We start from the raw sequence: 72,089 nt of genomic DNA, 5'->3' as shown, positions 1-72,089 counted from the left end.
TTTTGGAGGAAGGAGAAGAGTAGGATTGTGCTCTAGGAATAAGGTATAACAGACTAAGGTTTACGGTTTACGACTACAATTACGGATTTCAAGGTGGTTATGATACGGATTGGTGTGGACATACGGACTTTGAAATCTGGATTCTTTAAGGATACTGGAAACGGATTACGGATTGGAATTGAGAAATGTACGGACAAAGAATGGAGAAGATCAGTGTGGTGTGAATAACATCCCTTTTACACCTGATTTTCCACCGGCGACACCACATTATATGGTTCAGTCACAGAAACAGGAGAGCATGCCTTCTTCTTATTATTATTTTGTTTTTGTTTCTGAGAGATCATGGTACATAGTATATATAAAACAATTTTACGTTGTACTTCAAAGTTCTGGATCATAAAAATTTTACTTTTCCTTGCTGAAAGTCTAACGCACAAGAGAGAATGGTGATATACATAAAAATGTGGTACCAGATGATAATTTCTAGTGGCTTCCTGAATATTTGTCCCACAAAAGACACTTTTTGGGGAAAAAAAAACTTTGATTTGATGTGCTATCATGTGAACTCTTGCTCTTAAGATGGAAAGAGATTGCATTTGGTATTGCATGTAATTAGATGGTAATTCTTTTATTTGCTCTGTCCTCTTGTTAAGATGTGTTATATCAGGCAAATAAAGTATTTTTTTCATCAATTTCCTTATGGGATTAATAAAGTATTACCTATCTATATGCTCAGTAGAAGGGTTGTCATATTTTGTCTGTTAATCAAACATAAACAACAATTATGGACAACTATTTTTTTTTGCCAAGGTTGTGAATATTATAATGCCTCTGAAGTCACATTAAAACTTCCTGTAGAATTAAAAAACACAGAAATACAAGCGGGCATGATTTGTGTCCAGGATACTCTAATGTAATAAGTCCTGCCCAGGAAAGTGCCCCCTTCTCTCCTTTTGAGCCACTGCCCTCCAAAAGGTCTCTGTGCATCTCTGTTTGGGAGATGTCAAGATGCTGAGCCCATGCTGTGCTTTACTGGCGGGTGTAGAGGACACGCTGTTGTACACGGAAAGCACATCGAGTTCCCTGGACATGAAAACTGCCAGATGGTTAAAACTTCTCTCAATAAACAGGAGATCCTGTGTCCAAAATCCTGAGGTGCCTTTCTTCCTGTCTTGACATATAGAATGTATCATTAAGGACAATCACATAGGGCTTGATTTAGTTTAATGCAAGTATTTATTTCCTATCTTGGAACAACTTGTTTTTCAACAACATTCATACAATTTGCGAAATACGAAATACAAATCTTGCTTATGGGTGCAGAAGAAATACTGCCAGCTGGAGAGAAAATGACGTTTTTTTTTTTCTTTAAACAAAAACCTGCATAGGGAGATGTAAAACAAAAATCCACTTGAGACGTTTTCGTTGGGGAGGAGGGTTGTGGAAGGGCAAAAAAATAAATCTGTTGCGTTTCACAAAATTCACACTTGCGAGCGGCGCAAGTCGCAGGTGATTCACTTCTCTTGACTAGGTGGCGCTAGGAGGTGCAGTGACGTTTATATCTGGCTGAAGAAACTCCTCTTTCTCAGCTCCGCTACTCGATTGTCTTGAAGTCGCCGCCACGCTAACGAATGACGTCATCATACGGCGCGACACTGCATATATTTCACCCACGTGTAGGTTAGTGAATCATTTTCTTTAGATAAAGAAGGAAGTTGTTTTTTTTAATAACTTCAGTTTCTGAAAACGTACCGTCTTGTCGGTTGTGTTTATGCTTGAACAGAGCACAGGCCTGACAACAGAATCTGTGAAGAATAAAAATAAAGAAGTTGTTCTGTTTAAACATCGGAAGTCAGCCTTTGTTTCTGACCTACTCTGAAGAAGGATGGCGGAGTGCTTGTTAAATCTGCAAACTCAGCTTGACTCTTTCATGCAGGTTTTGCTCAAATCGATCGTGTATGAAGTGTCAGAAGTTTTTGGAAACAGGATGTCTGACTCCGAGGTCAAGTTTCAAGACAAACTCCTCAGCGTCTCCCAGATCCTAGTGAGACGGTCCGTGTTTAAAATCACGCAGTGTGTGGAGGACAGTGTCGGGAGTGAAATGGCGCAGCTGAAGAAGGAAAACGAGAGCCTGAAGTGGAGATTGCAGCTGTGGGAGAAGGAGTCGGGAGCAGGAGGAGATCGGGGACAGACAGATCGTGTTGGACACACGCTTCCCTGTGAAGTCACTGCAGGAATAAAAGAAGAAATGGACACGAAACCGGAGCTGTCAGGTCAGTGGGGTGACTTGTATGAAGTCAGAGTGTGTGTGTGGGTTAAAAACCAGTGTCTATAACTAACTCAATGGTGAGATTTTTTTAAATAAACTTTATTTTAAAGAAAACATCTCACAAGAATTAACATTCTCGTTATCTAACAAACTATCAAACTGTCATAAAAAAAAACTTTCCTCACTGGTGAGAACATAGTGGAGAGATGCAGAGTGAAGTGGGAAAGACTTGTGTGATGTAGCAACGGGATTCTTTACTGGAAACTGAACTGTTTTGTCCGGTTACGGTGGTGAAAACACCTCGTTCACATTCAACAATTGTTCCACTGAATCAATTTGTAATCCAACGTCATTATGAAACAACATTTATTAATGAACAAGTAATAGGTTTATTCCATGCTGAAAAAAAGAAAAGAGAAAAAACACAACGTTTCGGCCGTGGAGCCGTGTTTTTTCTCTCTTCTTTTTTTCAGCATGGAATAAACCTATTACTTGTTCCTTTGCAGCTTACACATGCTGTGGCAGCTACCCACCTGAACATTTATAAATATTGTATTTAAGTTGTATTGGTCTAAAATTTTATTAGTATACTGATTGTGTATATAAACATTATTTAATTGGTTTAAGTATTACTGTCGTCCAGGGTCTGTCTGTATTGAGTCCTCTTGAATATTAATCCAGTGTGTCTATATTAACCCCTCTCTTTCTCAATGCAGTGTTAATGTACTGTAGTGTCCAGAAAGTGTCTGTATTAACCTCTCACTCAGTGCAGTGTTAATGACCTGTTGTGTGCAGTCAGTGTGTCTGTATTAACCCATTTCTATGATTGCAGTTATAATGTCCTATAGTGTCCAGTCAGTCTCTGTTAACCCCTCTCTCAGTGCAGTGTTAATGAACTGTAGTGTCCAGTCAGTATGTATCTATTAACCCCTCTCTCTCTCAGTGCAGTGTTAATGTGCTGTAGTGTCCAGTCACTGTGTCTGTATTCACCCCTCTCTCTCAGTGCAGTCTTTATGTCCTGTAGTGTCCACTCAGTGTCTGTATTAACGCCTCTCTGTCTCAGTGTAGTGTTAATGTACTGTAGTGTCGTCAGTGTGTATTCACCCCTCTCTCTCATTGCAGTGTTAATGTGCTGTAGTGTCCAGTCAGTATGTATCTGTTAACCCCCCTCTCTCAGTGCAGTGTTAATGTGCTGTAGTATCCAGCCAATGTGTCTGTATTCACCCCTCTCTCCCAGTGCAGTCTTTATGTCCCGTAGTGTCCAGTCAGTGTCTGTATTAACCAGCCTCTGTGCAGTTTTAAAGTACTGCAGTGTGCAGTCAGTGTGTCTGTATTATTCCCTCTCTTCTCAGTGCAGTGTTAATATCCTGTTGTGTGCAGTCAGTGTGTCTGTATTAACCCTGTTCTCTGATTGCAGTGTTAATGTCCTATAGCATCCAGTCCGTCTGTTAACCCCTCTCTCAGTGCAGTGTTAATGAACTGTAGTGTCCAGTCCGTATGTATCTATTAACCGCTCTCTCTCAGTGCAGTGTAAATGTACTTTTATGTCCAGTCAGTGTGTCTGTATTAACCCCTCTTTCAGTGCAGTGTTAATGTGATGTAGTGTCCAGTCACTGTGTCTGTATTCACCCCTCTCTCTCAGTGCAGTCTTTATGTCCTGCAGTGTCCAGTAAGTGTCTGTATTAACCTGCCTCTCTCTGTGCAGTTTTAAAGTAATGTAATGTGCAGTCAGTGTGTCTGTATTAACCCTTTTCTCTCAATGCAGTGTTAATGTACTGTATTGTGCAGTTAATGTGTCTGTATTAACCCCTCTCTCTTTCAGTGCAGTGTTAATGTACTGGAGTGTCCAGTCAGTGTGTCTGTATTAATCCCTTTCTCAGTGCAGTGTTAATGTACTGGAGTGTCCAGTCAGTGTGTCTGTATTAACCCCTCTCTCTCAGTACAGTGTTAATGCACTGTAGTGTCCAGTCAGTCAGTGTGTCTGTATTAACCCCTCTTTCAGTGCAGTGTTAATGCACTGGAGTGTCCAGTCAGTGTGTGTGTATTAACCCCTTTCTCTGATTGCAGTGTTAATGTACTGGAGTGTCCAGTCAGTGTGTGTGTATTAACCCCTCTCTCTCAGTGCAGTGTTAATGTCCTGTAGTGTGAAGTCAGTGTGTCTGTATTAACCCCTTTCAGTGCATTGTTAATGTGCTGTAGTGTCCAGTCAGTGTGTCTGTATTAACCCCCTCTCTCTCAGTGCAGTGTTAATGTGCTGTAGTATCCAGCCAATGTGTCTGTATTCACCCCTCTCTCCCAGTGCAGTCTTTATGTCCCGTAGTGTCCAGTCAGTGTCTGTATTAACCAGCCTCTGTGCAGTTTTAAAGTACTGCAGTGTGCAGTCAGTGTGTCTGTATTATTCCCTCTCTTCTCAGTGCAGTGTTAATATCCTGTTGTGTGCAGTCAGTGTGTCTGTATTAACCCTGTTCTCTGATTGCAGTGTTAATGTCCTATAGCGTCCAGTCCGTCTGTTAACCCCTCTCTCAGTGCAGTGTTAATGAACTGTAGTGTCCAGTCCGTATGTATCTATTAACCGCTCTCTCTCAGTGCAGTGTAAATGTACTTTTATGTCCAGTCAGTGTGTCTGTATTAACCCCTCTTTCAGTGCAGTGTTAATGTGATGTAGTGTCCAGTCACTGTGTCTGTATTCACCCCTCTCTCTCAGTGCAGTCTTTATGTCCTGCAGTGTCCAGTAAGTGTCTGTATTAACCTGCCTCTCTCTGTGCAGTTTTAAAGTAATGTAATGTGCAGTCAGTGTGTCTGTATTAACCCTTTTCTCTCAATGCAGTGTTAATGTACTGTATTGTGCAGTTAATGTGTCTGTATTAACCCCTCTCTCTTTCAGTGCAGTGTTAATGTACTGGAGTGTCCAGTCAGTGTGTCTGTATTAATCCCTTTCTCAGTGCAGTGTTAATGTACTGGAGTGTCCAGTCAGTGTGTCTGTATTAACCCCTCTCTCTCAGTACAGTGTTAATGCACTGTAGTGTCCAGTCAGTCAGTGTGTCTGTATTAACCCCTCTTTCAGTGCAGTGTTAATGCACTGGAGTGTCCAGTCAGTGTGTGTGTATTAACCCCTTTCTCTGATTGCAGTGTTAATGTACTGGAGTGTCCAGTCAGTGTGTGTGTATTAACCCCTCTCTCTCAGTGCAGTGTTAATGTCCTGTAGTGTGAAGTCAGTGTGTCTGTATTAACCCCTTTCAGTGCATTGTTAATGTGCTGTAGTGTCCAGTCAGTGTGTCTGTATTAACCCCCTCTCTCTCAGTGCAGTGTTAATGTGCTGTAGTGTCCAGTCAATGTGTCTGTATTAACCCCTCTCTCTCTCAGTGGAGTGTTAATGTAAATGTAATGTAATAGTGATATTATTACAGAAGTCTTACTTTTTACATGGTAGTTAGGTTTCTGATGAAGCTAAATCAGAACATGCCCTTATACCCACATATTCCGCTATGTTTAAACAACCCAAATTGATTGTGAGTGTACTTGTATGCGTGTGTGTAGTTTAAAGCTTTTAAGATCACATGGCCTCAGCTATCACTACTATGCTGATGATACTCAAATATACATCCATACCAAACCTGATGCTGATGAGGCTGTCTCTATTCTATTTATTTGTATCCCCGATATAAAAACTTGAGTGACTCAAAATTTCCTTCATTTAACTGTGACAAGACTGAAATCATGCTTATTGGCACCACCCATCAACTTTGTACAATCAATGTATAACTCTATCTGTAGATGGTCTTGTACTTGAGCTTCAGTCTAAATTGAAAAACTTGGGGATGATATTTGACGTTTGACCCACATGTGCAGCATGTTGTCAGAACATCTTTCATTCACATCATAAATATTGCTCGACTACGCCCTATGTTATCACTAACTGTGGCTGAAAAGTGTTGTCTAATCTTGAATCGACTACTGTAATGCTCTACTCTCTGGGGATTCTAAATCCACATTGAACAAACTCCAGTATGTCCAAAATTCAGCAGCCAGAATCCTGACCAGGTCTAGTGCAAGTGTTCACATTACTCCTATCCTGGAGTCCATGCACTGGCTTCCTGTCAAGTTTCATAGCGACTTAAAAATACTCCTGCTCACCTATAAGACACTGCAAATCTTGGCTTGGCACCTCCATACTGGTCTGGTATTATCACCCTACTCCCTACCTTGCAATCTTCGCTCTTCTAATTGTGTTCAACTATTTTTCCCCCCAGTCTGTCTACACTCTATGGGTGACATGGCCTTCTCCTGTTTTGCCCCAAGCTCTGGAATTCTCTCCCCAAGGATATCAGAGAGTCACCTTCTCTAAACTCCAAATCCAGACTCAAAATTTTTTTCTTCAGAAGAGCCTTTATTTAACTGTTCTGTACCCCTCTGTTCCTACTGTACTTAGTACCACTGTCTACTGTCTCCTCTAACTGTGTATTCTCATCGTGCTAATTTTGTGTATTTTTTGTTGTTGGCATTCTGTAAAATGCTTTGGGAAGCCACCTCTAAAGGTATAAAACTATAAAATAAAGTTTATTCTTACGAAGGTCTTGTCTTGTCTTGTGTTGACAGGCTCAGAGGCCAGTGTTCTCTCCGACGCTGGGGAAAGGGCTCCTCTTGAACAGCAGCACAGTGAGGAGGAGTGGGGCTCCAGTCTGATGCAGGAGACAGAGCTCACTGCCGCAGAAGGGAAAGAGGCACTTAGTGAGCAGCACACAGACAGCAGACAGAGTGTCAAGGATCTGGACTCTGTGCCCATGATGAAGACAGAGCCTGAGAGTGAGACACCTGGGCTCTTAGTATGTGATGATTTTACAGAGAAGATGAATAATCTGGACGTAATCAATATTACACAAGGTTGTAATGAACTGGGCTGTGTCTCTGTACAAGAGCACAGTGAAGAACTGGATGTTTTAAATCTTACAGAGCAGGATATGGATCCCAAGTTGATTGACCCTGCAGAGCAGCAGACTGATGTACCTGTTAAAGAGAACAGTACTGAGATACAGCACACAGAGGAGAGTCAGTACAGGGAGGAGCAACAGCAGCTCCTACAGGGCTTGATAATAATTAGGCCTTGTTCTGTTCAAGTCGAAAGACTGTCATTGCAGAGTCTAAAACAATCATATGATCTCTTAGTATCTGATGACTTTACACACAGGTTTAATAATCTGGTTACTGAGAAAATTGTTGAAAGTTTTAATGAACTGGAGAGTATGTCTGTTCTTGGGCAAAGAGAGGAACAACTGAATGAACTGGATGGTTTTAGTCTCAGAGAGCTGGAGAAGGAGCCCCAGATGATTCACACGGCTGAGCAGCACACTGAGGGACACTATGGAGAAAACAAATCTCAGTTTCAGCACACAGAGCAAGACCATTCCATGGAGCATTTGCAGAATAAGAGACCCCAGCATGATCAGAGGATGAGGAAGAATCACTCAAGGCCTTGCTCAGATGGAGTGCACAAACTGCCATTATGGCACAGGGAGGAGCAGCCTTTCTGTCACTCTAGCATTTCACAACCCTACCAGCACCTTCACACAGGAGAGAGACCATTCAGCTGCAGTCAGTGTGGGAAGAGTTTTAGTCAGTCAAGTAACTTAATAGCCCACCAGCGCATTCACACAGGAGAGAAACCATTCAGCTGTAGTCAGTGTGGGAAGAGTTTTAGTCAATCAAGTAACTTAAAAACCCACCAGCGCATTCACACAGAAGAGAGACCATTCAGCTGCAGTCAGTGTGGGAAGAGTTTTATTCGGTCAGGTGACTTAAAAACCCACCAACGCATTCACACAGGAGAGAGACCGTTCAGCTGCAGTCAGTGTGGGAAGAGTTTTAGTCGGTCGAGTAACTTGATAGTCCACCAGCACATTCACACAGGAGAGAGACCATTCAGCTGCAGTCAGTGTGGGAAGGGTTTTATTCAGATAAGCAACTTACAATCACACCAGCGCATTCACACAGGAGAGAGACCTTTCAGCTGTAGTCAGTGTGGGAGGAGTTTTAGTTGCTCAAGTGGCTTAAAAGGGCACCAACGCATTCACACAGGAGAGAGACCATTCAGCTGCAGTCAGTCATATAGCTGACTCTGAGCCCACAAACACAGCCTCAGCTACAGAACGGCCCAGCAAGAGTGTAGCCCTTGGCAACACTGAAACACACCACACAGACACACACAGCCCACACCAACCCCCCTGTGACCACAGCACAGCGCGCCTCCTGAGAGAGAAACCCACCAGCGCATTCACACAGGAGAGAGACCGTTCAGCTGCAGTCAGTGTGGGAAGAGTTTTAGTCTAAAAAGCTACTTAGAATCACACCAGCGTAGTCACACAGGAGAGAGACCATTCAGCTGCAGTCAGTGTGGGAAGAGTTTTAGTCGGTCAAGTGACTTAAAAACCCACCAGCGCATTCACACAGGAGAAAACCTTTCAGCTTCAGTCAGTGTGGGAAGAGTTTTAGTCGGTCAAGTGACTTAAAAACCCACCAGCGCATTCACTCAGGAGAGAGACCGTTGTAGCGGCAAGGTTTATTAAAATACAGGAATTAAGTTTGCTGCTCCCTTGCCAGTCTCTCTCTCCCTCATCTCAAGTGGTGCTTGATACAGAGAGGCCATTCCATTTGGTTCACATTTAAGGTGTTTTTCTAGCTGATAGAGTGTTCTGATAAGGAACAACTCCCAAAGCTGAGTCCCATCAGCCACCCTAATGAATGGTCATCTCTGGTGCAGATTCCAAGAGAGAGTCTCATCCCAAGTGGTTTACAACCCAAAGGTCAGAGTTCATGGTTACTCATCCTCACACGGGGCACCAATAAATGTAGGCATCCTCTCACGAGGCACCAATAAATGTAGGGGTTTGTGCATTTACTGGGACAATTGTTAATTGTTGCAGTAAGTCACAAAATGATTCTCAAATGCCCATGGATCTTTCAACCAATGAGCGACCGTAGTTCCTCTAGGTAAAACTCCAGCTCCTCCTGGACATCCTCAGACTGAGCTCAGACAGTCACGTAACGGCCAGTGTGTCCCAGTGCCAGGACTTTTCCTTGTTCTAAGAGTTGAGAACGGAGGTTGCCAGCATGTAACCAAGGGATCCACCCGAGGTAAGCCCAGCAACAAGCCTCGTGAACCCACTGTGAACGCTCACCTGATCAACGAGTGAACTACTTTTGGAACTGTGGACAGCTGAATATCAGTATTCAGGACTCGCGCTACATCGGGAACAAACCGGTCTTCTTCCTGTCTAAAGAGTGTGACTTGCTCGGATCTGCAGTCACTTTTCTGTGTGCAAACTCTGCTAGTTTCAGCCAACACTAACTAGCCGGTCTTCAGAGAGCATCAGCAGCGCACCGCAGCAGAAATCTCTCCCTCCTTCTCTTTCTCTCACGTCGAACCAGCAATGCCTCAACGCCAGTTAATATCAATTTAATTCCTATGAGTGATGTACTTGCTTTAGAGTATTTAGTGTAGAAGTTGTAACCAAGTTCATTTACGAAACAGTCTAAATGAATGATATACTGAATGTATGTCCCTCTTGGTATTTGTAACTCTTCGTGATTGAATGTGTACCTTTTGTATTCTGCTAACCCTCACTATAAGATCTGTTATGTTTAAATGCACATTTTATGCATTAATAAATGTATTCTCTTGTATTAGTATCCGAGTGTGTGTGTTGCTGAGTATCCCGCTGCGTCGGTCTTCTAATAGCCATCAAAGAATCATTTTCTGACTCAATGCTACAATTAATAATTGTCCCTGTAAATGCACAAACCCCTACATTTACTGGAGCCTCGTGAGAGGATGCCTATAAGCTCCTCCAGTCACAGCTGGATGAGCTTCTCCAGTCAGGACAGGAGGCTCTACTCTACACAGAGAGAGGTGAAAGGGGGGAACAAACTTCTCAGCCCTGTTGTTGAAACTGATACCCTGGTTTCTCTCCAGACACAGCTGGATGAGCTCCTCCAGTCAGGACAGGAGGCTCTACTGTACACAGAGAGGGGTGAGAGAGGGGTACAAGCTGATATCCTGGCTTCTCTATAGACACAGCTGGATTAGCTCCTCCAGGCAGGACAGGAGGCTCTACTATACATAGAGAGTGGTGGGGGTGTGGAACAAGCTGATACCCTGGCTTCTCTCCAGACACAGCTGGATGAGCTCCTCCAGTCACGACAAGAGGCTCTACTGTATACATAGAGGGGTGGGAGGGGGGGAACAAGCTCCCCAGGTCTGTTGTTGAAGCCGATACCCTGGTTTCTCTCCAGACACTGCTCGATGAGCTCCTCCAGTCAGGACAGGTGGCTCTACTGTACACAGAGAGGGGCAGGAGGGGGTAACAAGCTGATACCCTGGCTTCTCTCCAGACACAGCTGGGTGAGCTCCTCCAGACAGGACAGGTGGCTCTACTGTACACAGAGAGGGGTGGGAGAGGGTAACAAGCCGATACCCTGGCTTCCCAGTGGGCAGTGATTCGTCAAATATACGTATATATCACAGCGATATATATACATTGCCGTGACGTATAATCAATGTTGAATTGCAACCGTAAAATTGACGACATTAATAAATGCATATATAACGTCGAAAACACATCTAACACAGTGCCAAAGGCTTTTTATACATTGTTTGTGCCGCATCTAGGAGTATACGGCAATCTGCATAGTGTACGAAGTAAATTATTTTCGCAGTAATTAATTTATTTACACAGCTTTGCATACAAGGGTTTTGCGGAGGGGGTCTTGTCCCCTGCCTGAAAAAAAAACAGTAAAATGTTTGAGTGCCTACAGATTTTCTATTTTTATTTTCTTAAGAAAAGTTGATACCATTTCCTGGACACCCCGTCCCCCATCAGAGCCGGTGCCCAGGGAAAAATCTGTAGGGGGGCGTCTGAAATTCTGAGGGGGGGTGATATTTCGGTTGAAACGGAGCTGTATGGTGCAGCTACCCAAATGAAATCTCGCAGCTATGCCATTTATTAGTGCTTCATGATAGAAGATCATAGATAGAAGACTAGTGATCTGGTATTTGCAATGAAGTTCAGTTTCACATTTTTTGTCACTCTCGCGGTTTCGATTGCCTGGAGCGAAAAGTACCACAAGCGTTCATTTTTGCAGCTACAATCAATGGAGGTTCTGAATCGTTAAGAAAAAATAGTTGTAAAACCCAACAGAAAGCACAGACTGCTATAACTAGTCCTAGTTATATAACGATTTTAAGTATAATGATAAACTACTGCAAGGAATCGGTCCACCTGAGCAAACAGGATCGTAATGTTGACACGCACTAACGACACTGATATGTGCAGTTCCTGGACAGATAGCCCTCCTGCACATCAAACAGTCCGAGTGACTGTCAATGGTCAGACAACACTAATTGACACTAACAAAGTACAACTATTTTTTTAGGGCGCAAGTTAAGTAAATCCTTTTGCCCAAAACTGAAGGGGCGACACTCCTCCCTCGCCCCGTGACGCCAGGCCTGTCCCCATCCTATTCCATAATGTCATTATATATAATACCTTACAACAGTGACCGATCCTTACTAACTGCATGCGTTAAAATTGCACATCAGGGGGGCACATAACCGCGATGTAGTATCAATGTTAAATTTCAACCATAATATCGACAACATTAATAAACGCATACGTTGAGAAAATATCTAACCCAGCATATTTTCCGGTTATATACCACAATGCATTGCTAGTATTCGTTGGTCACCATTTTGGACACATTTTTCAATCGTAGAAGATTGAAGTATTTATCCGCAAATATCTCAGCAATCCTCTTTTGACGAGTAAGTATGAATAATAATAATACTATCTGAATACATACAGATCTTTCTTAATATTATTTTGATTAAAATAGTACGTGAATAAGCAAAAAATGGCACATAAAAATAGTGTGAATGGGGAAGATGACACAAAATCGTTTTGCCGTTTCTCTAATTATTCCTATTCTATGTTGTACTTTCAAACTTTGGGTACTCTTTAATTAGGACAGACTTTATTGCTCAACTGCTATGATGCAAGCCAAATTTTATACATTTATTTCAGCTTTGAGCTTAGTAAACCGTTTATTTTTTAGATTATACTAAAGAAGATATTAATCATCATTTATTTGGGAAGTAATATATAATTTTCTCCTAGCTGCGGTGCTGAAGTCCCACCCTACATCGACAGAAAAAGAAATAAAGGAGCACGCAATGCGTTACTTGAAGAATGCATATGCAAGGCAGGGGGCCAGGAGATCTGGACACTGAAAATAATAGGTTTCTGGTCCTGTTAGGACAATTAGACAGGGTGTGCAAATGGTGGACAAAAATTGTCTTAACTTCCATTGTAATATTTTTTTTCTAGGAAATATAGAAGTTGTACATTTTAAAATTTATATTTGAATCAAAATGTGGTTTTGAGTTAGTGTGTTAATGTAATTAGTTTGTGTTTGTCATTACTATACTGTATATTGCCATGTTACCAGAATTTGTAGCTGAAGTTTAAGACTAGTTGTGTTTTTTTATGATTATTGCCCATAAGTTGATTGTTGATTGATTGTATACAATGTATAATTTGAAATACAGATTTTTCAGGTGTGAATGTGTATTTTCAGAATAAATTTCTAAACCAAATCATTGGCTTGGTTTACTAGTTTCTATTTCTGTAAAACCTATCTCTGATGTATAATAGACCTCTAACCATATACGTATAATAGACCTCTAACCATATACGTATAATAGTCCTCTAAAGTTATCCGTATAATAGACCTCTAAAGTTATCCGGAACTCCAACCATATATGTATAACAGTCCTCTAAATTTATCCGTAAAATAGAACTCCAACCATGTATAATGAACATCTAATTGTAGATGTATAATTGACGTATAACAATAGACGTATATTAGAATTTCATTCTAGACGAATTGCGGACCACATTTATACGTCTAAATTATGCGTTTAATAGACGTATATTATACGTCTTTTGCCCACTGGGAAACTGCATCTGAAAGCAAATGTTGGGTCTGTTTCCTTTTCTTTCCAGCATGAAATAGCAAATCATTACAAAAAGCACCAGCTAATGTCCAATAGCGTTTTTTTTTTCAAATTATATTTAAAGGCTTCACACACTTTTTAATGAAACAAAAGTGTCCTGAAACTCCCTAACTTTCAGGTTTGTTTGAACCTGTAATAAAAAAGAGATCTAAAACTTCTAGAGTTCCATTCTCTGATGTAGCTGTCTCTAAAGTCGGACATGATGTTTAGCAGATGTGAACTGTGCCTTTTCTTTTGTGTTCAAGGGTATTTGCTGCGTGAGCTCTTCACTGCGTGTCCTGAAGAGCTCTATTTTGTTTAGATTATCTATGTGGTGTACAGATAGAACTCAACTGCATGGTGAGAATTCCGGGTTCAGTACCAGCAGAACCTGAAAAACTTATAGCTGACCTCGACATGATTTAAACACACAGCCTTCTGATCTGAAGTCAGACACACTACCATTGCGCCACGAGGTCACACCAAGCAGCTACTTTTAATCCCCCAAAGGAGAAAAAACAGCGTCGCGATTTTTTTATTTTTTATTTCATTCTCTCCTGTGAGGAGCACCGCTCTTCTGAAGAGAGTCTCTTTTTCCCAGACCACATTTTATTCTTCCTGTGCAGCTCTTGTGTAGGTGTTGTTCTCGATAACAGATCCAGGAACATTGACCCCATGGTGCATCAGTAGCACGTCTGTCTCTAAATTCAGACATTAAGTTTTCAAAGTATATCGGAGTTAATTGATACTGATCAGGTTCTGCTGCTGCTGAGCTGGCAGCTTTCACCAAAAGGTCCAATTCCCCAAGTCTGCTGACCTTACGATGTCCATCCCTTCTCGTCAAAACTCGTATTTTCACAGGGTACCCTTCAGAAATTGCAGTACAGAATGAAAAAACTCCAGTAGATCTCAGCCGCTGTTGGTGAGTTTCCTTTAAAAACAAATTAATCTCCCGAAATTTTACGGAGTGTATCACTTTCACTGAGACCGAGAAGTGTTAAGCTGTATAATGAGTCTTGTGGCTCGGTTATTAACCAAAAGGGTGGTGGGTTGAGTCCTCCCAGGGACGCTATGAGCCTTTTAATGTACACACCCGCCTCACTTCATCTCCACGGCCGGTCTTGTACCGCAATCAAATACAGAGCCCGTAGGAGGCAGTAAGCTCGCAAATATAGCTCACTGCATATATAATGAAGAAGCAGAGGTTAGTTTCTCATCTGTGCGTTACAGAGCCTTACGCAACTCGTACTGTACCAACAGCTAGGGTTTGATCCCTGCACGGGCTATTAGTTGAAAGGCCATTGTAAATGACGTGTAAGAGATTTATAGATAGGTACTTTATTGATCCCGTGAGGGAAATTAATAAAGCTTATCCAGCTGGCTTTTATGTTTCACACTAAATTGCGATCTTGAAACCAAAATAATTAGAAATATGGAACACAACCGTTGTTCCCCAAGAAGGAAAGCTGTTTAACACTGACGTCACTCCTTTTTATTTAACCCAGATTGTGAAGACAACTCCGCCCTATCAAAGAAAAATGTTACACAAAGTTGGAAAGCACACTCTGAACCCATCTCTAGATTTGATTCCCGCGATCCATTCAAAGCTGCTTAGTGCTTCGCAAGCAAATCATTTCAGGGAAGAAACTCAGTTTAGTGAACTACTTTTGTATTTTCACTCATTGAATTTGATCTTTGTGTTCTCTTTGCATTCTCAGCAATAATATTTCAAAATTACAGTTCGGATTTATTGGAAAACTTCACAAGCATTATTAGGTTAGGACTGTAAAATTGTTTTTTAATATCTTGGTATATTTACCTTCATTTTAATATAGATAGAACCATAAATGTTGTTAAGCATATTGTACTTTTGTCGTACTTTTTAAAACATTTTAGTTGAGGACACACGGCGACTATTATACCTTGTGATACATGCAAGACATCTGTAAATGAAGATGTAAATACAATAAAATTAGCAATTAACAGAAAACCACAATTTGTATAATATTATTCCTCGATATCGATGATCAGTTGAATGATTTGAAGAAACTATCAAAGAAACAGCAGCAATAGCAGATGATTTTGGTTTTGAACCCATCTTTACACCTCAATAATCCATTTGTCCTCGAAAAAAGAAAAGACACGCATGTTTTGAGTCTCATTATCCTCCTCTTCTCGACCCAAAAGAAACATATACATTCGATTGCTTCTGTACTATTTTGGATTTTCTTACGAAGATCTCACAAAGTATTGCCAGAATCTATATTTAGCATTCGGTACCGATAACACTGCTGATATTGATTGAGTAAAAATCTATGATGTATTGACAGCTTTATCTGAAGCGAGAAGTCCTCGAACGCCGCTTATGAAGTGTTGGGATTCATACCAAGAAATACTTTTTGTTTTCCCACCCAAAATGCTGCTATTGCATTACACAGTATATGAACATTACCAGTTTTGGTAGCTTCTGGGTGCGATTTTCCAAAACTGAAACTAATTACAAAATTATTTAAGATGAACCATGTCCAAAAATTGTAAATCATGACTAATATTAATATCAACTGAAATTACTACAGAAAAAAAAAAGATTTAACCGAAATATTCATAAGGCTATGCAAGCCTAAAAAGTAGAACAATTAATTTCATATAACTTTTATTTTTTATTTTTTTTAGAAGTGGGCTCACACACCTGAAGACACTAACGTTTCTCTCCGTTAGAGTGTGTGAATAACAGTTTAACCCAAAATGTTTGTAATTGTGATTTTGTTAAAATGCAATAAATCGTCTATCAGCAGTAAGAAATTATTAAGAAAGTAAGAAATTGTTTTATTTCATAAACTGTAAGACGTGAAGAGAGTTTACAGTTCGCATCCTTCGCTTTGTCTTTTAACTTAAGCTTTCAGGATCCAAGCCCATGTGCGGACGGTTGTGTTTCTTGAATCTCTGGTAATCATCAAAAGTTGTTGTTTAGTCCTTCAGTTTTTTCTTGAGTTGTACCATGGATATTTTATACGATCCATACTTTTCATGCTCTTTTGAATTTTCCTTTACTTATGGAAAAAGTTCAAGGTGTTCTTGTCGCTCTGCTCCACATCTACACGAGAGCACCTGTAACAGTACAGGACACGCAGTGAGGAGTTCTTGCAGCTTTCAGCTCAGTGCGGAGTCCAGAGGGAGGACTCGCTCGCTGAATGATCTCTCAAGAAATCACGGGTGAGATTCAACAGGTGGCTTCTTCAACAGCCACGACAAGTCTGAAGACTTTCTTCTGAATTTCCTGAATATGACGTTAAATTAGTTCAAATAATTTGGTAGTTAACACAACTAAATGCTTTGGAGGTATATTTAAAACAGCAGAGCAAGACTTCAAGCACTTCGAGTTTGCATTAAATTAATCGTGTTAACCTGGATCTATATGAACAAGAGTTCTCTTGTTAATAATATCTTTGTATATTTGTTAATTGAATATATTAATTGAGTATATCTGTTATATTTTTAAATGGGACGGGACTGTACACTGGTGGTTCCCAAGGGAAAACAGGGTTATTGAGCCATTGGACATTCAGAGATTATATGTTGTGTGGGCGAATGTAACCGTGTGCGAAAGTAAAAAAATCCTCTTAGATGATCAAAGAATAAGTTGTGTGGGTGAATGTAACTATGCTCTAACAATCCTCTTAGATTAAGCGCTACAGATGCAGTCACTGAAAGTGTATTCGACTTACCTGTATAGTACTGCTGACATAAATGTAGCCTCTACATCAGACAGAAAAGGCAATGTGTTTGCTTAATTGTGTGAAGGATCTCCTTGTGAATCTGTCTCATTCATCAGTGGAAATAGAAGCCATTAGAATACGATACATGTTCACCTTCAACCCCGCAGCTGCCGGACGTGCTTGTTTTGGGACTATTTGCAATGAGTATCGCATTAGTAGGTATGTGTCCTTAAAAATGTAAGGGACATTCAGTTATATACAAACAGGACAGAGACAAAGTAATAATCCTATTTTAACGTGTCCTGCATTTTAACTTACTGAACAGATAAATTGAAATGTTCGGAATCTGAGCCCCTGCAGTTCGTGCAAATTAGAACCACAACAATACCCCTGAGTCCTGAGCACCAGTTTTGGTCCTTCAGTGTGATGAAATAAAGTTGTGAAAAGGAATATGAAGTAAACATGACATCATAATTTAACAACCATTTAAGTGAAAGCGTATAGATAGGCACAAAATGGGACCCTTATTGTTTCTAAGAGAAAATAAAATAAATGACTGACATGCTGTAAAAGAAAACCAAGTTTAACTGTGTGAACAGTGTATGGGTCCTGCACAACGTCTTTGATTTAAGCAATATTTTTTGTCACGCTGCCATCGTTAGGAATCACAGTGTTTCAAGAGAAAATACTGTTGTTATTTAAAGTTGTTGGGTGTGTTGGAACTCCTTTTTAATTGGTCTTATTAACATGACATCTGGAAAAAAATAACTACTAAGCTTGGCACGTGTCACTCAACAAATACAGGACCTATAATCAAATTTAAAAACAAGTAGGTCTAAGCTTTACCGTCAACAATCAAGACAGAACATAAAACGGCATTCGAACTTAAAATATTGCATCGACCGCGGGTTTCGGTACAGAATGGAGCAGGCGTGGGACTCAGGGAATGGGGTTGAACAACACATTTAATAACTCGAATCGGGAAAGGTACACACACAGGGACAGAGGTTACAGCGCTGCACCTACACTAACATACACACACACGAAGGGAAGAGACTGTATCTCAGCCTCCGTCCCACTATATACAGTCCGGTAGTCCCCAGGTGCTGTTCTCAGCCCGCCCTGCGTGGCGCTACATTGTAATACATGTTACATGTTTCACGTTCTTTATGGAATTTAAATACAATTTAAACCCCACCCCAAAAGTACTAAAAGAGGGAGTATTATTAAAACATTTGACTTATGAATATGAAATTTACCCAAGATGACTAATAAATTCATAACTGTATAAATAAATGTTCTTTTTTCGAATTTCCTCTTACATAGTACAACAAAATATCAAAATCCTTAATATAAAATCTTAGTATTCTATATGTCCAGAGAATTCCCATGACGTGAATTGAATGTGCTCTGTCTGGCGATCTCTATCGCTAAGGTTGGCGCAAGAGGTAGCCAGTTTAAGAAGCACTTAGTGATTAACGAGTGGGTTGGGGAGCACGTAGATTACGAAGGATTTAACGTTCTACTTTAGTTACGATAGGTTTTGGGAAACACTCGTAAATCAACGATCGATCTTAAGAGCGAGTTTACGATGTTCTTAGCGCTACGATGCTTTCGGGAAACTCACCCCCTGGTCTCTGAATAGAAGCGTGGGTTCAAATCTCACTCTTGACAGCCGCTCCCTTTTCCCTCTCTTGCATTTGTCCCGTCTTCTTGTGCTCGCTAACAACGACAGGAAGAGGAAAACGGAGAAACCGGTTTGTGGGCACATGATGTGCAGGGAAATGCTTCGTGAACACTTACACGTTATTAGCAGAAAATCTAATGGGGTTCGATTTCTGCCTTAAGAACTGTTTGGGGTGCCTGTAATCGAGTAAAGATTTACGGCAAGGTATGCATTCAAAGGAGAAAGACCGAAATATAAATCCAGAAGAAGATTTCTTAAAACATATTGTTGTCCTTGCGGTTTCTCCTGTATTTAATTAATTGTGGCATTGTGAAATCAACCTATAGCCCTACTGAATGCAGAGTGACAACGACAGGAGCAGAGAGGATTATATCAGAGCTCGAACAGAGAGTTCGAAAATATAGGCAGATCGATTTATAGAACATTTGATTTAAACTTTCCTATCTGCTCGGCCTTACTGAAGTATTTGTAGCTGTATTTCATCTTCTGTCTATTTCTATACTTTACAGTAGATAGTGTTTAGCCAGAGAAAAGAGATACAAGCGCTATACCCCCACAGCAACCGCCGATTCCGATAACCTTAACTAAAGCAGGAAGATCAGTTTCTGCTCGAGACAGTCGTTTTCTGAACTGTAAATCTCCAACACGGGCTGGAAACGCTGTGTCCGGACTCAGTGGTTATATAAGAAAAGACTCGGAGAACTGCAGGCGCGGCTTATTGCTCTGCGCTCCCCGTGCTGAATGCGCGTGTCCTCCCTCCTTCATTACCTTCATACACTCCTCTCAAACCACAGCAAACTCCCGGAATATTTCGGTGAACACATACTTTATTTCCGAGATCACAGGCAGAAACAATAAACACGATGAAAACAGGAAGGTATTATGATCGTAGAGGGAAATGCACACAAATAAATTTCCTAATATCCAATAAAATCTAGTCACGTTCTGATGCTATTCTGATGTATCTGAATAGTTTTGGCAGAGTTGTTACAGTAAAGAGACACATAAACTTTTTTTTATTTCATTCGAGCTGTAGTTTTGATTCAATTTGGAAAAACTGCACTCACCAGAAGCTGAAATGGGTCGTGTTTACATAATGCATAATGCAATAGCAACGTTTGGAGTTTAATCTTGCTACGAGTCCTTTCCTGTTATAGGAGGCGTTTTAGGACTTTTTTAGCTCAGATAAAGCTATCAATTCATCTTACATTTCTACTACATCAGTATTAGTAACGTTATCTTTACCTAGCACTAAATGTAGTTTTAAATAAGAGTACATTTTAAAACATATGTAAAAATAAATGCTATTCCATATATTGTAACTTTGTGGTATTTAGAATGTTTATCTGAGGATGCAAGGGAAAGTATTATACCTTGCGAAACATCCAAGACAAAGGTAAAAGAGGCTCATATTTTAATAAAATTTTCGATCAAAAGAAAACCACAATCTTTATTATATCATCGTCAATATCCCAAGACGTTCAGTTGAAAGATTTGAAGAAACTCTCCAAGAAGCAACTGCAGTAGCAGAGTTTTGTTTTGAACCGATGTTTGCAGCTCAAAGTCCTCGTAAGAAGCAAAGACAGGGATGTTTTGAGTGTCACCATGATCCTCTTCTCAATCCAAAAGAAAGGTTTTATATGGTACTGATCCCACTAGAAAAAGAGTCAATTTCCACCTGCACTGATGTCCCTCCAAACGTTTTGTAAGACCTCTGGAAGATTATACAGTAGAATCTTGGTCCATTTCTTCTACTAAACGAGACTATGTTAGTGAGTATTTTGATGTCGAACTGCGATTTATATAAACAGGAACTCTACACTACATTGGGCTACGCGTATGACAAAACGTGTGCGTTTTGAGTTGACCTTTCCATAGCTCAGTTGCTAGAGCGTAAAACTGTTTCAAAAAGCAGCGGGAGATTGTTATGTTGCTGTTTTGAATCCGGCTCGAAGGATGGTGTTTTCTTGTTCCTTAATTAAAAAGTGAAAATAGCGAATTTGTCTTTCACTTTGACGTTCACCGAAAGCTCAGTAAACAGAGAAGCAGAAGCTCCTGTTCTGAATTCTCTTCACATCTAATTGTCTTGCTTTGGCCTTTAAAATGCGCTCTGTTGACTGTTCACTCTTCCTAACACAATTAACCTGCGGAAAAAGTTCACTATCGGGAGTTTAGTTCCGTGGTAGTGCGCACGTACTCTATGAAGCTTCGTTTTCATTCGCCGGCGTCTCCACTCTGGATTCTTTTTAAACGCGATATCTTTCCTTCCTCGTGTGACTTCCTTCGTGTGTGAATTTCAGGGAGACACATAAACCCTTTGTCTGTTTTAAAGAGACATTTTTATAAAACCAGACAAAATGAAAGACGTAGTAATTAGACACACGTAAAAAACATGTGAATCTAATTGAGAAAATGCGGATCTGGACAATGTATTACTAGTAGCGGCTCTAAGCTCACTGTAGTGCAGTTGAGTAAGATGATAGTGGCGCAATGGATAACGCGTCTGACTTCGGTTCAGAAGGTTGCAGGTTCAATTCCTGTCTGGCTTGTGAAGCTTTTACACCCGCTACTCAACACTCTTCCTAGTGTGTGCGGTCCTACACAACCTTACTATAGACTGGGTGAGTCTCCTGTTCCATCTCCAGTTCTTTCCGCACGTAACGTCTGTTTCATCACCGTTATTGTAGGACCACAGCCACAGATATGAGAAGACATACTGTTCCGAACAACTGTCTTAAATAATCACGTTGAAAAAGTTGACAATAAGTTTTTTTTCTTTAACATAACCTTACATTTGCCTGTAAAGTTCAAACTATTTTCTGTAGCCACAAATCCCCAATATTTCTGCCGTCTCCTGAGAAACACAAGTATAGAGTTAAAACACAATAAATAATACCACAAATCTATTCAGTTAACACCCAGATGTGACAGAGGTGACTTGCACCACCTTTAAATATGTATTTCCTAAATTTCAGTTCTCTTCCCTCCCCAAGATACCTGCAAATTCACTATCGCATATTAAAGGCTGTACATGCATTACCTGTAATACAGCTACTAATAAAAATATACATTAAAGTTAATTATTAATAAATAATACTATTATTCATAAAGACGTATTCATAAGATTCATCGTGAATAGTTGCGGTGTCTGGAAAGCAACTGTAGTTAAATATAGAAAAAAGAGTTGTAGTTATTGAGGTAATTTCAGGTAGAATTTAAGATCTAAAGTTAACTAGTCCCACAGTAATGCGGGGGGTCCTATCAATAGAAAAAAAAAATTGTAACCCGAAAACACAACAACCACAAAACGAGAAGTCTTCAGGGAACCTAGGTAAATCCCTGTAGTGGACTAACAACTATAAAAACAAACAAACAAATGAAACAACTTCAAAACATAAAGAAAAAGAACATTAAAAACATATCTGGGAAACAACAAAAACACAGAATCTAACTGCGAGAGCTTTTTCAAGTTTTCAGTGCTCCATCGTGCTCCTCTCATCTAAGTAGATATCACTCAGGTCAGTTGGAGGTCCACAGCTGATGGTAACTGAAGTAAGTAGCTGTGTCAACATGCATGGGCTGCAAAGGAATGAGGAAAGGTTTATTCCATGCTGAAATGAGAAGAAAACATAATGTTTTGGCTGTGGAGCCTTCTTTGGAATAAACCTTTACTTGTTTATTTAGACCAAATCTCCAGCAAATACCTTAAAGCACCTAAACTCATCAGTTGCTTTCGGTAGCTTAAGACACAGGCTACACTGCTTCAGGTGAGGTTCGAACTCAAACCCTCAGCATGACTCTGCTGTGGAAGTACCGCACACTGACCGATTGCACAACTGGAGCTGTGTAACTCCCTCTCCTCATACAGACTTGAGCTGCAGAAACACAGGGCCAAAACTGGGATTCGGTTGCGGATCCATCTCCACTTGGGGGAAAGGGACAGTAAAATAGCAAGGAAAATACAAGAGAAGAAACTGAAAGAATTGTGCTCACTGCAAACTAGGAAGGAAAGAGGTGGCTGGATACGTAAAACAGCTCGGCGGATAATTTGTAACGACATTCTTTGGTGAATGGATTTCTCTTCAAGTTCCGCCGTGCAGTTTGAATGTTTGTTCTCCCAGATCAGTTGGTTATATGAGATCAGCTGATATAAATTAGGACTAATCAGAATCAATACAATTGATGTCTGGCAAAGGCAAATAACCTTTGTACATGATCTGGAATGTGACTGGTTATATTTCAGCATAGTTACAACCTCCTTTATAAAGGGTGTGCACACTTATCGAACCAAGGCATGGAAAGATTTTTTTTTAATTATTGTTCAAAAAAATGTTCCATTTTTTTTTCTTAAATGTTGTTGATTAAAAGATCTTATTAAATGTGAAAAAATCTGACTGTGAAAAGGTCAAAATGTTAGTGAAAAAATCAGTCATGTGAGGAAAGATGGATTGTGGGAGACCCTTGACTCTCCATGTCATGCTGTATTTCTCTCTCATTCTACTGGGAGTGGTGCTGTCGCTTCTGGATAAAGTCTGTCAGTGGTCATTCCAGACAGGTTAGGTATGACTGCGCTTTGGCACAAGAAGAGACATGTCACTTGTGAGGACCCTGAGAGTGTCTTTTCTTCTAGAGCTTGGATAGCTCAGTCGGTAGAGCATCAGACTTTTAATCTGAGGGTCCAGGGTTCAAGTCCTGGTGGTCGTGCTTTTCTTAAATCTATTGTGAATGTCATTATAAATCGTCTTTTATCTTTCACTTTTCTAGCTGTACTGTGGTTATTTTAAATGTTCATCACTTGTATTTTCTCTAGTGTTTCCTTTCACAAACCGAAATTGTTCAAGGTGATCTTGTCACTCTACTCCACGTAGATAATCTAAATGAAATCACAGCAGAGTACAGGACACGCAGTGAGGAGGTCATGCGGTGAGTACTCTTGAATGCAACAAGAGGAAAGGCACACTGCACATCTGCGGAGCATCATGTCCGAGTTTACAGTGACATCAGAGATTGGAAACGATGTAGCTTTTTTATTAAAGGTTCAAGGAAACCTGAATATGTTTGCTAAGGTATTTCAGAATCACAGTCAAATCGAGTAAGATTGCTGCACAGATCTGCAGTCTGCAATTAGAATACTATTTGTGCGTTGTATAAAATACGCCGTTGTAGAATACTATTCGTGCGTTGTATAAAAAACTTTTTTAAAACAGGAGAGATACGTTTCGGAATGCGTCTTCCTGTAAAAATAAAATCACTTCAAGGGCACTATAAGCACCGTCTGAAGCCTGCTTCACAAAGGAACTATTTTCAAAGGACTAAAGAAGAAAATATTTCACCAAGTAAGAGGAAGCATCTCAGAAAAAGGAGGTGGGGTTGCTTCTACATACTGTAACACTGTAAGGTCAGACTACAAATGCCACTGTACAGAATAACTTGCCAAGTGGTCTAAGGAGCTGGATTAAAGCTCCAGCCCCTTTGAGGGCATGAGTTGGAATCCCACTGCTGCCAAATATCTCCTTGTTAAGAATCACAGTTTTGTTGTTGTTGCCCCCATGTAATTGAATCAGTTTCAATAGAATTAATTTGAAAAGTAATAATCATATTTGTTCTGTTCCTCTTCTCATTGCAATTTGTACCGAAATATTTATTTCATTTTATTTTAAAAACGTGTTAGCCTTGATTGGAAGGAGGTGGCATTGCAGGCAAGGTAGCCAAATGTTAAGGCTTTTGTCTTGTAAACAGAAAGTCGGAGGTTCAAACCCTGTCCGTGCTTGTTTCACTTATCATGACATTCCTTTATCTAAGTCTTTAAATGTCTTGCACTGTACGAATCTCTATAATAAGAAGAAAATAACTTCATAATCTTTCTGTTGTCCTACCATAATCTGCACTGCTTTTGAATCAACAATGTTTGTCTCTCTTCACACCCAATTTATAAATGATCGTCTCAGTGTAAAAAGGAATGTGTGTTTGGTACAGCCACTCCATGGTGTGATCACAAACAGATCAGGTGAGCTGTTAGTATAGGTTAGAAGTATCATTCGATGCCCTGAAAAACTGACTTAGGGACGCACAGACGGTGTTTTTTGAACAAGTACACAATAAAATATTTATTGGAACAAATCATTGCCTGCCTTCAAGACTGTCATGCTAAACGCCACATGTTCATCCGGGTGTCAGTTGTCCTAAACCTTCAGAAAATTGGACACAATGGGTGCATTCAGCACAGTGCTTTCTAGTACTCGTCAGGATGGCTGAGTCTTGTATTTCCATGTTGCTTATGTGCCCTGGTCTCTAAGTGGAGGTGGGGGTTCAAATATCACTCCCAATAGCTAGGGTTTTTTTCCCTGTCTTGCACTGTTCCAGTCTACTTGTACTCACTGACAATCACAATAGGAGGAAAATGTAGAAACTGCTTAGCAAGAACATAAAGGACAGGAAAATGCTTCCCAAACACATAAATGTCTTTAGCAGAAAGGAAAATTAGATAGGCTTCGATTTCTGCATTTATCTAATCCAATATATAAGCAAACAGCACAAGGGGACTCTTCAGTCTACTCCTGTCCTACAGTAACACAGATTCAAACCAAGGTTGTTGCAGCTTCAAAGCAAAGCTCTTACCATTCTTACCAGCAAGATTTGTTTTTTCAAGGAAGGAAACACTAATGTAAAATATACTGTAAATAAACAGGAAGTATTATTAAGTTAAAATTATAATAATAATTGTTAAAATAATCAGTTTGTTCTCTCTTGCAGTAACTGATTATAATATTTGTTTGTGGTTTGGTGATTATTGAAAGCAGAACAATTGTCAGTAACGTTTGAAACATACAGGCACGTGTCTCCTGCAGTTACTGAAGATTTTTCAATGTATTTCTCTGTGTCCGCGTGCCTGGTGCATCTTTATTGGACAAAGTCTTTCTCCACTAAAAGAAGGAAAGAAAAATTTGATTATTGTTAGTTCATCAGTTGTTTTGATCAAATTATTATAATGCAGTGCCAGGTACAATTAAGGTATATTATGTACATGAACGTCATGTCTGAGACAGTGATGCCAGCTGACTATCGCTGGAGGACAGTTCATCATGAGTGTGTAAGTAAGCATAATGAAGGAGAAGAGATCGGCCTCTGTGATGCAGTGTCCAGTGACACTAACTATCTGTCCTACTGTTCTCTGCTAACGTAGTGGGTGAATGTAAGGTTTCTTTCTTGTAAAATATAATCGAGTGCATTTTTGCTGCTGAAAATGAATCTTGTGCATTTCAATTCTGTGTTCATCTTCCGATATTGTCACCTAATTCTGTATATCATTTCATCAGACTGCTACATTTGTAGGAGCTCAATTGCATTAGATTGCATAGTGATAGTATTTCTTGCTTTTTAAATACTTCAGTCAAAAATGTTGAGAAAGTGCTCCTGTTTTCACCATTCTAAGAACTGTGATGCAACAGAAATATTTACTCTCATAAAAGAAGTTGAGTTCTGTTACAGTCTTGAGTGACACAAACCTTCTCTTTTACTGCACTACACTTCTCCAGAGGCCAGTTCAGCACACAAGGATCCTCTGGCAAACAAATGCTATGATCGCTTGATAAAAGCCATTTCTCATCCTTTCTTTTAGTGTCAGTGCTACTATTGTATGCAAAGGAGGCGACTTGAAACTGAAAGATGTAATCGCCTTACAGAGAGTCTTCATGAAGTCGTGCGTCAGGTAGCGTTCCACTGTCAATTGACTGGGCTTGTGAAGAAACCAATCTCATTCAACGACCATACAAATTGCACACCTTAAGACACATGAAGATAAATGTGTGTGCTGATTGACACAAAAAATGTCACTTCACATTATCCGCAAAGCTGTTTTACTTGTCCAACCTCCTCTTCCTACTTTGCAGTAAGCACAATTCTTTCAGTTTCTTCTCTTGTATTTTCCTTGCTATTTTACTGTCCCTTTCCCCCATGTGGAGATGGATTCACATCCGAAACCTAGTTTCACTCTGCGTTTGTGCCACTTTTACAATCTGTGTAGGAGCTTGTTTATGGAGGTCCAGTGGTGCAATCAGTCAGTGTGTGGTACTTGCACAGCTGTGCACAGTGGAGTCATGCTGAGGTGGTGAGTTCAAGCCTTCCCTGAAGCCATTAAACCTTTTCGAATGTTTTCCATCCATAAAAAGTTCATTTGCCCTAGCAGTTTCACTGTGACTTTGCAGGTAAAATATTAATAAGGAGAATAATGTTTCGTATGCGATAAAAATAACCACACCAGAAAATATTGAAGAGAAATGGCTTGTCGCACTATTCGCAGCAGGCACTCAGACACAAAAACTTTCCTGTCACTAAAGTAAATTCATGAAGAAGAGGAGTGACATCATTGCAAAGGCGATATTTTCTGATGGCTGTTTCGGTTAACAATTATTCGCGTTAGAATTACTACTGTCATTACTACTAATAGTGATAAAAACAGAGGACTCACAGCTCTCTGGGTGTTGGTCTGGACTCTAGAAAGTGTTTCTATTTGCAAGCGGCTCTGGACCTCAACACCTGTTGATGGGCCACTTCTGTCAGACACACCAGTGGAGCCCAAGCCACCTACACACACATTCACACACACTGACAGATATACACCCACACACTCACACACATGTATTCTCACAGACACTACACACACTCACAGACACAACACAAATTTATACACACAATCAGACACTCACACACTCACAGATATACACTCACACACATTCACAGACACACACATAGACATTGATACATACATAGACACGGCATACACTCTTAGGTACAGATACACTATAACTAACACTAGTGCAGATACTGCTAATATTGCAACAGTAACACTATCACCAAAACATACACTATTCTATCATTGTTACTAACACTGACACAAACTACTTATAATAACACTAATGCTATCATTAAAACTAACACTACTACTACTATAACACTATAATTATAATTAATATTAACATGAATATGAACACTAAAACTAAAACTATCAGTATCTCTATCATCATGATTACTCACATGAACACTAGCATGAAAACTATCAGTTGTACTGTCTAATATTAACACGAGTACACTAGTATTAGTATTAGTTGCTACCCATGACGTCACATCGCTCTTTGTGACGAAGGCGAGACACCTAGACGCGCACAGTGACGTGACGCCTGTCGCCGTGTTTACCATACTTATGATTTATAAACACTGGAAAAATGCATTTAAACTGTTACTTACATACATGTGTCAACTTGGAATATAATTTTCTAGCTCTAGGATAGAGTTACCTAAATAATAATATGAATAATCATTGTTTAATTTCGGATTGAACATTATTAACACTAAACGCAGTATGGTAATTGATCGATACAGTCTTTATTGACTGTTTACTAGATATTTAAAACAGGGTCAAGAATGGGAAATGAATCAGTACTCACCAATCGGTGAAGTTAATCGTTTATTCTACGGTTCTTCAGAGATCAATAACTCTCCTCCGTGCACTCAGCGCGCCTCCCGCGGTCTCCCTCTCTGATCCCGGCGCTTTTGCTGGTGTCTGTGACGTCACAGCGCTCTTTCTAACAGAGCAGAGCGCGTCTCCGCGGGAGGAGACTCCTGTCCGGAGCCCCGGGGGCTTTTCTTACAGATATAACATCTCCCAAAAAAAAAAAAAAATACATACCGGGCTGTGAAGAGAAGCGAATCATAACAGTTGGAGAAGGAGAGCGGCAAACCAAGAAATGCAATTAATTAAACAGGGAAAAAAAAATTGTTTACTTCGCAGATTAATGTGTTACAAAGCGTACCCGTGTGGAGCAGTAGAGAACGAGCACGAGTCCCTGAAATAAGCGCTTTTAACGGTTTTACACGAATCTTCAGAGTACAGAAGCCAGGAGGATCAGACTCCTGATCCTAGAGGTTAAAATGTGTATCCTGGTTTTATTTCCACCCAGTTCTCAGTTCCATAGGTAGTCTGATGATTTAAATGAACTGTATAACTGTTACAAGACTTCATCTAATTGTAAATTCATAAGACTGTCTGTGAGACACTTGAGAGAGCAGCCGAATCCCAGGGCTGGTGTGGATCACACACAGACAGGTCTTCTGTGTGATCTGAGTCCCACTGCTCAGAGCTACAGACTGGTCAACTGGTCACTATAGTAGTCACAACCATCGGACCATCGGCTACTAATAATCAATATGATGATCAGAGTGTCAATACTGGTGTTTATAAAATAAATACTAAGATCATTCCACACTCACTTGCATTATAAAACACTTAGAAACATGTTTGGAGGCTGACATACAGTAAAGAAAGTAATACAGAAGGGATGGAGGTCCTGGAAAGGGTTAACAGAAGCTTCTTGCTTCTGACCTGGAACAGAGCCAACAGCTGCCAGATCAGTGACCCCTGAGCCCAGTTCACAGAGTGGAGAATTGGGAGCTCTTCTGTGTTTCTAAGAGGCTGGGAGGAAGGAGAAAAGGGGGAGATGTGACCTGAGTTCAGGCTGTTCTGTCTGATATTATTCATGTAGCAGCACTGATTGTCTGAATGTCCTCTGGATCTGGACTGTCAGGTCAAAGAACAGTATGGAGTTGAGCTTAGATAGATAGATAATACTTTATTAAACCCCGTAGGGAAATTGATGTGTTACAGCAGTCCAGCCCAAGACAAGCAAAACAGACATCAGAATAGTTATAAAACAAAAGACAACAAAATAAATAAAAATAAATAAATAAGTACATAGGTGTGTGCAAAATGTGCTGATCATAGTCACTGTAAAAACAATAAAATATGTGCAAAATGTGCATAGGTTTATACAGACTGATTGTCCAAAAAGTACAATGGAGTAAACATGCTGTCCATAGAGGAGCAAATGAAGGGCTAACAGTCCTAGCCTAGGGCAGCGTTATACACCCTGACCGCCGCCGGGAGGAAAGACCTGCGGAAACGTTCCCTTGAACACCGTAGCTGGAGCAGCCTGTTGCTAAATGTGCTCCACTGCCCAGTAACAGTCCCATGAAGCAGATGAGAGGTGTTGTTCATGATGGCTGTGAGCTTGGTCAGCATTCTCCTCTCAGCCACCACCTCCAGGGGGTCAAGGCTCATCCCCAACACAGTGCCAGCCTTCTTGATAAGTTTATTGAGCCTATTTGCATCTTTTGTCATGATGCTGCTGCTTGAGCACACAACAGCGTAGAAGATGGCCGCCGCCACCACTGATTCATAAAAAATGTGTAGCAGTGTTCCACACACACCAAAGGACCTGAGTCTCCTAAGAAAATAGAGTTGGCTCTGACCTTTGTTGTACAGGGCGTCAGTGTTACCAGACCACTCCAGCTTATCATCCAGGTGTACCCCTAAGTACTTGTAGGAATGTACGCCCTCTATGTCCTCACCCTGGATGGAAACAGGGTTCAGCGGAGACTTATTCCTTTGAAAGTTGAAGATCATTTCTTTGGTCTTGCTGGTGTTAAGCTGGAGATGGTTAAGATGACACCACTCCAGAAAATTGGTAATCAAATTTTGCTTCTGTCTGAGTGTGAGTCTAAGCTGTGAATCTGACTGAGAAGAGAATATTGATTTGTTATTCTGCCTCTGAGGATTTTTCTTCTTTGCCAAGTGGTGTTACAGATGCAGCCATTCAAAATGCGTGAGGTATTTCGCGGCATACCCCGGTGGGCGTGTCACAGTATCAAGCGGTATGACGCAGTTAACGTGGTGTCACGTGGTTAACTATCCGGCGTCGCCTTGTAAAACCGCCAGGGGGAGCTTAACCTCTCATGTACAGCATTTGAGCCTTTAATTTTGAACTGTGTATTACAGCATGTTAATCATCAGTCATTAAAATGTTGGTATATTTTATGAAAGCAAGATTGCTCAGTTGGACAAAAGTACACAACCTACCTTTATCAGAAATATCAAAGCCTTTACTGAAGATATTACTAATAGTATTAATAATGGATGACTTTGGACAAGCTGTATACTCAAAGTATAATTTCTTTAGCACATTTGTACAAGCACTTGGAATCTGTCCAAGCCATACTTTGTCAGGCATTTTGTTTTACTTCAACGGGCATAAAAACTTCCTTGCTTTTAACAGGGCGTTTCATAATTTCTAGCTACGAAAATGATTTAAAATGCGACACCTATCATTCAACTAGAGCTTAAAATATCACAAGGAAAAATACACACCGGTATTCCATTTCTCCCTAAACATTGTAAGCTTCGAAGTCTTTAACTAACGTGATACCGGAGTCAACAAGCATACTTTTAGAATTTGATTAAAAGGGAATATAATATGGAATCGCGTATCTCAAGAATTTAATAACGGTATGATTATATCCGTGTACTGCGGCAGGGCTGTGTAGGGCTGTTTCGCCTGCCTGATCATGCGAGCTCTCTTGTAGCCTACTGGTCTAGGTGCGTGACTACCAAGTGGCAGGTTGTGTGTTCAAATCCAGCTGGTGCTGGACTTTTATTTTAACAAACATTTCTTCGAAAAAATAGGTAAGCGATATTATGGACAATCAGTTGACTTTTATATTTCAAAATATCGTAACATGATCCATATTTGCGATATTTTGAACATATCTTCCCTTCTGACAGCGGTTCCTGCTGCTATTGTGTGTGTGTGTGCAACAGTAAATTTTTATAGAGAAATGGAGGCTGGACAGTATGCGTTACAATATAAACATTTATATTGATTTAAATCGTGTTCTGATTTAAATCGCAAACGCGTGTTTAATTATGTGTTTTTAATCATAATCAGGCTAATGCATTTCTACATTTTCTGTATGAACCAGCGTAGAGGTTCATACAGAAAGACAGCTTGTGTTTAAATTGAGTGTAAGGTAATTTATGCTTCTAAAGTCATGGTCAGTATTATTGTACTGTGCTGTACTGTGTCACATTATTTTATAGCGTTTTTATTGCGTTATTAAATCCGGTGGCGCTGTGTTAGTTTCCTGACTCACATTATTTAAACTACCACACTGATCATTCATCTCTAAATAAACTTTATTTTATATAGCGTTTTAAGCGATTAGGTAATTAGATTGCTCATAAACCTAATCGCTTTTTCTACATAAACACAGCGTGATTGCTCTCTGAAAATGCTTTTCCTTTATTTTTAAAGTAGGCTCAGATTTCAACTATAGATCGTATTATTATAAACTTTCTTGGAAAAATGTATTTTATGTAAACCATGTTTGCTATTAATTCATTTAGGGCTAAAATACGTTCATTGTCTTCCAATCGAGTCGAGTTGACATCGGAAGCCTGCCACACCCGGACTGTTAAACCAACGCATTAGCACGTCAAAGCCCATTGAGCCAGTATTGGCTTTAGTATCCCCCCCTTCTCCCCTCAATTCAATTCAATTCATGGTGTTTTATTTGCATGACAGATGGGTACAAGCAGTGTTGGGTATGTATATTGTAACGCTTACAGCAGACAGGCACTGTGTAGGAGCCGACGCACCAGAGCAGCGCCTGCATTTATAACTTAGTTTTTAAAATTAGTCAAGCAATACGAAGCATCTCCTTTTACTTAGTGCCTGAGCATACTGCAACGCGTGTGAAGCCCATAAACGATATTAATTTTGGAACTTAAACATACAGTATATGGCTGGTCTCGGTACTTTAAAGAAAACATACACACCAGTATTCCATTTCTCCCTAAACATTTTAAGCATCGAAGTCTTTAACAAACCGATACCGGAGTCAACAAGCATACTTTTGCCTGTGGCAAAATCACATAATTCATGTAAGAAATAAAGTCACACAGTAGTATTCATCAGTCGCGGAACAGAAGTCAAAATAAACTTTTCTTTTTTTCCATCTTACCGCTTTCTTTTTTACTGTCCTTGTGGTAGATCGTTTCGCCCGTGCGGTGTTTTCTTGAAGAACAGGCTACGAAGAAATAATTATAATTGAATTTATTACTGTGTGACTTTATTTCTTACATGAATTATGTTATTTTGTCACAGGCCGTGGGTCTCTGCTCTCGGCCACTGGCCAGGGTGCCAACCTGTAGAAGCAGCACCTGTATGGAGACATTTCGGCAGCAGCGGGAGCAGTACGATGCATTACTGGGGAGGACTGGGAGGCTAGAGACACTCCTGAAAATGCAGAGGAAGGAGACAGGTGGGTAGCTGCGTCAGCATGCGTAGGCTGCAAAGGAACAAGTAATAGGTTTATTCCATGCTGAAAAAAAGAAGAAAGAGAACACAACGTTTCGGCCGTGGAGCCTTCTTCAGGTGTCAAGGAGACAGGAAGGAGACAGTATGTTCCAGCAGTCAAACAGTTGAGCAGCTGTCTCCTGAAAAGTGCCTCTCCCCGCCGCGCAGGTTGCAATGCCTGGCGGAAGCTCTGCCCCCCGCAGAGCACACACCGCCTCAGGACACTCCATCCCGGCCTCTCAGTTCACCACCGCGCAGGACTCTGTTGATGCTGTCCCCGCCGGCTATCTCCCCCCAGGAAGCACAGCGGAATTCACAGATGCCAGTGGGACGAATAATTCTCCCAGATGTCCAACTGCTACCCATCACCCAGGAGATGGAGGGGGGGTTGTACTTGCAGTGCATCGGCATAGACGGGAAAGCAAGAGCCGACCGCTACGCCGCCCTCGTGTTTCGAAATCTTGTGACTTTTGAAATTTACTGGGGGTGGACCACGTCTGTAAATTTCGATGGGTCCAGAGGCAAAAGTGCCTTGCCTTGCAATCTCCGGGAAACCATTAGTACGATGGTGAATCGGAGATTCTCAACCCTTGCTGCGTACGACTGGAAAAGAATTTGTGATCGGATCAACGAAATGCTTCGTAGGAGGAGGCGGTCTTTTCCTCTTGTCTAACAGTCTGTCCACAAACAAAACATTCCTGTTAGACAAGAGGAATTGAAAAAAAAACAATGTTGTCAATGAAAACCGGTGTGTGTGTCTCTCCCTGCTGGATGTCCCTCTCACAAACTGCTGAATGAATAAAATAATTTTATTGAAAACGAGTTTGCGATTGTCTGGTCTTTAAATTCTGGAGATACGCGATTCCATATTATATTCCCTTTTAATCAAATTCTAAAAGTATGCTTGTTGACTCCGGTATCGCGTTAGTTAAAGACTTCGATGCTTAAAATGTTTAGGGAGAAATGGAATACTGGTGTGTATGTTTTCTTTAAAGTACCGAGACCAGCCATATACTGTATGTTTAAGTTCCAAAATTAATATCGTTTATGGGCTTCACACGCGTTGCAGTATGCTCAGGCACTAAGTAAAAGGAGATGCTTCGTATTGCTTGACTAATTTTAAAAACTAAGTTATAAATGCAGGCGCTGCTCTGGTGCGTCGGCTCCTACACAGTGCCTGTCTGCTGTAAGCGTTACAATATACATACCCAACACTGCTTGTACCCATCTGTCATGCAAATAAAACACCATGAATTGAATTGAATTGAGGGGAGAAGGGGGGGATACTAAAGCCAATACTGGCTCAATGGGCTTTGACGTGCTAATGCGTTGGTTTAACAGTCCGGGTGTGGCAGGCTTCCGATGTCAACTCGACTCGATTGGAAGACAATGAACGTATTTTAGCCCTAAATGAATTAATAGCAAACATGGTTTACATAAAATACATTTTTCCAAGAAAGTTTATAATAATACGATCTATAGTTGAAATCTGAGCCTACTTTAAAAATAAAGGAAAAGCATTTTCAGAGAGCAATCACGCTGTGTTTATGTAGAAAAAGCGATTAGGTTTATGAGCAATCTAATTACCTAATCGCTTAAAACGCTATATAAAATAAAGTTTATTTAGAGATGAATGATCAGTGTGGTAGTTTAAATAATGTGAGTCAGGAAACTAACACAGCGCCACCGGATTTAATAACGCAATAAAAACGCTATAAAATAATGTGACACAGTACAGCACAGTACAATAATACTGACCATGACTTTAGAAGCATAAATTACCTTACACTCAATTTAAACACAAGCTGTCTTTCTGTATGAACCTCTACGCTGGTTCATACAGAAAATGTAGAAATGCATTAGCCTGATTATGATTAAAAACACATAATTAAACACGCGTTTGCGATTTAAATCAGAACACGATTTAAATCAATATAAATGTTTATATTGTAACGCATACTGTCCAGCCTCCATTTCTCTATAAAAATTTACTGTTGCACACACACACACAATAGAAGCAGGAACCGCTGTCAGAAGGGAAGATATGTTCAAAATATCGCAAATATCGATCATGTTGCGATATTTTGAAATATAAAAGTCAACTGATTGTCCATAATATCGCTTACCTATTTTTTCGAAGAAATGTTTGTTAAAATAAAAGTCCAGCACCAGCTGGATTCAAACACACAACCTGCCAGTTGGTAGTCACGCACCTAGACCAGTAGGCTACAAGAGAGCTCACATGATCAGGCAGGCGAAACAGCCCTACACAGCCCTGCCGCAGTACACGGATATAATCATACCGTTATTAAATTCTTGAGATACGCGATTCCATATTATATTCCCTTTTAATCAAATTCTAAAAGTATGCTTGTTGACTCCGGTATCACGTTAGTTAAAGACTTCGAAGCTTACAATGTTTAGGGAGAAATGGAATACCGGTGTGTATTTTTTTCTTTAAAGTACCAAGACCAGCTATATACTGTATGTTTACGTTCCAAAATTAATATCGTTTATGGCCTTCACACGCGTTACAGTATGCTCCTATTCTTTTTATGCTCAGCTACTAAGATTTCCCTTCAGTGGTAAAATTCAATATCTACAACGGGCACAGTAAAGACGTTTACAGTAAGTCTTTCTACGACAGACCAACGGACCACGAGTGCCCCTGTCGGTCAACCAATCACGCACCGCGGTATCCCGTGTCATCATAACTGCGGTACCTGTACCGCGGTGTCTGTACCGCGCACTTTGAATGGCTGCATCTGTACATCCCCTTCAGATACTCTGCACAGACTGCCAGAGAGAGATGGACAGATAAGAGCACACGCAGCGAGAGAGATATACTTCTTCATTAACTTTGAAGCAAGTGTTCATTTCTTTTCTGGAACAAGTTGTTTCTGAATTTCAAGAAAATCATACAACTTCTGAAATATAAAATACAAATCTTGCTTATCCGGACAGAAGAAATATTGCAAAAAAAAACAACAAATGCCAGTCATTTTTTCTCCTTTTAAAGAAAAGTGGAGAAAAACAACAGCAGTTCACCTCCGTCTGCTTGATTTAGCTTAATACAAGTATTCACTTCTTTTTTTCTGAAAATTACAGCCTGCGAAAGATTAAATACTGGTTAAATTAAATAAATTGGTTATTCTTCGTCAGTGCAGAAGAAATACTGCGGGCTGGCAGGAAAATGCCAGTATTTTATTTCCTTTAACTACAAACATGTGAATGGTGAAAAGCAACGGGGGTGTCTCTTTGTGCAGCTGTTAAACAAAGAGCTGGTGATTCAAGCCCACTCAGGGATGCGCTTCAGATTGTTCTGATGTAAACATAATCTCCGTTAACAATTAATGGGATTTCTTCGCAACACGTTAACCTTCTTGAACTTTGCAGGAAATGTGTGTGTTTTACTCGTGTGGAACTACAACAAGTAAAAAATTAAGTACCTAAGTCAATGTCCAAGAAAACCATTTTCAAGTGAGGAATTGTAGCTTTAACTGGCTGTCGGGAGAATTCATTTATACTACGCAAAAATATTTTAAAACTGGATCACAGATTTGTTGGAGAATTTGACAACCTTTGCCAATCTGGGTTATGTACCCAGTACGCTTCCGCTGCACAACTCTGCTGATTCAACACAACTGCTCTTTCTTTGCTTTCTAAAAGTGCGCCCGAGATGAAATGTCTCAACGGTAAACGCGGACGTCACTTTGAGCACTTGGTCTTTTGTAGTACAAATCATCACACGCTGCTCTACATGGGCGTGTCTTCAGGATCGTTGAGAACCAAAGCTTCCGCTTTCCGAGGCTACTGATTCTTTCGTCGTTAATTCCCAAATCTTCAATGAGAATCAGTGAAACGAAAACCAAACATATGCACACACTCGCGTCCTAGCGTGAAAGAAAAATGATGGAAGCATTTGAGAAATAGCAAGTGATTACTACCTCCACACAGTTTATAAGGCTGAAAATGATGCAGGAAGGACAGCAAAGTTCTAAAAGCAGCTGTTGAAAAGCATCTACATAAGATGACAATTTCTCATAAGTAAAATCTTCAGCTTTAAAAGATTGTCATCCATATTTTTTTGTTTTACTCTTTTTCACATAACACGCTTTCGATAAATAAACTGTCTTGTAATGAAGGCTGCATTAGAAAATGCGTATCTAGCTTTGTTCAATTAAATCGGGACATGTGCCAGTCTCAAATTGATCACTCTTTGCAGGAACACTACGGAAACCTGCAGATGTTCGTTGGGAGAAGTGACTCCTGCAAAAAGTGTAAATCGTTGAGAAAAGGACTCCTCTCGCGAATATATTTCCAATTTCTAAAGAGCCGATTTTCTCGATTTTCGCCATTTTTTATTATTTTTTTTCCGGTTCAGATATTGATCACGTTCGAAAAATGATTTTCAAAATGGACGTGTTACCTGCAAAGTCACCGTGAAACTGTTAATGGCGAAAAGATTCATAATATTTATTTTCTTAGAATACCAATGTAATTTTTAGCATTCTTTCAAACAATTTCTTTATAGCTAAAATAACAAATTCATTCCATTCCATCTTATATGTGTTTAATATAGTCTAAAATATTTTCATTTGTATGAAATCAAACTGAAACGTTGCCACTCCACTCTGTGGTCAACATAAGATACATATTTCCCCAGATCCTCCTCATTTGTATCTTCCTAGACACAATTCCACAGACACACACAATTATACAGCCACACATACAATTGATGACGACTTGCCTTCATATGTGTCAAGACTGTACTAAATGTGTTACACTTTTTTGCATATAAGTAATGATATTAAAATATTTTTAGTCTGAATAATGGACAGTTTATTTACAAACCTTTTTTTCTTGGTTTCCTACAAACTATTGAGATATAGTGGGAGACAGATAGCTGTATCTACGGAAGAGTAAACTTTTCATTTTAGAGGATGAAATAGTTTGACGTAGTTAGGAGTAATTAAAGGAATTAAAATATAGAATCTAACCACATTCACAAGAAGTAAGAAGCAGAAGAAGAAAATGGCAGTTTGTTGAAATTAATTTACTAGGTGAAACACATACTGTAAGTAATTACTAAAATACTGTTTTCTTGTTCCCAGGAAAACTCCTCTGTGATGAGCTGCAGTCTGAATATGATGATGTGGAGAACAATGAGAATGATCCCATCTCAGGTGAGGGCTGTGGAAGCCAGAAGAGCTCACAATGGGCGTGGGAGGTTCAGCAGGTCTTCAGATAGTTCACAGGGAACCATTCCAAAGTCAACTAGACCCAGGACTAGACCTTAACTGTGGTTCAACTGTCAGGGGGTCTTCAGGGTTTAATCCCAGCACATTGAGAAAGAGGGTTTCTTACAGTGGGTCTGACTCAGTCTCTGGAGTCCCATCTGGAATCCCTGCTGAGAAACATTACATTTCTGAATAAACATCTATTATTCTATTAGTGTATCCTATTCATATATTCTGTTTTCTATAGAGTTTATAACAGAAGTTTGGAAGAAAGATGTTATCCTAATCTCACTTCCTGTTCTTCTAAATTTAAATGTACCTATTGGGATGTTTTCACAATTAAACAATTACACAAATACAGCAGGGAATACCTGAGCATTTGAAAACCCTGGTAGGCATGTGTAACAATACTTATACTCATCTGAAATAGGGGATTAAACACAACAAATGTGTCATCATGGATAAAGTCAGCTCTCTGAAGAGTGCATATGAGGTTATTCACCCATCTCCCCTCAGAAGTGCCAGATGCTAATAGTCTATTATAGGAGGTGTTCCGTAAGTGTAATCCCTGACAAGGGAGGATTTACAAAATATTACATGGGTGTAAATAAATATGATTTCTACTGGACTTTATGTATAGTACTATAGAAATTACAATATAACATTTTTAGATGTTTTTAAGCAAGACACATGATCTAAGACATACATCTGTTTTTGATGATTTTGTTTCTGTTTCATGGGGGATATGAAAAAAATCTGGAGGGCACATATTCTGTATTTTTAAATGTACCCAGATATCAGAAGCTAGTTACTAGTGATTTTTTGGAATAAACTTTTGTATTCCAAAATGTGTACACTCTAAACAAAAGGCAAACATAGCTATAATTTCCTATATATCCTTTCAGTAAAGAATTAATAATTATTAAATTCTAGTATTGACTTCTTTCACTTACATTTTCACATAATGGCAAGAATGCCCATGTCAGATAGGGCTGCTAGGGCAGTAGGATCCTTATGCAGGACTCAAAACTCGAGAATGACACTGAGCAGATACGCTAGGCAAAAACGAAAACCAGGAGGCAGGTGAGTACGTCGGCACACAGAGAGACAAGCAGGAAGCAACAATCCAAAACACTAGGCAAAAATCGAATCCAGGAAGCACGCGAGAAGATCGGAACACGGAAGCACAAACGAGGAAGCAGCAATCCAAATCACAAGACGAAACCGAAAACCAAAGAGAAGCAAGAGTAAACCGCCCACTAGGGAGCTCGAAGAGAATCCGCAGTAGTGAGCGGGGAAATGAGGAAAAAGGAGAACTAAAATAGAGACGGGAGAGAAAGGTGATTGGCGTTTACTTGCGGCGTGAGCTTGTCTTACAGGGTGTGCGCGTGGGAATGCAAGAAGGAAGAGCGGCGCGAGTGGAATGCGTAACAGCCCACTGCAAGTTTCTCAGTGTTGATTATGCCACATGTATTTTGTCTCTTGACAGATGCTTCACACAATTTATATCTTTTCCACAACCTTGTTTCTTTGAGTAATGAGATCTTGAGGGGCAAAATCTGTCTCGATTTCTAACACATTTTATTTTATTCCACAAGTCACTGCCTCAGCGACCTTTACCACGAGATCAGCAGGCAGATCCAGCCAGTATAAGATAGTATGAGATAACTGTTGGTATTTATCCTGATGAATGAGGCAAATAGTCAAAAAAGAAAATTACAGTGTGTTAATAGAGGAATTTGGACATATGGTCTGTTTCTGTATGAATTACTCTGTTTGCTGTACCCTGTCCACCTCTTCTGCTGACTGCGTGTCTCTGGCAGGTGTCTCCGCCATTTCTCCTGGAGTGCAGAGTATCCTGGCCACACAGTCCATTGAAGAAGGATGTGACTATGATGATGTCGGAGTCTCCTGACCACACTACCCTCTGAAAAAGGATCTTAGTATGATTATGTCAGAGCACTGTGCAGCTTTGTAGAGGATTCGTCCTGAAGTCAAATTAGAGTTTTTAACTGAATAATACCATTACAATATGCCTTGTGTTTCTGAGTCATCCCTGTTAAAATACTGTTATCTTTCCCTTAATGTATATAGTTCTGTAGGTTATGAGGTGTTTGATTTCAGATTATCCAGTAACTGTACAGCTGAGAACCTGTACAGTACCCACACAGTCACTGGCCTAGTAAGACCTTGTTACTGTGTCTCCTGCTGTGTCTCTCAGGCTGTAAGACTGACCTGCACTTTTATACCTTTACATTGAGAGACACTGCACTACAACAGAAGGTCTATATGTCCTGCAATTCTGAGATAAGAACTGAATTGTGATTGTTGTTTCCCATTGTCTACTGATTACAGATGTGTGTCATTATCAGAACAAGTAGATACAACATTAATTAATGATCAGTTAATCTGGCCTGATTCCATGTCACTGCCACTTACAGAGTGCTACATATGGAAAATAATCTGCATACATTTTAATTGCATCTGTATATTTAGATGCATAAAAGCATCGCACACAAAGAAAAATGAAGAAAATAACTCTTACCACCATTCAACCCAGGACACAGCAGCAAGGCTCAAATTCTAGACTTTTCAATCTGAACTGATGACCCTTCCTTTCTAATGAGCTTTTCAAAGACTGAATGTAACCTATATGTTGTTGTTTTTTGTGCTGAATGATTATTTTTTTAAAAATCTTAATTACTCAGATAAGACAATAAGACTAGTGTTGATAAGATGATTGTTGAGCAGGCATCTGAACACACAGAATGAAAGTTTCATTCCTGCTCAGTGGCTTTTCTGGTTCTCCTTTTAGTTTAATTTAGCTTTTTATATTTGCAGAGGAAATTTTTAATATGTTGTTAATCTGATTTATTTACTACACATTGAATGTACTGTATCACCTTGAATTAACCTTTTATATAAAGCTTTATTTTTCATTGATCTGGTAAAAGTCATTTTCCTGGTCAGTAATAAAATAGTGAAAATGACAGTAGAATCTTGCACAACAATGTATCAAGCTAAGATTGTTTTCCTCTCTAGCAATTTAGAATGACGTTTTAGAGTAGTACATCTGTGAGCTTTTGAAAGGACGTACATTGTGTTTCCACATCATACTTCCTGATACAAATAATGTTTCCATGATGATAGAACTTAACAGATCCAGCAGCTTGGTAAATAAGCATAATAATACTGTAGCCAGATGATGAATATCAAGGTATTGAGTGCTCAGTGCTTTGGATTTAACTCCCCTGGCTGAAGAAAGCATAGTGCTGGTAAGAGATCAGTGTCTTCACATCCCCTCTCCAGGGAGAAAATCCTGCAGCAGTGGTGTTGCGGTGGAGGGAGGGGATAGAAAAGAGGTGTGCAGCACCCTCTGTAGCCAGGGAGCTGTTATTAGCAGGGAAGCAGAAGTACGAGGTTAGAATTTGACCTCCACCTAAACTTATCTGAATAACATTATATACAGATGCAGCCACTCAGAACACAGTATTTCTTCCAGTAAAAGTTGTGCGGTGCCTTATGCAATTCACTGGCCAAAGACGATCAATAGGTTGCACTTAAATGTTAGTGAAACATTTACTTCATTAATTCTGTTTCTCTACTGTGCATGTTTGAATCTACTTTATATTGAATATTAATATGGAATTTTACAACTAAGGCTAAATTTTGGTAGCTGAAAATAAAAACAGAAGTATTATATAGCACAATTTTGTTTTGATTTGAACCAATGTTTGCAGCTCAATAATCCATTCGTCCTCGAAAGAAGCAAAGGTAGATGTGTTTTGAATCTCACGATGATCCTGTTCTCAATCCAAAAGAAAAGATTCATGTGATCCCACTAGAAAAAGAGTCAATTTCTATCTCTAATGATGATCCCTCAAACGTTTTGTAATATCTCTGGAAGTGTTTACAGTAGAAGCCTGGTTAATTGCTTAAATTTAAACTAGTCGGGTCTATGGGAATGAGATTTGATTTTGAACTGGGATTTAAATAAATAGGAACACTTCACTACATTGTGCTTTATATATGACAAAAGGTGGGATTCCTGTGTTTTCGATAACTCAGTTGTTAGAGCGGAGGAATATAGTGGGAACAGTGAGGAATCCTTCGGTCTCTGGTTTGAATCTGGCTGGAAGAAAGGTGTTTTTTATTTTCTTTAATCAAAAAGTGAAAATTTGTCATTCACTTAGACGTCCAACGAAAGCTGAGTGAAATGTGAAGAGCCTCCTGTTCTGAATTCTCCTCACGTTTTCTGGGCTTGTAGACTCCTCACTCTTCCTAAAAGTGCTGCAGATAAAGGTAGTTGTCGGGAGTTCAGATCAGTGGTAGAGCACATGCCTCTCATGTATGAGGCTGTTTCCATTCAGCGGGGTCATCACCCTGGATTTCTTCCTAAACGCGATATCTTTCCTTACTCGTGTGGCTTCCCTCGTGTGTGAATTTCAGCGCGACACATACACATTTATCTGTTTTATAGAGATTCTATTTTAAATCAGTTAAAACAAAAGAAGCACTAATTAAATACATGTAGAAAACACATCTATCTAATTGACAAAAAGGGCGATGTATTACTAGTAGTGGAGCTGAGCTCTCAGTAGTGCAGTTGATGTTGTTAAATCACTTATTATGTTTTTAAACCACTATACTAAGCACTGGCATGGTGGTGTGTGCAATCCTACCCAACCTTTCTATCGACTGTATGAGTCTCCTGTTCCATCTCCAAATCTTTCCACACATTTCGCCTGTTTCACCACTGTTATCATTAGACTATAGCCACTAATACGAGAATACTGCTCTGAAAGACTGTCTTTAATAATAACGTTGAAAAGGGTAATGATAAAAGTTTCTTCATTAAGGTAACCATACATTTGCCTGTATAGTACAACTTATTATCTGTATCTGCAAATCCCCAATATTTTCTCATGAGAAACAGAAGTGTAGAGTCAAATCAAATTAAATAATACAACAAATCTATTCAATTAACACAATTCAATTAACACTATTCAAAATCCTGAAGTACAAGACATTTTAATGCACCATTTTTCAAATATGACCCTCTGATCTTGGCTTGCCAGAATATATTGCGAAAAAGTATGGCACGAATTGCACGAATTGCAATGGCACGAATTGTTGAGAATATCATTGACCTTGCCGATATTTGCAGGGAATACGAGTGTTTTGCGCATGTTGAACTACAGCACGTAAAAATTTAGCTCCTTAGTCAATATCACCGGGGATGTCCAATATTGACGAACATCAGTAGTTTCAAGGAAACTTAGACTCGCACATGGAGTTTTATCTTCGAATGGAGGGTGGGAGAATTCATTTATACTCTCGTTGCTCATTAGCTAAACTATTTTAAAAATATGACGCAGATTTGTTCGAGAAACTTGTAATTGTCTTAAAGAGAGTCTTCTTGAAGACGTGCACCAGCTAGCTCTCCACTGTCAATTGACAGGACTTTAGAAGAAACTGTTCTCATACAACCAACATACAAATTACACATCTTAAGGAACATGAAGAGAAATCCGTGTACTAAATAACATAAAACTGTCGCTGCAAATTATCACCAAGCTGTTTTATGTGTCTGACCACCTCTTTCCTACTTTGTAGCGAGCACAATTCTTTCTGTTTTTTCATCGCTATTTTACCGTCTCTTTCCCCCATGTGGAGATGGATCCATAGCCGAAACTTTAGGTCAGTTCCTGTTACTCTGTCCGATTGAAAGAGCTGTATTAAAGGCACTCCCATCTCTGCAGGAAAGTTATTGTTGCTCTCAACACAATATACTGCAGCCAAATGTGATAGCGATACTGTCACTGCCTGTGGGCCACGTGTTGCTGCTGTTAGCCAATTATGTCATGTTCATCCACACCCAGAAACATTGCTGTAGCACAAGAGTTATATAGGCGCAGTCCATAGAGCATGAATCTCTTAATCTCAGAACTGTGGGTTCAGCCCCCACATTGGGTCCCTCTGTGTTAATTTGATCCCCCCAATCCTCCTAGCATGACCTGATGGCGTAATAGTGATACCCCGTGCCTTATATGACCTTTGCGTAATTCAGCTTTCTTTCCATTTGATTCAGATTTTAATCTGAAATCATCGGCCGAACAAGAGTTTGTCTAAATCGAGGGAGATCTGCTCACAGCAAGTATTAAACACATCAGCATTTACTGTTCGAATACCACACTTTGTCAAAACACTGCCGCTTCTTAAGCTAATAAGTAACGGTTTTTGAGCACGCATTGCATTGTTAATGCTTATATTAAAAAAGCATAAATTCACATAATGGAATTTGGACTGAACAAAGTAGTCCAGTCCCTTTACAACATTACATACCCACTGACTAAAGCCTAAAACTACAGCAGCAGGAGTAACAATAATGGCAACAACATGTTTGGACTTCGGCATTTCATTTATTCTGCGGAAACATCGTATCGGAATGAACTGCCAGAGATAAAAGAGTAATTGCGACTTCAGATCGTTTTTACAGAGCTTTGCGTTGTTCTGTTCATGCTGACTACACGTTTTAAATTTGTCATTTACTCCAAGCGTTGCTTTTCCAGGTTTTTCTGAAATTCCTCGCATTTGAGCCAGCACTAAAATATTTCATTCCCGTCGCTGAATACATCGTGGAAACGGTATTTGCAACGGAATACTGTCACACATGAAATCTTTTTGTTATTCGGTTCTGAAGTTTGAAAATGAAAATAAAACGGGGGTCACTTCATAGGCTTGAAAGAAATCCAAGCAGCATAAAAACCAGCGAACTCTCACAAATTGCATTGTGCTGCACCTTTCTTCTGCTGCTTTTATAAATCTGCCTTAAACATTTGAATGCATACCTTCACTAATCACATTCACGTGTTTACGAAGCTTTTTTCTGTCCGTTGTGTTTTTGCTATGTTTCTCCGTTTTCCTTGTACTGTGATTGTCAGCGAGCACAACAAGACTGAAATAGTGTAAAGGCAGGTAAAAAAGACAGGGTAAAACGCCTGACTGTCGGGAGTGGGATTTGAACCCGTGCCTCTATTTGGAGAGCGGAACACAAAGATTAAAAGACAAGAAACTGTGAATTTGCTGTTTTAAACCGCTCCACTATCCTGAAGAAATGGGTGCTGATTGCACCAGTTGTATCCGATTTTCTGTAACTTTAGGACGATTGATACGACTGGACGAACACAATTTGTGGCGTTTAGCATGACATGGAAAACGGTACCGGAGCATTCGGGTCCGGAGTACCAGACTCAGAAACAGTTTTTACCCCCGCACTATCAAACTATTAAACTCCCAGCCTCTCTCACTCTCACCTCACCTCTCACCTATGATCTGAACCTCACAGTGCCTTCTTTCTTACCAAAAACCCAAACACACATTGAATCTACCTCTACCATACATGTCAAAAGCTCACTCCCCATTATTTCTATCCCTTTATTTCATTCTTTTGATGCATGTTTTTGCACATAACCTGTTACCTTTTTGTTGTTATGCACACTGCCTGTTGTTGTTTTTTGCACATCGCCTGTTGTCTCTGTCTTTCTTTTGTTATACAATTGTATTGTTGTTGTGTTTTTTTCTTTGTACTACTTATGTCCGAGAGCTAGCTAAATAGCATTTCGTTATACCATATACCTGTGTATGAGTATAATGACAATAAACTTGAACTTGACATAGTCTTGCAGGCAGTATATTATTTTATCGTTTACTCGTTTAAAAAAACACGGTTTTCTCGTATCTAAGTCAGAATTTTTGTGCCTTCGAACGTTACTTCCAACCTGGACTGACAGCTCACCCGATCTGTTTGTGATCAGACCATGAAGTGAGGGGCTGTACCAAGCGCACGTTCCTTCCCAATGCTGAGGCGATCATTTGGAAGATGGGTGTGAAGAGAGACAAGCTTTGTCGACTAAAAAACAAGGCAGGATATGCAAGAATACTAATCACTGGCGACAGTTATGTTCTCTTACTATTGAGACCCCTACATTGCGAGTTTTTTTAAGACTTTGAAACTAAAGGAAAGCAGTGACAGATGAAACAGGCACAGGTGGGGTTTGAACCCACGATCTTCGGTTTACGAAACCGACGCCTTACCACTTGGCCACCGCGCCTTCAAGAAAACATGGGAATAATGTTGTTCAAATTATTTTTTTCTGAATCTGGTTTACATCGCCTGGAAGCAGCAACAACAATAAAAGGGATACTTGTCCTTAAACGCGGACGTGATGTTCTGCAGACATGTGCATAATGTCCTGTTTTCTTACAGTGTAGACATTTTGCTGTTCACGCTCCGCATTCATCTTCTTTGTGCGTTGTTAGTCCGCACCTGTAACATGTAATGTCAGCCGTCCCCTGTTCTTCTATTTCTCTAGCATGACTGCGTCCTGCTGCTCGGCTTTTATTTGTAAAGTTTGAGCGAGCGTCCCGTTCAGTGTCACTGTGGTCAGAAAGCATTCTTGATTCTGCTTGAGCTGCTTCATGAATCTAGCGACTGTAAGAGCTCTTTCTAAAGTCAGCCCTTCCTCCTGCAGCAATTTATAGTCTCTTATGTGCACATTTTCCACAAGTTGATCTCTTAACATGTCAGTTTCCAATACTCCAAAGTCACAAGATTTAGCCAGTTCTCTTAGTGCAGTCACAAAAGCAACAACAGATTCGTCCTGAGACTAAGTTCTCTGCCTAAATTTATGCCGTTCCAAAACCACATTTCTCCGCGGTGTAAAGTAAGCGTCTAAGGCAGCTACAGTCTGTTCATATGTAGCTTTTTCTCCAGGGAGTTGGGCGAAAATCCGCTGCACGGGAGCCCAGATAAAGTGCAGTAATGTAGCACGTCTCACGGCATCCTGAGCTTCTGTAGATCCACTGGCTATTAAAAAAAATCTGTACGACTCCATCCATATCTTGTATTCCGTATACAAATCCGGAGCTCCGAGGTTCAGTAGAAGCGGTGGAAAAAGCTGGGCATAAGCAAAGCTTCTCGGCGCGGCTGCCATATCTTCCATGGCGCAAGCTAAACGAAAAGTCCGAAAATTCAAAAGTTCGTTTCTACCAGCAAGAGAACTAAAATCTGCAGTTTTCTGCTCGCTTTGAGTCCGTCAAGCACTCATCTCTCGTCGCCATAAATGTTGTGTATCTTAATAAAGAGACGTTTTTATATTATTTTAACTATTTTATTAACTACACAGATCACGCCCTTACACCATATATTCCTGCCTTCTACTCTCTCGTTCTGTTGTCTCGCGATGTCTACTCACTATACTACATTTAGCATGACTTCTTGTTGCAGTTGAGCTCAAAGCTGGAGATGATCTCCATATTCTACCGCACTAACTAGTCCGAAACGTAGTACACAGTACACACTTTTTAAGTGAAGTCAGGTTGTTAAAAACTTAAACCAGCGCCCTGTCACAGAAACGTACCCCGGTCTCCCGCGCAACAAGCGGGGGTACTCAGCACTATACTAACGAGGAGCGCTTGTCTGCAGTTGAGCGTCAGCTCTGTTTACTGTCAGCAGTCATTTCCTCATTTCCAAAGACTTTTTCACCTGCTCTCAGCTTTTAAAGACGGCCATAAACGCTCAAGAAGTAATTCATGTCAGTTTGAAGTCTGTTTCTGTTGTCTCAGTTCTTGATAAAGAAAAGCCGTGCGTGGGAGACTCCCTCTCTGAAGAAGTGTGCCGTCACCCTGCGAGGGAGAAGAGCCATCAATCACCGAGGCAGCCACTGAGACAGTTAACATTAAACACGTGAATTGCGAGATGTTGTGATTTTTTTCCCGCTTAAGGCTTCTATCGTTTCTACTCTAACGAGAAAGACCTCTTTATTAGAAGTGAGATTTTAACAAACGTCTCCAGGGTTAACTGCGACCTGAACGCAACGCCTTAGACCACCAGCCATCTTGCCTGTGGTACTTATAATGAAGTATATATTTTATTTCTTTCTACTCGTTGATAAAAAAGTGAAATTATGTAATTAGGGATATGTCTTTTTTTTCCATGGGGAAAACTAGCCCGAGCAAATGTAAAGTTTAGAGCAGCGCTCAATAAAAATGATCAGAACCCGAAAGCGCTTCTTATGCGGATCAATATATTCCGATACCAATGGTTCTGCAGAAGAAATAAGAAAAGCCGAACTCAAAGCACTGTGGTGCCATTACGGGTACTCTGTCTGCAGCTGCTTTAAGATCTACTCACACCGTGTTGCCATTAAGGCTACCTATTTAAAAAAAAAAACAACTTATCGTCACCTTTTTGAGCGTGATTATTAGACACCCGTTAAATCTCAACCGAGGTTTCTTGAGAGATCGTTCAGCGAGCGAGTAATAAAAAACTACTTCGCTTCCAACCTCTGCTGTCACTGTAAACTCGGACATGATGTTCTGCAGATGTGCAGTGTGCCTTTCCTCTTGTCGTATTCAAGAGTACTCACTGTGTGAGCTCCTCACTGCGTGTTCTGTACTCTACTGTGATTTAATTTAGATGATTACGTGGAGTAGAGTGACAAGATCTACTTGAACATTTTCGGTTTGTGAAATGAAACACTAAATACACTACTGTAAATACAAGTAATGGACATTTAAAATAACCACAGTACAGCTAGAAGAGTGAAAGATAAAAGACTATTTAGAATGACATTCACAATAGACTTAAGAACAACACAACCGCCTGAACAGGGACTTGAACCCTGAGCCTTCAGATTAAAAGTCTGATGCTCTACCGACTGAGCTATCCGGGCTCTGAAAAAAAGTCGACACTGTCGGGATCCTCGCAAGTCACGTGTCTCTTGTGCCGAAGAGCAGTCATACCTGACCCGTCTGGAATGACCACTGACAGACTTTATCCAGAAGCGACGGCACAACTCGCAGTAGAATGAGTGAGAAATACAGCATGACATGGGTAGTTAAGGGGCTCCCACAATCCATCTTTCCTCACATTACTGATTTTTTTCAATAGCATTTTGACCTTTTTTCACATTCAGATTTTTTTCACATTTAATAAAATCTTTTAATCAACAACATTAAAAAGAAAACAAATGGAACATTTTTTTGGAACAATAATTAAAAAAAAACTTTCAATGCCTTGGTTGTATACGTGTGCACACCCTTTATAAAGGGAGTTGCAACAGTGCTGAAATTTAAAGAGCATTTCTGTAGAGAAAACAGCATTTTTTCTGCCTTGATGTTAAGCTTAGGGAGCCTGTCTTTTAGAAATTCTATTTCTTAACACCTTGCGCAGCCTCCCGAGAGACTAACAAATATTTTTTGGAGAAATTGGCTCACACACCGGAAGACACTAACGTTTATCTACGTTAGAGTATGTGAATAACAGTTTAACCGAAAAAGTTTGCAATTGTGATTTTGTTAAAATTCCATAAATCGTCTATCAACAGTTAGAAATTATTAAGAAATTGTTTTATTTCATAAACTATAAGACAATTAAGAGAGTTTATAGGTCACATCCGTCGCTTATGTTCTTTTAACTCTAGCGTTCAGGATCCAAACCCATATGCGGACGGTTGTGTTTCTTGGACCTCTTGTAATCATCAAAAGTCGATGTGTAGTCCTTCAGTACTTTCTCGAGTTGTGCCATGGATATTTTATACGATCAATACTTGTCATGCTCTTTTGCATTTTCTTTAACAAACGGAAAAAGTTCAAAGTGTGTTTATGGCTGTGCTTCACATCTACACGAGAGCACTTGTAACAGTACAGGACACGCAGTGAGGAGTTCGTGAAGCTTTCAGTTTAGTGCGGAGTTCAGAAGGAGGATTCGCTCGCTGAATGATCTCTCAGGAAATCCCGGGTGAGATTCAACAGGTGTTTTCTGCAACAGCCACGACAAGTGTGAAGCAATCTCTGGATTTCCTGAATTTGAACTAAATTATTAGTTCAAATATTTTAGGATTTAACAGTACTAAATGAGGTACATTTAAAACAGCAGCGCAACTCTCTAGCACGTCGAGTGTGCGTGCATTTAATTGTGTAAACCTGGCTCTCTCTGAACACGAGTAAAGAGTTCTCACTCAACAGAAGATTGCGATGTGAGTACTGTAATATAAAACACCTGGAGGTGGCAAGGATTGAACCCGAGACCTCATACATGCGATGCGCTCTACCACTGAGCTACATCCCCGATGGAAAAGCTTATGGAACAGACTTAGAGATGTGCAGAGAATGCCTGCAGTTTCCCACTTTCGCGTTTCCTCTACTGAAGAGTAAATTCATGGGAATGAAGAAATAAGGAAGGAAAAATAATCGCATCGAAGCTTCAAGAGACTGGGCAAAAATTAATCTGTTATTTTTGTATCCAGTCACACGTGCGACGATGGTTGATTCCCAGACGGGAGAGAGCTTTTTTTCTACCTCCTTACTCGACTGTCTTTCAATTCTGTTTTAATTGAAAGCTTTTTGTATCTTTTAAGTGCTCTTAATTAAACTATACATAGAAAAACAGCAGTACTGATGATTTTCATGGACCGATGCACACTTGTTCTGTACAACTCGAGTGATAAAGCCCTGTCTGCAAATATTGTAGAAGAACGTAAAAGGGTGAAACAACGCCCCAACCACAGGAATGGTAACAGGAAGGATCGTGTTGTTATGTGATAAGTCCTTTTGGGATGTCTTGTCGATGCACACAGGCGGTAGAGCTGAATAATTTACTTTTAGTGGTGTTTTTAAACAAAGATGGAACATGTTATTTCTATACCAGGAAGAAAGGAGCAGACTTTAACTTTAAGAGGCAAAAACGACACCTTATCAAAGCTAATATTAATTAAAATGACATCACAACAAAAGAGTGGAGCCTTGAGTGAATAAAATTAGTTTTCATTGGACGTCTGTGTCTCCATAACTTTGTAGGTGAAAGAGAGGATTGTGATAATTTGCAGGTGCTTCTCTGAAGTGCGTTGGTGGTACAGGCGCCTTCCAAATAATTGAGTCGGGTTTGAATCCCAGCCAGTGCAAACCCAAATCTTTTCAAGATAATCTGTGGTCCGCTTACACATCTTTTGAAACACTACGACAGGTAACACCCCGTGTGAAACATCATGAGCATCTGTTAAACCTCTCTACCTGCCCGTTCCTCAAAGAGACATGACGAGGGTCTAAAGGGACATTTTGAGCCGTAGAAACATTTTATCATTCCGTACTTTCCTGTGCAGTCAGGCCAGTTCCACTTCAACTGCGCCCGACAAGGGAGGTCGTTTTGAAAACAACGAGAGTAAAGGGACACTGCACGTCTGCAGAACATCACGTCCGAGTTTAAGGACAGCGACATCAGAGACTGGAAGCTAGGGAGTTTCAGGTCTGTGTTTTTATGATAGATTCAAGAAAGTCTGAATACCTTTGCAAGAAGTATTTCAGAATCCCAGTCAAATCCAGTACGAATGCCGCATAGATCTGCATTGTACAATTAGAATACTGTTTTTCCGTTGAATCAAACACGCCGCATAAAGCATTTCTAAAACAGGAGAGATCGTTAGGGAATGCGTCTTCCTGTAAAAATAAAATGACTTCAAGGGCACTATAAGCAGAGGTTTGAAAGCCTGCTCCACAGAAGAACTATAGCCAGAGATGCCAAAGAGGTCGAGATTTTCACCACGTGAGAGAAAGCATCTCAGAAAACGAAGTTGCGGTCGTTTCCACACATCATTAACACAGCTAGGTCAGACCACAAGAGCTGAAGAGCTGCTGTCGAGAGTAACGCGGCCGAGCGCTCTAAGGAGCTGGCTTAAACCTCCAGTCTCTTCAGGAGCATCTGTTGGAGTCACACTGCTCCTTCTTAAGAATCCCTTTTATTGTTGTTGCTGCCTCCAGGCGATGTAAACCAGATTCAGAAAAAAATAATTTGAACAGCATTATTCCTCTGTTTACGTGGTGGCCAAGTGGTAAGGCGTCCGTCTTGTAAACCCGAGGTTTTGGGTTCAAACCCCACCTGTGCATGTTTCACTTGTCACTACTTCCATTTAGTTTCAAAGTCTTAAAAATACTCGAATGTAGGAGTCTCAATAGTAAGAGAACATACTGTAACTGTCGCATACCGTTTCCACGATGTATTCAGCGACGCGAATGAAATATTTTAGTGCTGGCTCAAATGCAAGGAAATTTCAGAAAAACCTGGAAAAGAAACGCTTGCAGTAAATGACAAATTTAAAGCGTGTAGTCAGTATGAACAGAACAACGCAATGCTCTGTAAAAACGATCTGAAGCCGCAATTACTCTTTTATCTCGGGCAGTTCATTCCGATACGATGTTTCTGCAGAATAAATGAAATGCCGAACTCCAAACATGTTGTTACCATTATTGTTACTCCTGCTGCTGTAGTTTTAAGCTTTAGTCAATGGGTATGTAATGTTGTATAGGGGCTGGACTACTTTGTTCAGTCCAAATTCCAATATGTGAATTTATGCTTTTTTAATATAAGCATTAACAATACAATGCGTGCTCAAAAACCGTTACTTATTAGCTTAAGAAGCGGCAGTGTTTTGACAAAGTGTGGTATTCGAACAGTAAATGCTGAAGTGTTTAATACTTGCTTGTGAGCAGATCTCCCTCGATTTAGACAAACTTGTTTCTGCCGATGATTTTAGATCAAAATCTGAATCAAATGGAAAGAAAGCTGAATTACGCAAAGGTCATATAAGGCACGGGGTATTACTGTTACGCCATCAGGTCATGCTAGGAGGATTGGGGGGATCAAATTGACACAGAGGGACCCAATGTGGGAGCTGAACCCACAGTTCTGAGATTAAGAGATTCATGCTCTATCGACTGCGCCTATATAACTCTTGTGCTACAGCAGTAATGTTTCTGGGTGTGGATGAACATGACATAATAGGCTGACAGCAGGAACACGTGGCCCACAGGCAGTGACAGTATCGCTATCACATTTGACTGCAGTACTGTATATTGTGTTGAGAGCAGCAATAACTTTCCTGCAGAGATGGGAGTGCCTTTAATACAGCTCTTTCAATCGGACAGAGTAACAGGAACCAACCTAAAGTTTCGGCTGTGGATCCATCTCCACGTGGGGGAAAGAGACAGTAAAATAGTGATGAAGAAACAGAAAGAATTGTGCTCGCTGCAAAGTAGGAAAGAGGTGGTCAGACACATAAAACAGCTTGGTGATAATTTGCAGCGACAGTTTTATGTTATTTAGTACATGGATTTCTCTTCATGTTCCTTAAGATGTGTAATTTGTATGTTGGTTGTATGAGAACAGTTTCTTCTAAAGTCCTGTCAATTGACAGTGGAGAGCTAGCTGGTTCACATCTTCAAGAAGACTCTTTTTAAGGTGATTACAAGTTTCTCGAACAAATCTGTGTCATATTTTTAGCTATTTTTAGCTGTGTGATATAGTTTAGCTAATGAGCAAACGAGAGTCTAAATGAATTCTCCCACCCTCCATTCGAAGATAAAACTCCATGTGCGAGTCTACGTTTCCTTGAAGCTACTGATGTTCGTCATTATTTGACATTCCCGGTGATAATGACTAAGGAGCTCAATTTTTACGTGTTGTAGTTCAACATGTGCAAAACATTCGTATCCCCTGCAAATATCAGCAAGGTCAGTGATATTCTCAACAATTTGTGTCATTGCAATTCGTGCAATTCGTGCCATACTTTTTCGAAATGTATTCTGACATGCCAGGATCAGAGGGTCATATTAAAAAAATTGGTGCATTAAAATTTCTTGTACTTCAGGATTTTGATAGTCTGTTACATTGTCTTTCACACATCAGTGTCAGAACTGTGAGACATTTTCATAACCGGGGGGAAGGCCGTAGCAATAAGCAGAAAGTGCAATCACCTTTTCCCAGTGTAAGTCTGTGTTATGGTGAGTTTTTACATTGAAATTGAAGCCATTTCTCATGCTTTCTCTCAGTGTCGGGGCTGCAATTGCGTGTAAAGGAGGCGACTTGAAAATGAAACGTGTAATCACCTTACAGAGGGTCTTTACTGGACTTCTGAAGAAACCTACAGTATCGACAACAAAAATACAAACTGCACAGTTTAAGGCACATGAAGAGAAATCTGTGTGCTGATTGACTCAAAAAATGTCGCTACAAATAATCTGCCTGGCTGATTTACTTGTCTGACCACCTCCCTCCGTCCCCTTTTGCTGTTAGTACAATTCTTTCAGTTTCTTTTCTTGTATTTTCCTTGCTATTTTACTGTTCCCCATGTGGAGATGGATCCACAACCGAAACCGTTTTCACCCTGTGTTTCTGCAGCGTCAGTCTGTATGAGGAGCATAACTTGCACAGCTCCAGTGGTGCAATCGGTCAGCATGCAGTACTTATACAGCAATGCACAGTGGAGTCATGCTGAGGTTGTGAGTTTGAGCCTCACCTGGAGCAGTGTACTTAGCTACTGAAAGCAACTGTTGAGTTTAGACACTCCTAGGTATTTGATGGAAATAAATTAACATCAAATGAACAAGTAAAAGTTTACTTTGAGTCACAATCGAATAAGACTCCACAGATGAAACATTGTGTTTCCTTATTTTTTCAGCATGGAATAAACCTTGACTTTTTCCTTTGAAGCCCATGCATGCTGACGCAGCTCCCTACTTAAATTACCATCAGCTGTGTACCTCCAGCTGACCTGTACACAAATATATGAGAGAGGTCTACTGAGACGAGAGGAGCACTGAAGACTTGAAAAAGCTCTCGCATTAGACTCTGTGTTTTTGTTGATCCCCAGATTTGTAATGTTCTTCTTCTTTTGAAGTTGTTGCGTTTGGTTTTTTTTTTCATAGTTGTTAGACTAATACAGGGATTTACCTAGGTTCCCGGAAGAGTTCTCGTTTTGTGTTTGTTGTGTTTTCGGGTTACAACAATTTTTTTTTCTATTGATAGGACCCCACGCATTACTATGGGAGTAGTTAACTTTAGTTCTTACATTGTACAGTACCTGAAATTACCACATAAACTACTACTCTGTTTCCCTTTTTTTAAAAGGCACAAGTGAAGTTTGTTTTTTCTTGGTGCTGATTGGTAGCTACAATGGGTCAATTGCAATAAACTTATATACAATAAACTCCGCTGAAATTTGTCAGCAGCTCTGTACTAAACCTGTTCTCAATTGCAACAAACCTAAAATAACAGCTGCTGCCCATTAGATGTTACTGCATTAGGAGTCTAGCTTAAACCACCTCTTCATAGGTTTTAAGCAACTCGGTAGCGGACTAAGCAGAACAATCGATCACATTATAACTGTCTTGAATGTAATGGAAATAATGTACTCATTAAGTAACAAGCTTATGCACCACTTGTTTGAAAATTATTATTATATTTAAATAAAATTGCTTTCCAGACACCACAAGTATTGAATGTTATCAATACTCGTTTTTATTAATAAAAGTGTTATTTACTAATAATTAAGTTCCATGTATATCTTTATTAGTAGCTGTATTACAAGTAATGCATATATAGTCTTTATTATTATCTCAGGTACTCCACACCTGAAGAAGGCTCCACGGCCAAACGTTGTGTTCTCTTTCTTCTTTTTTTCAGCATGGAATAAACCTATTACTTGTTCCTTTGTAGTCTTTATTATAGTTAGTTTTCAGTTATCCTGGGGAGGGAAGAGAATGGAAATTAAGGAAATGAAGGAAATAAAAATTTAAAGGGCTTAAGTCTTCAATGTGTTCTGTCATAGCTGTGTGTTGTCATATCTGTCATATCTGGGTGTTAATTTAGTATATTTGTTGTATTATTTATTGTGATTTGACACTACACTTGTATTTGACACTACACTACACTTCTCAGGAGAAAGCAGTAAGATTTTTTTTTTATTTGAGGGTACAGAAAATTGTATTGTACGGCCAAATGTAAGGTTACATTAAAAAACCCTTATTGTTACCTTTTGCAATGTTATTTATTTAAGACGGTTCTTCAGAATAGTGTCCCTTACGTATCTGTGACTGTGGTCCAACAATAACGGTGGTGAAATAGCCGGAATGTGCGGGAAGAAGATGGAGATGGAACAGGAGGCTTATTCAGTCGATAGAAAGGTTGTGTAGGACTGAACACACTGCGGTTATGGCACTGGGTTTAAGAGCATTATGATCCTACAGTCTCCTGATCCGTAATCAGATGCATTATCCAATGCCCCACTGGCCCTTGTACCGCATTCCTCAAGTGCACCACTGTGAGCTTGCGCCGCTACAATAATACTTGGCCCCAGTCCAAATTTTCTCGATTAGGTGCACGTTTTCTATGTGTATTTAGTTAATAAGTCTTTCATTTTGTCTGTTTTAAAAATTGCATCTCTTTAAAACAAACGAGTTTATGTGTCACGCTGAAATTCACACATGAGAGAATTCAAACGAAAGAAATCACAGAAAAGATATCGCACTTAAAAAGAAATCCAGAGTGGAGACGGTGGTGATAGAAAACAGAGCTTCATACGATGCATGAGATGCTTTACCTCTGAACTAAACTCGGCTCTTTAATCATGTTAGGAAGAGTGAATAGCCAACAGTGTACATTTTAAAAATCAAAGCAAGACAATGAGACACGAAGAGAATTCGGAACACGAGCCTCTCCTTCATTGTTTAACGAGCTTTTGATGAACGCCTAAGTAAAAGACAAATTCACTATTTTCACTTTGTGATTAAAAAACACTTTTATCACACATTAAGCACTCCTGATGGTGTCGAATAGTTCTCTTTTCTACCCTCATCATTTGAGGATCCCCAGCTAAAATATCTTTTTAAACTACAACAAAATTGCAATATTTTGAATACTATTTAAGTTTACATAGTCACATTCCCGGTGATATTGACTTAGGCGCTCAACTATTAACTTCTTGTAGTTTGACTTGTGCCAAAAGTTTGAAATCTCTGCAACTATCAGGATGCTTAAGGACATCCAAAGAAACCCCATCACATTTAGGGGAGACGGTGTTGAGGTCAGATTAATTTGAAATGTGTCTCTGGGGACTTTTGATTTACCAACGTTATGTTTAACTGAAGGATACGCTGACTGACTGTGCCATAGAAACTAACGCACGTCACCTTTTTTCTACATTCACAGGTTTTTGGCTAAAGACAAAAAAATCGTTTTCGTTTCCTTGCCAGCTGGCAGTAATTCCTCTGCACTGACAAAACAGATGAGTATTTTATCTTTCGCAATTTGTATGGATTTTTTTAAAAACAAGTTGTTCCAAAAATTAAATGAACATTTCCATTACATTTAATGTAGAAGCATGTTGCTGTCTGTGGCAAGACAAGCACCACTGGGATTCAACCCCAGGATCTCTTGTTTACCAGGCAGGCGCTTTAACCAACTAAGCCACAGCATTCTCTCATCCTACTGTTAATCACACATCAGCAGGGTCAGCTTGTCGGCACACCCGTCTTCATTTGGTGGTTTGAGCTGACGTTGCCATGACGTTGCCATTAAATGCGACCGAGAATATTCCAACTGGCGCGCCGCTACGCCTGCCATCGGAGAACTAAGCCATGGCACTGGCATCAAATATCCCTTTTACAGCCACTTGGACACATCTCAATTGCTCTGAGACACCTGCATTCAGTGTGCGCTGAGCCTGCTCGCTGAGCAAGTGACGAGAAATGGCTTATGTTCAAGGAGCTCAATATGTTTTTTATGTTCAACGGGGTGTCCACTACAGCTAACACTGAAGCGCAGCACAGGCTCTGTGGGTTGACATCTCCCAAGGTAAATGTTGAAATTGTAGGTGGAAGAGGAAAATTACCCTTGAGTATGGGGAAAGAAGCCAACTCATGTCCGGAAGGAACTAAAGTGCAAATGGAGGTGGCCTAGTGGTTAAGGCAATCACCTCTTAATACATTATACTCTGCACAAGTAGGTTCAAACCCCATCCTCGTCGAGGAAGGGCTTCGACACATTTTGACCTTTTTAAACTTGGTGTGCTTTCGTTTCGTTTGTTCGCTCCTATACTGTAACAGTAATATTTCTAGATGTGCATGAACATGGTAGGCTGACAGCAGGAACATGTGGCCCACAAGCAGTGACAATATCAGAGGTGTCTGCAGTGTGTTGGTTTGTGAGCAACAATAAAATAACTTGACGTGGAAGCAGGTGTGCCTGCATTAACACAGCTCCATCGAGCGGAAAAAGTAACACAAGAACTGCCTTAAATTTAACAGTGAGTTTCTGTAGCTGAAAACAGAAACTACTCCATGTGATGACTGAACTCACAACCTCAGCATAACTCCATTTTAAAAGCACTACAACCTGACCAATTGCGCTACTGGAGCAACACAGCACAGTACCACATTTTCCTCAGTGCACTCAAACAGTGCTTATTCCCTAGCCTACCAGCTTCAAGACTTTTTTAAATCAATCGAAGATTCATTGGAAAAGGTTTGTCGATGGATCAGGTGGGAATCACACCCGGATTCACTGCTTTCAAGGCAGTTATGTTCATCATTATACCCAGGACTGGCGCCAGGTGAATGATCTGTAGGGGGGCATTTGAAATCCTGAGGGGGGCAGTGATATTTTGGTTTAAACGGAGCCGTTGCAACCATCCAAGTGAATTCTCGCAAGCATGCCACTGATTAGTATTTCATGTCAGAAGATAACGACAAGCAATCTGGTATTTAGCGATGAAGAACAGTTCCACGTTCATCAGAACTCACGTGATTATTTTTGCCTGGAGCATCAACCATATGTGTTCATTTTTGCAACAACATCAACAGTAACGAGGTTCTGAATCATTAAGAAATCATTGTAAAACCAACAGAAAGTACAAACTTCTATAACTACAGTCCTAGTTATATAACAATTGTAAGTATAAGGATAAACTACTGCAAGGCATTGGTCCACCTGAGCAAATAAGGTCGTAATAATGTTAACACCCCAAAACACAGACACTATGTAACATGCTGTTCCTGGACGGATAGCCCTCCTGCACATCAAACAGTCTGATGTAGTAATTGTGAATTCGGGGTTAGTGTAGTTATCTGACCATTGACAAAGTACAACTATTTTTTACGGCGCAAGTTAAGTAAGTGAAAGTGTTCAAAAACTTTTTATCCAAACCTTTTATCCAAAACTGAGGGGGGTGGGACTGTTCAGTTGAGGGGGCGATTTTGGCATGCCAGTAACATTTTCACAAAACGTCCTAGAGTTACAAAAACACTTACTTTGTGTATAAAGTGCATTGTGTACACACTGTAAGTTCACAACGCGAGAAATACTGCTCAATATGGGATCCTGTCCAGGAATATCAGGGCTGTAGGGGGTCAGATCTATAGATGTAGTAAACACATTAGTGGAGACGGTGTGTCTGCTCTCTGTGTGGTCTGGGAAGAAGAGACCCTAGTTGGAAGAGCGGCATTCCTCACAGGAGAGAATGAAAAAAAAACTTTTTCAGGGACGCTGATTTTTCTCCTTGGGGGAATTAAAAACACTTCTAAGGAGTGACCTCGTGGTGCAACGGTAGCGCACCTGACACCCCATCAGAAGGCTGTGTGTTCAAATCATGTCGAGATTAGCTGATGTTCTTTCAGGTTCAGCTGGTGCTGAACCCAGAAATTACACCATGCAGTCCAGTTTTATCTGTACACCACATAGATAATCTAAATGAAATAACAGAGCAGTACAGAACACGCATTCAAGAGATTACACAGCAAGTCATTTTGAACACGACAAGAGAAAAGGCACACTGCACATCCGTGAAACATCACGTCCGACTTTAAAGACAGTTACATCACAGAATGGAAGTTTCAGGCCCCTTTTTTATTACAGGTTCAAGCTAACCTGAAAGTTACAGAGTTTTAGGTCACTTTTGTATTAAATAAAATAAATATTATTTGCCCTTTTTTAAATTGTGGATGAAATCCACTCCCATGTACCAAGACATACAGTATATTCATGTTAATTAAAATGACCAACGCTATTGGACATTGGCTGGTGCTTTTTGTAACGATTTGCTATTTCATGCAGGAAAGAAAGGAAACCCGACCCAACGTTTGCTTTCAGGTGCGGTTCATTCACATAATGGACATCTATTTCTGAGGAGCCTGATTTAAAATCACACGAATACGGTAGAAGACGAACCTACAATCTCATGATGCAAAATCAGATGCGTTATCCATTAAACCACTGGCCAATCATGTAACTGAATTGCACCATGGTGAGTTTAGCGCTGCAACTAGTAATACACCACCCCATCTAAAATTTCTAAGTGAGAAAAGTGTTTTCTACATTTTTATCAGTTTTAAAATATCATATCTTTAAAACAGACAAAGGGTTTGTGTGTCACTCTGAAATTCTGATTGATTTAGAATTCAAAGAAAAAACGATTTCTTCAACAAGGCAGTGAAATTATGACATCTTCACTCTACTTCTCTCTTGTAGTAAAGCAGACCTTGCAGTGTGTGCATTTGCTACAGTAAATTAGGTCATGTATCATGTTAAATCACTTTTTCAAAACAAAACATTTCCTGGTGCACGTTTTCTCCATGAAAAAAATACATTTTTCCCTTACATGCTTTCTCGTTTTTTTTCCATCAGAGTACAGAAAGAAGAAAAAAGGGAAAAGCAGTGTCGCAAAAGAACTCCATCGCCCTTGGGAGATGTCAAGCTCATCGGATATGAAAAGTGCCCAATAAAAGCAATTTCTCTTCATTTATCTTAGCTTCGGGGCTGCTATTGTGTGTGAGGAGGCAACTTGCTCAGCCAGCAAACTCTGCGCTTACTGAATACAGGTATGTTTTGAGTGTCATGCTGATCATCTTATAAATGCAAAAGAAACTTTTAAAGCTGATAAAGTAATTTGCATGTGGCTACAACATCCCTGGAAGAGAGATTTTATCAGTTGCACATAATCGGTATTTTTTACTTTTTGTTCAGCACTGGAAATATATTTTTTTAAGTTTTCTTAAGAAGATCTCATGAAGTATTGCCAGGACCTACCTTTAGCACTCAATAGCGATATTAATGGAGTAGAAATGTAAGATAAATTGATGATCTGAGCTAAAATAGTCCTTACGCGCCTCCTGTAACAGTGTTCGTAGTCATAGCAAGTAATATTCTTTTTCAACCCCAAACGTTGCTATTGCATTAAGCTTTGTGCGACCATTAGAGGTTTCGGTAGCTTCTGGAGAGCGCACTTTTCCAAACTGAAACCTATAAGAACATTATTCAAGGTACACCATGTCCCAGAATCGTTCATCGGGACTAGGATTAATATCAATGGAAAGTACTTCAAGATTTAACTGAAATATTAAAAGAGTAGGAAAGCATTTAAAATAGAAAAAATCAGTTCAGATGATATTTAATTTTTGAGATATGGGCACATACTGTACAGTACATCAGCTCAGTGAGCAGTGCGAGGTGCTCTCCTGGAGATGATGTTAAATTAGTTAAAATCATGTGATAGTTGAAAAAGCTTAATACTTAGTGAAGCAGCCAGCACAAATGGTTGCGTTTGTGATTATGTCACTTCTCTACTATAGCAGCGTCGATAAAAGACCCGCTGAAAGCAGTAAAGCACTGCACAACTGAATTCGTTGCTATTTGGAGAAATCCACAAACTCGTGTTTTTCATGTGCTTTAAAAGACAGCCATACTCACCGACAAAATAACGACACTGCAGCTGATTTTTTCCGAAGCACAGTTGACCTTTCTGAGCCAAATGATGAAGCTCACCCAGTGAATACTATAGCAGAAGGTGGAGGAAAGTGCGACTTTGTAACTACTGCAACCACAGGAACAACTGCAAGAAGCAGAATCAATTTCCCATCGAATGGTGGTGTTGTCTGAGGTACGCGATGTGAACGCGTGCAGAGAATCCCACAATCTCTTCAAAACTTGGACAAAGTATTTCTGATGGAGCGCTGTGTGCAAAGATTGAACAAGCTTTGCTCCTGCCGATGATTCTGCGTGAAAAAGCACAGCATTCAAGTTGCACCATGCCTACAAAACCAATTTAAAAAACAATTGCGGCACACTACGATTCACACTGACTCAAAAGTGATCACGGCAGATGTTGTTCCCTGCATAATGCTGAAGGGACCAAAGAGCTTTGCTGTTGGGAAGACAAAATTAGGCTTTTTTATGCCTTGATGTTAAGCTGACAAAGATTATCTTGAAACACCTAGTTCAGTCTCTCGACAGACTGTCAAGCAAAGCTTTTACCTATTGAACTCGCAATAGAAGGAAGGTCTTAACCCACAAATACTTAGCAGAGGCGAGATTCAAACCTAACCCAGCAAAGAAATTGGAGCACAAAACTAGCACCTTAGACCACCCAGCCACACTCCCAACACCTTACTTTTTCAGAGAACGCCGGGTGGGTTCAGCTCTTGTGAGACGCGTGGAAATGACTGCACCTTCGTTTTCCGAGATGTTTCCTATCACTTCTTTGTAAGCTCTGAATATAGTTCTTTTTTGGAGCAGGCTTCAGACCTTTTATTTGATTTATAAAGGAGGGCGCATTCGGAAAGGTGTAACTCCGGTTTTAGAAATGCTTTGGGCGGTGTGTTTTATATAACGCACAAACAGTATTCTGATTGTATACTGTAGACCTGTGTAGAAATCATACTGGATGTGACTGGGATTCTGAAATGTTTCTTGAAAAGGTATACAGGGTTGCTTGAATCTATAATAAAAAAGTGACCCAAAACTTCCTACCTTCCAATCACTGATGTCGCTCTCCCTAAACCCGTACGTGATGTTTTGCAGATGTGCAGTGTGCCTTTACTCCTGTATTAAAAACGACCTCTGTTGTTGGGCGGAGTTGAAGGAGAACTAACTGCACAGAAAAAGTATGTAACGATAAAATGTTTCTACACTTCAGAATGTCCCTTTAAATCCCTGCTCACACACGTCGGTGTGGGGAGCGGGCAGGTAGAGAGCTTTTACAGATGCTCATGATGTTTCTCATGGGGTGTTGCCTGCAGTAGCATCTCTCTCCACGCCTTTGGAAAGAAAAGAGTGGCTCCAGTGCAAGGTAAGGTCAGAACAGCTGGTCTGATTGTCTTAGAAAACAAGAAATTAAAATAAACAGGGAAATTGAACAATACAGGAATCAGTGCAGTATACAATAGGAAGCAATCAAACAAAATGCTCAGCAAAAATCGTAGTTGAGTAAATTGGTGTAAAAAAAAATATTTGTAAGCAAAGGAGAGCCCGCGCTGCATGTGAAACACATCAATCGTTCAGCATTTCTGAAACGTTTAATTGAATTGACAAAGAAATCCTCTCCTTAAACTTCAAAAAGGTTTATCTGTTGAGCCAGCAGGTGTAACACTGCAGTTGCCCGTTTCTCACAGGTGTTTGAAGTTGTGGATAACATTTAGCAGGTTTGGCGCCGAGGCTTAGCTGGTTAAGACGCCTCACTAAAAATCAGGAGACCCTGGGTGCGAATCCCAGCGGTATCTATTCGTAGACAACAGGCCACTCATTGTCAATATTTATGGAGCTTAATTTAAAGACAACGGGAGAAGCATGAGTTACAGCTTTCTGTAGCTGTTTTACATCGCTATGTGTTGGTTGGCTCTGTGGTGCAATGGTGAGTGCATTGGACTTCTAGGGCTTGATAGAATGAAGTCATTCAAAGGTTGTGGGTTTGAGTCTGACCACAGTCATGTATCATTTTGATTCAACCTTTCAAAATCCTCTAGGGATTGGTGTTGATCAAGTCAAATAAAGGACTTCTTAAGAGTCCACAGTTGAAAATGAACCAGCAGTCACAAGAAAGAAATTAGCACTGGACTGTGATCACATTACTCCTGTCCTGGAGTCCTTGCACTGGCTTCCTGTCAACTTCAAAATCCTGCTCACCTATAAGGCTCTCCATGGCTTGGCACCTCAGTACCTGTCTGGGTTATCGCCCTACTCCCCACCTCACAACCTTCGCTCTTCTAATTCTGGTCTCCTATCTGTCCCCCCGTCCATCTACACTCTATGGGTGACAGGGCCTTCTCCTGTTTTACCCCAAAGCTCTGGATCTTTATCCCCAAGGATATCAGAGAGTCACCTTCTCTAAACTCCTTCAAATCCAGACTCAAAACCCTCTTCTTTAGAAGAGCCTTTAATGAACTATTCTTTACCCCTCTGTTCCTACTGTATTTAATACCACCATCTATTGTCTCCTCTAACTGTGTATTCTCATCCTGCTTATGTTGTGTATTTTTTTAACTTTATTGTTGTCATTCTGTAAAGCGCTTTGAAAAGCCAGCTTTAAAGGCGCTATGTAATGTAAAGATTATTATTATTAATAATGAACAGTGCATTTAACATTGAGCACATGCGGTCCTTCTTTGCAAAGGATTGCAAAGGTTGGGAATTAGCTTTTCACTCGTGTTGCTGAAGACCGTATCCTGGCTTTGTTGCAGGAAATGTCTGGATGCCATCACCAGATCAAGGAGAGGATCAGGGTTTTGGGAAGTCTTTTTATTGCCTGACACTGTGTGTTTCCTGGTTGTAACAGGTGTCATTCTGGACCTAAACAACAGAGAACACCGTTGAAATCGCTGAACTGCCTAGCGGACACTTTGTCGCCTTCTTCTGACCTGTACTTAATGCGATTCTCTGAAAACGTGGCACGTTTTATCTGTGCTACCTTTATGGAGGGTGAGCACACTCATAAGAATCATAGATTCGATCACAAGCATCTAAAAATGAGCATGAGAAAATGACATCACACTATAAGGCTGAATGGCACAAATTCTCCTGTTCCTTCTGCAGCAAATGTGTGTTTTTTGCTTCTTAACACTGAGATAGTTGGAGATATTTGGCAGCAGTGGGATTCCAACTCACACCCCCAAAGAGACTAGAGCTTTAATCCAGCTCTAAATTAAAAACTGGGTGACTTGTAAGGGCTGGTAGGAGAGGAAAGGAATAAATGCTTCTTTTTTGGACAAATTCTTTATCTACTAAAAGAAGGAAAGATATATTTGATTATTATTTTTTCACCAGTTGTTTTGATCAAATTATTGTAACGCAGTGCCATATTAAGGTATAAGATGTACATGAACGTCATGTCTGTGTTGATGATGGCAGCTGAGTAACGCTGGAGGACAGTTCATCATGAGTGGGTAAGCCTGCATAATGAGGGAGAAGAGATCGGCCTCTCTGACGCAGTGTCCAGTGACACTAACCTTCTATCCTACTGTTCTCTGCTAATGTAGAGGGTGAATGTTTATTTAGGTGAATGTAAGGTTTCATTCTTGTAAAATATTTCCGAGCACTTTTTTTGTTGCTGAAAATTAATCTTGTGCATTTGAATGAATTCCGATATTGTCACCTAATTCTATACATTGTTTCATCAGACTAGAATATTTAGAGGAGCTCAATTGCATTTATGAATTGCATAGTGATAGTATTTCTTACCTTTTAAATACTTCAGACAAAAATATAGAGAAGGTGCTCCTGTTTTCACCATTATAAGAACTGTGATGCACCAGTAATATTTACTCTCATAAAAGTATTGTAATTGTATTGTTTTGTTCTGTTACAATCTTGAGTGACACATACCTTCTGTTTTACTGCACTACACTTCTCCAGAGGCCAGTTCAGCACACAAGGATCCTCAGTCAAACAAACACTGCAATCGCTTGATAAACGCCATTTCTCATCCTTTCTCTTAGTGTCGGAGCTACTATTGTATGCAAAGGAGGCGACGTGACAATGAAATCTTAAAGAGAGTCTTCATGAAGGTGTGTGTCGGCAAGCTCTCCACTGGCAACCATACAAATTGCACAGCTTAAGGCACATGAAGTGAAATCTGTGAGCTGATTGACACAAAACAATGTCACTTCACATTATCTGCAAAGTTGTTTTGCTTGTCTGACCACCTCTTCCTACTTTACAGTGAGCACATATATTTCAGTTTCTTTCCCCCATGTGGAGATGTATCCACTGCCAAAACTGCTGTCTGATTATTTAAATTATCTGTAAAACTGTTACATGACTTCATCTAATTGTAAATTTATAAGACGGTCTATGAGACATTTGTGAGAGTAGCTGAATCCCAGGGCTGGCATGGAATCACACACAGACAGGTCTTCTGTGTGATCTGAGTCCCACTGCTCAGAGCTACAGACTGGTCAAATGGTCACTATTGTAGACACGACCATCGGACCATCGGCTACAAATAATTAATATACTGATCAGAGTCTCAATACTGGTGTTTATTACATAAATACTAAGATAATTCCACACTCACTTGTGTTATAAAACACTTAGAAAACGTTTGGGAGGCTGACATACAGTAAAGAAAGTAATACTGAAGGGCTGGAAGTCCTGGAAAGCGTTAATAGAACCTTCTTGCTTTCGACCTGGATCAGAGCCCACAACTGCCAGATCAGTGACCCCTGAGCCCAGTTCACAGAGAGGAGGACCAGGAGCTCTTTTATGTCTCTAAGAGGGCTGGGAGAAAGGAGAAAAGGGGGAGATGTGACTTGAGTCCAGGCTGATCTGTCTGATATTGTTCATGTAGCAGCACTGATTGTCTGAATATCTTCTGGTTCTGGATTGTGAGGATAGAGAGCAGTACGGAGTTGAGATCCTGTCTGAGTGTGAGTCTGAGCTGTGAATCTGACTGAGAAGAGAATAATGATTTTTTATTCTGCCTGAGAATTTTCCTGAGAATTTTTCCTGAGAATTTTTCTTCTTTTCCAAGTGGTGTTACATCTCCTTCAGAAACTCTGCACAGACTGCCAGAGTGAGAGAAGAGGAGAGAGAGATGGACAGATAAGAGCACATACAGCAAGAGACACATACGTCTTGATTTACTTTGAAGCAAGTGTTCATTTCTTTTCTGGAACAAGTTGTTTCTGAACTTCAAGAAATTCATACAACTTCTGAAAGATAAAATACAAATCTTGCTTCTCAGGACAGAAGAAATGCTGCAAAAAAATGCCAGTGATTTGTGAAAAGCAACGGGAATGTGTCCTTGTGCAGCTGTTAAAGAAAGGGCTGGTGGGTCAAACGCACTCAGGGATGCGCTTCAGATTGTGATGATGTAAACATAATCTCCGCTTAAAATTGAAGGGATTTCTTCGGAAACCCTCTTGAATGTTGCAGGAAATCTTCGTGTTTTACTCGTGTGCAACTACAACAAGTAAACAATTAAGTACCTAAGTCAATGTCCAAGAAAACCATCTTCACGTGTGGAATTTTTCTTTAACTGGCTGTTGGGAGAATTCATCTATACACCCGTTGTATCCTTAGCAAAAATATTTTAAAATTAGAACACAGATTTGTTGGAGAACTTGACAATCCTTGACAATCATTATTAAATGAGCATTATATAAATGTGCGTTGATATTTTTAATATGTACCTTAATTGTAATATATATATATACATAATTGCTTTGATATGGATGTTCATTTGAAGGAATTGAGGAAACTATGAAGGATCGCAGAACAACCAAAGATACACTTGGGCATCTGCTATTGGTAAAGATGAAAGAGTACCTTAAGTGTAAAGCTTGCATACACACGAGAGAAAAAAAGAGTTTTAATGCACTTCATTAAATTGATGGTGTGCTTATCAATCGTGCATAAAGTGTACATAGCAGAGGATGGTTTCGATCCATCGACCTCTGGGTTATGGGCCCAGCACGCTTCCGCTGCGCCACTCTGCTGACAGCTGTCATATTGCGATTCAACACAACTGCTCTATCCTTGCTTTCTAAAAGTGCGCCCGAGATGAAAAGTCTAAACGGTAAACGCAGACGTCACTTTGAGCACTTGGTCTTTTATAGTACAAAACATCACCCGCTGCTCTACATGTGCGTGTCTTCAATATCGTTGAGAACCAAACCTTCTGCTTTCCGAGGCAACTGATTCTTTCGTCGTTAATTCCCAAATCTTCAATGAGAGTCAGTGAAACGAAAATCAAACACATGTACACACTCGCGTCCTAACCTGAAAGAAAAATCTACACCCACTTTATAATACTGAAAATGATTCAGGAAGTACAGCAAAGTTCTAAAACCAGCGAATGCATCTGCATACATAAAATGTCAATTTTTCAAAAGTAAAATCTTCAGCTTTGAAAGATTGTCATCCATATATTTTCGTTTTTCTCTTTTTTTACATAAAACGCTTTCGAGAAACAAACTGTCTTGTAATTAAGGCTGCATTAGAAAATGTGTATCTTGGTTTGCTAAGTTAAAATCGGCACATCCCGGTGGGCAAAAGATGTAGAATATACGACTATCAAACGCATACCTTAGACGTGTAAATGTGCTCCGTAACTGGTCTAGAATGATATTCTAATATACGTATATCGTTATCCGTCAATTAGACATCTATGATTATATGTTTATTATACATAAATGGTTGGAGTTCTATTATACGGATGAATTTAGAGGACTATTATACATATATAGTTAAAGGTATATTATACATCAAAGAAAGATTTTTATAGGTGTAGAAACTAGTAAATAAAGCCAATGATTTGTTTTAGAAATTTATTCTTAAAATATACAATTATTCACACCTGAAAAATATGTAGTTCAATTATACATTATATACAATATTGTAATCAACAAATGTCTCATCATCATAAAAAACACAACTAGTAAACTTCAGTTACAAATTCTAGTAACATGGCAATATATATATATAGTAATGACAAACAAACTAATTACATGAACACGCTAATATTTAACTCAAAACCACATTTCGATTCAAATATAAATTTTAAAATTTACAACTTCTTTATTTCCACGAAAATATTATTAATGTAGCACAAACGCTACTTTCTAATAAAGACAGAAAGAAACTGTTTGTTTTGTGTCTCATGGTGTTCCTCCTCTCGATACTAATGTAATGTTTAATATGATCCCTCGAGAAAAAAATGAGTCAATTTCCGCCTGGAATGATTGATGCCCCATCAAACATTTTGTAATATCCCTGGAAGTTTATACAGTAGAATCCTGGTTCGTGGCTTACATTCAAGGTAAACAAGACTAAGGAAACGAGTTGGAAACTTGATGTCGAAGTGGGATTTAAATCATCCGGAACATTTCACTTCATTGGGCAGTATGTGCCTGAGAGCAATATCTGACATTCTTTCGGTAGCTCAGTTGGTATAGCGGAGGAGTGCAGTAGAATCAGCAGGGAATCCTTAAGTCGCTGGTTCGATTCCGGCTCGAAGGAAGGTGCTTTTTGTGTACTTTAACCAAAGAGTTAAAAAAGCGAATCTGTTTCATTCAGACATTGATCAAAAGCTCAATAAACGACGAAGCAGAGGCTCCTGTTCCGAATTCAGCCCACGTCTGATTGTCTTGTTTTGGCTAAGATCTGATCTTTGAATTAAGGGACTACACTGTCTGCTTTGAAATTCAAAAATACATACAAATGTCAAGTTTTTTGTAGATATAAAGGTGTTCTCTGTTTTCAAATGATAGGTACTTAATTGGCATAATGATTTGGTATTGATTTTGTATCGTTGTATTATAATGTTTGTGCTTTCTGTTTTTATCGTATTGTGAGCTTATTTTTTAAACAAATGCTTACAAAGGCAAACACGGCACACATCTTATACCAGCGGTGAATTGTACATTTTTATTAAGTACAAGCTACTGTGCACTTCTGGGAGTATAACAGGTTCGATATAAAGTGGCAAAAATAAAAAAGGGAAAATACCCCACACTGCGTGTAAAGCCCTCGTTGTGACTGTTTTAGATAAAAATGGCGTACTGTGCACGAAATGTTGCAGAAACACAATCTGATATTTTGATAATTATTATTTTAATAATTTGATCAAATTGAGGCCCAGGATCCAAATCTTCAGTTCTGATTTTTTTAAGTGATATCTTTCCTTCCTGTCGTGGAAGTCACACGATGTGAGCAATTGTTTTTTTTACGTTACGATCCAAAGAGCCTCAGACGCACTGTAACCAAACCAGGATGGATTCTGCTGGGAGCCGGACTGAGCTCATTCTCACTCCCTGTGCTAAAAATAGAATTAGCTCTTCCCCGAATATCGTCTACAGCTGCAGGATGGTGCTCTGCGTCTTACTGCTCCGGTAATTACTTTGACGAAAGACAGCTCACTTGGGCGCTTTTAACCTTCTCGCAGCTACGGGCGAGACTGACGCTCGCGATATGAAGGCACCCACTAATACACATTCTCTAACTTTCACAATCGCGACAGACTTCGCTTTTTTTAAAAAAAAAGTAGATATAGCCCTGAAAAAAAACATTAGCTTTATCAGTTTTTACATTAATCCATTTTGAATCAAAGTTTGATATTTGATATTTTTTATTGCATTTTACATTATAATTATAATAATCATTATTGCTTACACTTATATAGCGCTTTTCTGGACACTCCACTCAATGCGCTTTACAGGTAATGAGGACTCCCCTCCACCACCACCATTCCCCTGAATGATCACAGAGAGTCAGGACCTCGGTTTTACGTCTCAGCCGAAGGACGGCACCTGTTTACAGTTTAGTGTTCCAGTCATTGTACTGGGGTATTAGGACCCACATGGACCGCAGGATGTGCGCCCAGCGACAGAAACCACACGTGTGTCTGGCTCGGCTGCGAGCAGGACAATGATGCCACGGGGACAAAGGAGAGAAAATCAAAACGGTTCTATAAAAGACCTGTGTCAGCTGTCGGTTCGCAGTCTGGACTCTAAATTCTCCGATCCGATTTTAAATCTCTCTAATACCTGAGCTGCGGCTTCTTCTGAGTACTTATTCGTATACTTATTATGTGTAAGTGTATAGATGAAACCTTTCATATATTGTTCAGTTTAAATCAAAATGCTTTACTAATACAAGAGAGAAGTATAGTATGAAGGATGTCACAAATTTATGATTTCTTGGAACACAACGGTTTTTATTTGCATTCGAAATGAAGCGGAATTTTAGCGCGACACACAAACCCTTTGTCTTTTTTAGAGTGATTTTTAAAAAGACAAAAATGTAGAAATCGTGTTTTTTTAGCACTACAATATCAGCGTTAGTGGCGTAATGAATAACGCGTCAGGCCTCGCGTCAAAAAATTATAGGTTCGACTGCCGGCTGGCTCGTTGCGTTTATACCACTTACATTCTTTTATATAAATGAACTGCACCTGAAAGCTATAGAAAACACTTTGGATAAGTTGTCGAAATTCGCATGAGGCTGCAGACAACTTAACACTGTACTGTCTGGAGATCAGCTCCTGCTCTGAACTCAATTGCAATGAAAAACCATGCGTAACAAAGCTGGAGAACAGCTGAACTTGTGCTCAATTCGGTGATGAGGGTTCAGAACTGGCGTTGTTGTAATCAGCACGAACTGCACAGGCTCTGAATCAGACCATTTCAATTAGTCTGATCAGTGTAGGACATGTTAATGTAGAATTATTAATAGGTTTGTTAGTTCAGGTTAACCCACCTGAACTAATGTAGAATTATTACTTGGTCTGTCTCTTGTTTGTATATAAATGAATGTCTCTGACAACTTAATGTTAGTTTTTAATTTAGTTTTACGATGTAGGTCAGGCGTTGACATATGCATTAGTATACGAAATGTCTCACTCCTGATTCAACTCATGTTCTAGAGGAGATTGGCGATTCCTCTTGTTTCTCGTACAACCATATCAAAACAGAAGCCAGTGTCACCCAGCTCTGATTCAAGAGCAACTCACATCTTTATCACTTTTTGGTTGGAGATCATTATTTTCTTTAGTTGTGATCAATATTGAACTTTTTTTCCAAATTAAATGACAATAATCAAACATGCAGGCAGATTTTTGAAAAGTATTCGGAATTGGTCTTTGAATGGCTAGCGGGAAAATTCATTTATACTCCTGTTGCACCCTCAGCTGAATCATGTTAAAATAACAACGCAGATTTGTTGGAGAACCTGACAAGAATTATTGGGTTATTGTATGTATTCTGGTATATTTACTTTAAATTGAATATAAATGTAAACATGCATGCTGTATAATCTATTGTAATTTTAAAATATGTTAGCTGAGGATGCG

General features: G+C 39.8%; 1 protein-coding gene and 3 non-coding genes across 4 annotated transcripts; 2 read left to right on the top strand and 2 right to left on the bottom strand.

The window, feature by feature from the left end:
• Positions 1-1,885: 1,885 nt before the first annotated feature.
• On the top strand, positions 1,886-8,571 carry LOC148824636 (uncharacterized). The gene is made up of 2 exons (XM_088926426.1): positions 1,886-2,273; positions 6,866-8,571. The coding sequence occupies exons 1-2, from the start codon at positions 1,886-1,888 to the stop codon at positions 8,377-8,379; spliced, it is 1,902 nt and encodes a 633-aa protein (XP_088782552.1). The 3' UTR covers positions 8,380-8,571.
• A 37,613-nt stretch (positions 8,572-46,184) lies between these two features.
• On the bottom strand, positions 46,185-46,256 carry trnat-cgu (transfer RNA threonine (anticodon CGU)). The gene has a single exon. It is a non-coding gene; the product is annotated as a tRNA-Thr (tRNA).
• Positions 46,257-48,805: 2,549 nt separating this feature from the next.
• trnak-uuu (transfer RNA lysine (anticodon UUU)) lies at positions 48,806-48,878 on the bottom strand. The gene has a single exon. It is a non-coding gene; the product is annotated as a tRNA-Lys (tRNA).
• A 5,530-nt stretch (positions 48,879-54,408) lies between these two features.
• On the top strand, positions 54,409-54,502 carry trnai-uau (transfer RNA isoleucine (anticodon UAU)). Its single transcript has 2 exons — positions 54,409-54,446; positions 54,467-54,502. It is a non-coding gene; the product is annotated as a tRNA-Ile (tRNA).
• Positions 54,503-72,089: the final 17,587 nt, after the last annotated feature.

The sequence above is a fragment of the Atractosteus spatula genome, chromosome 10 (genome assembly GCF_055471065.1).
Source record: "Atractosteus spatula isolate fAtrSpa1 chromosome 10, fAtrSpa1.hap1, whole genome shotgun sequence".
NCBI lineage: Eukaryota > Metazoa > Chordata > Actinopteri > Semionotiformes > Lepisosteidae > Atractosteus > Atractosteus spatula.
Note: the sequence above shows the minus strand (reverse complement) of the source record. Positions and strands in the feature narration are given on the sequence as shown.

Excerpts from the sequence above, each read along its gene's own strand:
- LOC148824636 (XM_088926426.1), top strand. The coding sequence starts at position 1,886 with ATGGCGGAGTGCTTGTTAAATCTGCAAACTCAGCTTGACTCTTTCATG. Across the intron at positions 2,274-6,865 it reads CACGAAACCGGAGCTGTCAG|GCTCAGAGGCCAGTGTTCTC; the intron begins GTCAGTGGGGTG and ends TTGTGTTGACAG.